This window comes from Danio rerio, chromosome 3 (genome assembly GCF_049306965.1).
Source record: "Danio rerio strain Tuebingen ecotype United States chromosome 3, GRCz12tu, whole genome shotgun sequence".
NCBI classification, from domain to species: Eukaryota; Metazoa; Chordata; class Actinopteri; order Cypriniformes; family Danionidae; genus Danio; species Danio rerio.
In genome coordinates this window covers 57,273,117-57,345,205 of record NC_133178.1, presented here as the reverse complement: position 1 = coordinate 57,345,205, position 72,089 = coordinate 57,273,117, and the positions used below count along the sequence as shown (strand labels likewise).

Below are 72,089 nucleotides of genomic sequence, written 5' to 3'. Positions count from 1 at the left end.
CCGTTAAGGGGTGTGTGGGGGGTTTAATAATTTAGGATGACCTCCCAGAGTTACTATTATTGGCCCCCCAATCAGCCCAAACATCCCCCACCCTCCTGCTCCTCATTTTCGCTTGCAACAACACTAATCCCCATTGACCACCAATCATCACACAGCTCTTCACTTTCATCCGCCATTGAAATATTGTCATAAGGCCTGTACGTGCCCCGGCTCTCATTAATACATCTTAGTATGATTTGCTCATCTCCAAATGATGGTTGGGATTAGAGATGGGGTTTGGAGGCATGCCTCTGTTTAAAAATCTTTTTATTTTTAAACATATCTTTTTAAAAATTAGACAAAATAAAACATCTGAATTAGTATAAATAAACCACCTTGTCACAGTTTGTAAAACAGCTTCACATCTTGACAAATAAGGCTGAGATTGCCAGAGCTAACATCACAATCGTGATAAAAAAACGAATCCCTTTAATATTCAGTAATTAAAAGAAATAAGAAATAAGTGCAGCTAATGATCATAGCCCTCACAACTGAAGCTGAATGTGAGAATGACTGAAGTGTCAGATCATGGCTATTACATTTAGGCTGCCTTCATAATTCTTTGCAGCACTGAGAACCAATCTAACCAATCACAGACATTTCTGTTGAATTTATGAATGCAGCAGCCAATCAGAGGCATTATTAGTCACCACTGATCTAAATGAGTCACTTCTAAACACTGAATCTGGGTAAGAAATTCGTTTTGTAGCTTAAGCTTGCAGTTTTAGTTTATTAAAGTATTTACATTATTGTATGATGTTTTCTTTTGTTGTCAGTCAAATATTGGATGCAATTTTGGATTGCAAAGTTACAGTAAATAACATAAAAGCTATTTGTTTTCTTCCTTAATCTGATAAAGTACCATTCGACAGAGTTTACACTTAGATAAAGCATGAATGCTCAGGATCAGCCAATCACAATGAGAAGAATTCAGCTGATCAGAGCAATCTGTGCATATCATGTGCAATCATATAACCCTATGAGCATTATTCTTCCATTGGACAGAAAAAGAACAAAGCACAAATTTCTGCATACGTGGAGCCTTGGGTACCAAAAAACAGGTTTACACTTATTTGAATGTGCATACGGCAAAATCAACACCAGGACTGAGATTTATAAAAACATTTTGTACTGATGGGAAAAGAGCTCAGCACCCTGCCAACTAACACACAAACGTACACACTTTTCCTTGTGGCAGACACAAAGAATTTGGAAATTGGGTGATTCTGTTCATTTATCTGAACTGTACACACACACATTTGAGAAAAGATCAAATACAAGCAACATTTTATAAAAGAAGCCTTATAAACTGTACAATGCAGTTCATATTAGACAAATGTTGTTAATTCACATTACATCTTTGTAATTCTTGATTTTCAACAACCAGATTCACATGAATGTTTTGCTTTGTCATCAGCCAGCAATTAAGTTAGCTAGCAGTTTTCAGATAATATTACAGTTAGTGTTAGTTTCAAGTAATCATAGCATGCTCTTGATCACTTATGCACCCCAAGATGAAAATGTTGCACCATTCCTTTGGTTTAAAAAACAAATACATAGAAAAAAAGACATACATTTTCAATAGTAACAGCTCTACTGATGTAACTTTAGCTATAAAACTACAGTGGATGGACGAAACAGTCCATGAGGGAAAATTCATAGTCATGGTCTCAGTTTTGTAGAACAGATTATTATTATTATCACTTGTGTACTAGGGCTGCACAATATATTGTTTCTACATCGATATCGCAGTGTGTAAATCTGCAAAAGTCACATCACTGGATCTGCAGGAATTTTTATGTGCTTTTAAGGCTTGTTACAGTAAGATTTCAAGCTAATTTAAACTATTTGGACATAAAAAATGATAAAGTTCACCACCTTAACAAATTTTTATTGTTTATTTATTTTTTAAAAAGCTTATACGGTGTTACTTTACATTTGATTATTGCGTTTCTGCACCTCTATGCTGTTAGACTTCACAGAAGGCCATGAAGCACTGTTTTTTGTAGCATTGTTCTATTGTTTTCATCAGTGCTTAATTTTATTTTGTATATTTTACAGCATTTTATGCAGAGCCTCTTCCCAACAAAATCATCCCAGTCAATGTAAAATATGAATTCATTACAAATAAAGTTACTCAATGTGAAATCATATTCATGTCGCAATATTTACTGCAGAAAAATGAAATATGGCAATGTCAGTTTTTCCCCAATATCGTGCAGCCCTATTGTGTCCTATGAGTGCACTGTAAAAAATATCAGTCAATTCACCGTATTTTGTGTATCATGTTTTATTTAATTTATTTATTTCCCCTTTATTTATTCATGCTTTTGAATCGCATAATGGGACCTTGATCTTTTTTTCCAACCATTTTTAACCTTGAAAAGTTTTAAAGTTATTTTATTGACATTTTCATCAGTTTAAAGAGATAGATTGTCTGCGTTGGTGTTGTATATTACAGTACACAAACCTTGTAATAAGCTGCCAGCACATTTTCTCTTATTTTCTTATTCTGCTATTTCTTATCCGTTATTTTATTATTGCAAACTACTAAAATGTCAATAAACGTCACTTTGTTAAACTGTAGAGTTGAATTTTCAACACCAGAGCAGATATCAAGGTCTCATAATGTAAATAAACAGTAAAACACTTGAAAACTTGTTAATTAACAGATATTTTTTACAGTGTAGGTCATCCATTACTGTAAATAACCTAACAGTACCTAATTAACATAGACAATAATATAAAAATGTGAATATTCAATTGCTTTTAAAATTAAAATATCACAATATATCAGGATTTATACATACATTGCACAATTAAATTCCAGGACCTTTAACAACGTTTTAAGCACTTTTTGTTGATTTTAAGGACTAAAAAGAAATTCTAATTAAAATACATTTAAAAGGTTCTTATTCACTATAATCTATAGGCCTATAGCTTTTATTCTGAATGAAAAGATTTGTGTTTTATCACAAAAAAACTGTTCAATTATTTAGAATTTCATCTGCAGTTATTTTGTGAGATCCATTGGATTGTGTCATACTACAAGGGTCAGACCTCAGTTCCTCTTTGTTTTGCTCACATTTTTTATACTGTAGCAGCAATGTGATACCTTCAAAAAGTTCTGCACATTTTTTGTGATTCTCTTTCAGATTGTCTGGTAGATCGAGAAGTCTATAAACAGTGGTCGGAGCCATTTCCAAGTGGGTGGGACTTGAGCTCCAAGTGGGCGGAACAAACCTGGAGTTTTTATTTATTTAATGTCTTGTACATGACACAGCCCAGCAAACAATTTTGTGTTTAATAGACGTCTAATAGACATCTAAACGTAAACGGCTTAGCTAAATCAAGGCTAAACTTGGAGTGAAAATCTATTAGACATCTAAGAATAGCCCAAAACTAGACTTGTCGTCAAACAGAATAAAACTTTATGTGTAGTCATTAATTTCTGTTTATTTGATGACTAGTCTAGTTTTGGCCTATTCTTAGACGTCTTTTAGATTTTCACTGACAGTTTAGCCTCTTTTTTAGCTAAGACGACTATGTTTAGACCAGGTGGTTCTCAACCTTTTTCACTTCGGGGCCCACCTCCTTCTCTGATAAATCTTTGAAGGCCCATGTCTGGCATTTTTTCTTAAACTGATAGAGAAAATGCTTATTTTAAACCTTTATTTACAAAAACATTTCCTTTGCTTGTACTGTTAATATATTAATTTATAATATCTTATTTTTCTACAGCGTATTCATATTTAAAAATGCCTTTTCCTTAATAAATGAACCTGTACAGGACAACAGATGACAATTTTTTTTTTTAATTGGACTAACTACTATTCATCCATTGATCTTATCCATTAAAAAAAAGGATATTTAGGATATTATTGGAGTTCGCTGACAACTGATCAACTGTTTACAAAAACACCACCGCTAGATCCTCCTGCATAGGCGTGCGTCTGTTACGAAACACTCAAACTTCATTCATTCATTCATTTTCTTTTCGGCTTAGTCCCTTTATTAATCTGGGGTCGCCACAGCGGAATGAACCGCCATCTTATCTAGCCTGTTTAATGCAGCAGATGCCCTTCCAGCTACAACCCATCTCTGGGAAACAACACTCAAACTTGCGTTATAAAACTCTAATTTGAACAACTATGCTGATATTTTGAAGAGTTCACACAAAGAGAGCACGCCTAGTTTGTAAATCAATGGAGATGTGCGACTCTGATACAAGTCGCAGATGGAGGCACGCACTAACTGGTTATAACTAATTATCGTTACCTTTACATTTGTGTGATGGTTTGCTTTATACATATTAGCATGTAGTTCTAGATAACGTGCAGGGGTTGGAAGTGCAGCCCGGCTTAAGTCTGTAACCGACAACAATAACAGAAAACAGAAATGCCATAACACCAATCATTTTTATATAAAACATATTTAAATTATTATATAGGTCATATTTAATATTGAAATCAAATAACTATAGTACAATAATTAAGTTTTAAGCTATCTTGCAGGATAGCTGAGGCCCATTAGTTGAGAATCACTGGTTTAGTCACCTATTAGACATCTTTTAAAAACACAAAATGCTAGCTGAGAGTCCAGAAATCTGTATTTTTAACGTCTACACCTACCCCAACGTTAAACATAATATTATAGTAACCTGTTGTATTTTTTAATGTCTACTACACCTACACACACCCTAAACCCAGCTCATTTACAGCGTAAGTCCACATGGAGGTCACCCAGCCTACTTGCAGTAAAATCCCTCCCACTTGGAGGTCTCCGGGCTGCTGCAATACCTACTTGGGTAGAAACACTTTGTAAATCTGTTGGAATCAACACATTCTCACTCCTCACATATTAACACTTGGTCAGGAGCCCTTGGCATAGTGCCACTTTTTAATGCCCTTTAAGCATTATTAAAATGATCTAGAGTACTCCATTGGTGACCCAAAAAGAAACCTTTGTGTCAACACCAAAACTATGACATTATAAAATAGACAACTTGTATTGTATTCCGAGTCTTCTAAAGCCACATGATATGTTTATTTAAAGAATTGAGTGAAACTAAGTGCTGTTAGTGATCTCACTCCTTTTTTCATTCATAAAGTAGACCTGCATTTCACAACTGCAGATGAAAGACATGCCAGCTAGTGCAATCTCACAATCAAAGCTGACGTAATGAAATTGCTATGTGTGCATGTTGATGCCGAGGTTTCTCAATGAAAGCAATTGCAGATAACCTGCATGCGGAAAAAAACAAAGCTTAACCAGTTAAACTCTGCTGCTATTTTGGGATTTCCGCCTGGATTTTGCCAACCCAAATTTAAAAGCCTCCCAAATCCACATGCATTATACATATACATGAGGTGTAAATGCAAAAATTTGGTATCATTGTAAAGAAAACCCTTTGAATTTTCATAAAACACAATTGAAAGTGTTTAAGATAACTGTATATGTTGTCTGTGTTATGATAAACACCTAAAAAAAAGAGGCGCTTTTTGTATTTTGGTTTTATAAACTCAAATTTGAAAGTGTACCTTTTAGGTTCTGCGTGCTCTAGCGTGCTGTAATTAATTTTGGTGGTTCCTGTACATGTCTGTAATCATAGAAGAAGAAGAAAATGCCTCCACCATAATCTATGCAAAAGTTATTGCATTCTAACTGATGAGAGCTGCTATACAAGCCACGGGGATCGATCATTGTTTTCATATTTCACTATTCTTTTGTTTGATCAAACATAATTCACTGTGTTTGGACCACATCAGACATATAAAAGGATTACTTTTGCACATCACCTCAAAAACAGACGAGAAATGGCCCTAAAGCACACAGCATGAGACGACAGCTGTCTGTGTTATCTGGGGCTGCTTATTGATCATAAATGTATTGTTTTCACTGCTGCGCCAAGGAAACACTGCGATTTATTCGACAACTGTTTGATATGTGAATATAATTCAGTAAAAAGAATGCTAGAACCGTATGAGCACCAGCAAGAGCTTTCATTTGAGCTATAACTTGTACATGTGTCATATGAAAAATATGAAAATTAACCAATGTTCAATACTCAGCTCGGGTATCCAAAAGACAGTGTATTTAAGTGTAAATAACTTTTGTAGAGTAGAATAAAAACCAAAGTGATGCATATGTGCATAAAATATAGATTCTACACTTTCAAACGAAACCACTTACAGGGGTCTAGTGCAATGCTAGCCCTTTAAATCTGAAAGCGAAAGTTGATGACGTCACAGATGCGGTACCGGGTCCGTGCAGTTTAAATTAAGGTGTCCTGTGTGCTTAAAAGTGGCACAGAGGGTTCCTGACCAAGCCTCATTATGTGATCACTTGTTAGTGGGAATGTACTTTTTTCTAACTATGGCTGTTTTTGAGGATTTTCTAGTACTACAAATTCAAAGTCAAATTCACCCACTTAAACCACTGCTGTACAATCCCTGGTTAATGTAAAGGCACGATTAATTAAAGTAGTGTCATGCAGTAATGCCATTTCTACACTGTAAAAAAGTGGACTCAACCTAAACATGTTAAGCAACTTTCTGCACAGCATTTTGAATTGACTAATCTTTTAACACAAGTACTGCACTTGGCTCAATTTAAGTTGTCAGCTAAAAAAGCTCTGCAGCGAGTTGCCTTACAATTTTAAGCTAACCTTTTTTTGTTCAGCGTAGAGCAGGGGTCACCAAACTTGTTCCTGGAGGGCCGGTGTCCTGCAGATTTCAGCTCCAACCCTAATCAAACACACCTGAACAAGCTCATCAAGGTCTTACTAGATATACTTGAAACACCCACTGAGGCAAGTTAGAGCTAAAACCTGCAGGGACACCGGCCCTCCAGGCCCGAGATTGGTGACCCCTGGTGTAGAGGCTCAATAATAGTTTAATTTGACCTGTCAGCACATTAACATTCATTGAACGCATAAAAAAGCCTAATTTAAAGCAAAGAATACAACTGCTTTCTACTTGAAGCATCTCAAGCCATGCACAATCACATCTGTTATTTAAAAACAAACCAAGAATAGTCAAGTTTTTCATGATCTCCCTGAGGAGTTGTTCCTGCTTTGAGGTCATCTCTTGCAAGTTCATTAAATGATAGTGTTTGGAGGACTTTTAATCTTGAATATTACATAGGAAACGATTAACAGGACTGCCAACACGACGCCAGCGATAACAATGGCCCAGAATGTGGTCCTTCCTGTGGGAGAAATGACATTAGTGGTTTTACCATCAGGTGAATGCATCGACAGCTTCCTCAACAAAAGCAGGACTCTGCTTGATTTATTACAAACAAACAGCAGCGGTCGTCCTGGAACAGCCTGGCAGGAACACAACACTACTGGACGGGTAATAACAAGAGACTATTGTTGAACTGTTCCTTATTTGCATTTGACTAAAGTGCTTGACAAATGACTGAATGTAAATGTAAAGCTTTTTCAAAACAACCTGTAGATAAAGAATGAACGTTATAATAAATCAAAACTGAAATTTACAGATAATCAACTTGCCTAAACATGCTAAAATCATACAAACACATGCTTGTTTGCATCCTCATTTCCAGGGTTTTTTGTTTAAATGCTTTATTCAAAACTTAATACAAGCCTAGGTCAACCTTTGTAAGATGAATTCATTTTTAAATGACATTTAAATAACATAGGGATAACATTTTACAGGCCAATCTATGAAATAGCCATTAAGGATGCTTTCACACCTAGATTTTTACTTCGAAACCTGGTGCATTTCCCCCTTAGCTCGGTCCGTTTGGACATATGTGAACACGGATCATCACCAAATCAATTGTTAAGTCTCGGATCTGATGAATCGAACTCTGGAGCGGAATGACTGTAGTGAGAAAGCATTGTGATCCAACAAACTAACCAACCAGTCTATTGCACAGTGTATTATGGTCATGTAATAGCTCTATATGGTTATATGCAGAGAGAATTATGAGTAGAGTGGGATGTCATTCGTACCGGTAAATGTGCGTTTCATGTCAATTACGAAAGTGAAATATTACTGATTTCTGTTTATCCATTAGGAAAATTCTTTCCATATTTTAAACATATAATATTTAGTATTAGGCCGATTCCTGCAGGCACAGGGAGTCAAAGTATGTCATATTGACGTTGTACCTCAACGTGGTTGTACCCCGTCATGGGGACGCTGGATTGTTTGGAAATGAAAATCGGATTGAAATCAGAAGTCAATGTCAGGCTGAAGTCAATTTCCAACGTCTAACCTGAAATCAACCTAAAATCAACTAAATATCAACGTCTAATCATGTTACACCTTGACATTGTGTGGACGTTACCACTATGAAATCTAACAGACATTGGATTTTAGTCCCTTTCCAACACAACCAAATATCAACGTAAATTGACATCGTTCTTGGACGTCAAAATTATGTCCTTAGATGCTGGTTAGTCATTGAATTTTGGTCACCTGATGTCATGACCTAATATTAATGTCTTATGATGTTGTGTGCCTGCTGGGATTTTTTTGCTCATTTCTGCACTGACACCTCAAAAAAAAAGATCAACATTGATCTGCTTCATGATCTGACTCTTGGTTTATCTGTTATTTAAATTTAGCCAATGCATTGAAGCTCATCACTAATAATGAAAACAATTTTTATTTTTATTTTAAAATAACAAATTATACGTTACAAAAAACGATCGATAGATCGATTGACAACTGAAATGACGCTATGTACAGGGCTCAGCACAATTAAGTACACCCCATTTTGAAAACGAATATTTTGATCCATTTCTAAGTGAATATAGGCAATGTATTTTGGTGCATTTAAACAAAACAGATTTATTAAACAGATATATTTATTAAAATAATATATTAGTCACTAAACATTTAGAAATTGAAAGATAATACAATTAAATTCAAGCATAATATTGCAAAAATAGAAAAAATACAACCTACAATATTTCAACAAAGTTTTTTGTCTATTTAAAATTTGTATTTAATATTTATCAGCATATGTATGTTTCAAAATGCACATCATGATTTTGCCAAGTACGATGTGATCCTGGATTAACATCTATGTTGATCCTGGAACATAATTTTTGTACGAAAATGTATTCCATACCTATTCCCTACCCTAAATCCAACCGTAACGGGAGGGGAATAATAGTTGGATAACAATCATGTAGAAGTGCATAGAACTAACTGTAAGCCCAAACTTAACATAAACGGTAAATGTATCCCTTAATCTTGATTAGCTGGTTGGAATGTTGCTACTAGGAATGGAATGTCCTACACTAGTACATTTGTAGCAGTCTGCCTTACTAACCTAAATGAGGCCATTAATGTAAACCACCCTCGTGACTAATGCTGTGTTGTCTCAACAGACCAACAGATACTGTAGTAGCCCATCATTCATTCATTCATTTTCTTGTCGGCTTGGTCCCTTTATTAATCTGGGGTCGCCACAGCGGAATGAACCGCCAACTTATCCACCTGCAACCCATCTCTGGGAAACATCCACACACATTCACACACACACTCATACACTACGGACAATTTAGCCTACCCAATTCACCTGTACTGCACATCTTTGGACTGTGGGGTAAACCGGAGCACCCGGAGGAAACCCACGCGAACGCAGGGAGAACATGCAAACTCCACACAGAAACGCCAACTGAGCCGAGGCTTGAACCAGCGACCCAGCGACCTTCTTGCTGTGAGGCGACAGCAATACTTACTGCGCCACTGCTTCGCCCACAGTAGCCCATCAAATATAAGTTATGTAGTGCTTGTAGTACAGCCCATAACTTAAGTCAACTTATGTACCATGTGAGATAGGGGCCTTCCCAGGTATGGACGGCCGTCTAAGATTACACCCCTGCCTCTGAGAAAGGCATCCTTTGTGAATCTCAATGTTGAACTGCAGGCTGATGTATGAGGTATTACTGACCTCATATCAGCCCGTTGTCAGTAGATAGTTTAGAAGACAGATGTACTGTTGTCACATGGGGTCTAGTATGCTTCACCTATAAAAGCAAACCCAGAGGAAACTAAATATGTGAATACAATAATTTAGGCCTACTGTGGCAGAACCACCTCTTGACTGGGTCTGAGACAATGTGTTTGAACTAATATTCAATATGGTTAGCGGAAATCCAAGACTGGACGCAATCCGCATCCTTCTTGGAAACTATAAAATAACAACTAAAAACCCAGCCCTCCTAAGGAAGGGAAAGTTTTTCTGTGAGCATGCAACAAAACAGGGCTTTACAGACGCTTAAGAGCGTAGGAAGATTTGGACAGTAACACCAATTTTCCATTCCCCATCCATCATTCTCCAGTCAATTCCAGACTTTGGACAGCTGAAAGAAGCCAAAGACTTTTTTATTTGTGTCAGATTTATCTGCTCCTTGGCAGACATGCCTATTGAATGACCAACAGAGAGGGCTGTTTGCTTGATGGCTCAGCAGAGTAATTTATGACTGGTAGACACTGGAAATGTTAGTGTAAAAACCACATGCTTACATCTACTCACTAGTCCACCATGTCAGTGTATTTATGATTGTGCTTTTGCAATCTATCCTAGATCAAAATTTAAGAGAATATTTATTAAAATGAAGACAACAAGAATATCATAAGCTTGATGATGGTGATCTTCAAGTCACGTGACAGTGGTGTGGCTTAATTATAGCCTACATTTACCTTATGACTATTGTTTGAAGGGATGAGTTAACCCAAAAATGAACATTCTGTTATTATTTACTCACCATCATGTCATTTCAAACGTCTGAGACCTTTGTTCATCTTTAAAAGACAAATATATATACAAATTTTAGATGAAATCAGAAATCTCTGTGACCTCTGTCAACCCAAAGACATCCAAAGTCCAGAAAAAGAGCTGAAAACATTGTCAATTGACTTTAGTGGTTAAACTCTAATCATATGAAGCTCCAAGAACACATTTGTACAGCCAAAAAAATAGTAAATATGACTTTTTTTTTCTTTCACGTCGCCAAGTTGCACGTATTACTACAGGCAATACTACGTAATACTATCAGGAGTGCAACACACAAGTTTTGTATTGTCTTGGCAAAGGTATTTTTTTTTTTTTGGGAGGGGGGGGGGGGGGGTTGAGGAAAGAGATATCATAGGAACAGAGAAACTTCAACTTAAATTAACAAAGGTCTCAGGGGTTTGGAACAACATGAGGGTAATTCAGTGTGTGCGACGAACAACCGTAAATCCAAAATAAAAAAAAAATGACATAACCATGTGACATTAATTGTATGTGTAAACTTTACACATATCACATATTAGTGTGATCAAGAGTCTGCATTTAAGTGAAGTTTATTTATAAACAAATTTCGAGAGGATCACGTGATTATGATGGTTCACAGCTGTTCCAACTTTAGCTAACGACTGTTTATCCTATCAGACAATCCTTAACTCACTATAAATAACCAGACTTTTCTCATCTCAATATCTTCGTCTTGAAGAAACGCCTCACCCAACCATACTTTCCCTCCTTTCAAACAGGCGACACGGTGGCCAGCGATTAGCGCTGTTGCCTCACAGCAAGAATGCCCCTGGTTTAATTCCTTTCCAAACCAGACGGCATTTCTGTGCGGAGTTTGCTCGTTCTCCCCGTGGTCCCGTGGGTTTTCCCTGGGTCCTCCGGTTTCCTCCCACACTTCGAAAACAAGCACTCTAAACAATTAATCCAAATACTTTAGCTAAACTCTGAGTACACCTTTCAGCATCCATATCTGACACTTGGCTACAACAAGCAAGAGGGGGAGTCATCGAGATCTACCTGAGCTCAAACTCCCCTCTCGCCTTGCAACAGGAGGGAGCCCAGGGCTCGAGGATCTTATAAGCTTAGGGCTCTCTCTCGGGACAGCACGCCAAACTAGCTTTATTATCAATCATCAGCTAAGTGTGAACTCTTGAAACATTAAAATAGAAAAAACGTTCATGTCCACTAAGAAGATACTTGCTGTTATGTCCGTTTCGGTCGTTAATAGGCAGATCCTCAGCAAAAATAGGATAGCCGACTTTGAAGCATGCTGGGAAACCATATTTGAATCGAAGAGGAGAACAAAAACTTGAGAAAAATTCACTAAAAAGAGGTGTGTGGAAGAACCGTATATGTGATATAATCTCTCTTTCTCTAAATATGCTGAGGAGAACTTAAACTGCACAAAAACAGAAACCTATCAAAATAAACCACATTCCATATGCAGTTGAAGTCATAATTATTAAAACCCCTGAATTATTAGCCTCGTTTATTTTTTTCTCCAATTCCTGTTAAACGGAGAGAAGTTTTCTTCAACGCATTTCTAAACATAATAGTTTTAATAATACATTCATAATTCATAACTGATTTATTTTATCTTTGTCATGATGACAGTAAATAATATTTGACTGGATATTTTTCAAGACACTTCTATACAGCTTAAAGTGACATTTAAAGGCTTAACTAGGTCAATTAGGTTATCTAGGCAGGTTAGGGTAATTAGGCAAGTTATTGTGTAATGATGGGCTGCGTCCGAAACCGCATACTTACATACTATATAGTACGCTAAAATCAGTATGCAAGCCGAGTAGTATGTTTGAATTCATAGAATTCGAAAATCAGTAGGCGAGAAGTACCCGGATGACTTACTACTTCCGGCGAGATTCTAAAGTGCGCATCCCATGCACGCTGCGCTATCCCATAATGCCCCGTGAGAGAATTCATGAATGGAACTGAGGCGACGCAACTAACGCAGGTAGGTCACATGACCATAACAAAATGTAGGATGTAGTACGTCCGAATTCCATTCATACTTTTCACATTCATACTGTATAGAACATACTTTTCTAACAGCCAAGTAGTACGTTTAAATTCAAATGCAGTACCTACCTAAATGTTTTGTAGAATTAAAAACTGCTTTAATTCTAGCCGAAATAAAACAAATAAGACCTTCTCCAGAAAAAAAAAAATAATAATAATATCAGACATACTGTGAACAATCACTGGCTCTGTTAAACATCATTTGGGAAATATTGAAAAAGGAAAGATAAATTCAAAGGGGGGCTAATAATTCTGACTTCAACTGTACAAAAGCTGTCTCAATGCATATTTCCAGCAGACCTGTTTATCTAAATAAACAATGCATTTTTTGGATTTATTGTTGTATTTATTTACTTATTGTTTATTGTTAATAATTGATTGTTATTTCCTGTACTGTAAGAAAGTCTATAAACATTGTTTATACTGTATTTTCTGTTTTCAAATAATAATAACAATAATAATAATAATAATAAAACGTGAAACAATTGCTTAATATTAACCTGATGTTTCTGTTACCGTATTAAAGATAAAGGAATCAGATCTTTAGTGGTTTAAAGTAATATGATGAAATGGAGTTATACTGTTATTCCATCCTAACTAGCCATATACTGTTCTTCCACATTTGAGAAATATAAATCACAATAACTTTATATTTCTATACACTAACACTGGAAAATGAAGTGCAAAGCTGTTGTTGTCTAGCTTCAAGTGAAATAAAAAATATATTATATAATATTCACACTCCAAATAAAAAAATATTATTACTTACATTTTGAAAATATGGATTTGTTTGGTTCTTTGTCTATTGGCCTCAATTAATAAAATAATTTCCAAAAAAAAACTGGGCAAAAAAACTGGGCAAATTCAACTTCAAATTCCAAAAATTGAAGTTGTAAACTTTTTAGATTATGAAGATTTGCTCTGGAGCTTATCTTCTTAATCCAAAAGCCAATGAAAAATGTATTTGTTTTAAAAATATATGTTTGACTTTTGAACTGGTCAACAAACCTGTCATTGTTGCAGTGCTCTATTGATCTATTGACTGTGACAATCAGTAAATGTGCTTAAAGCTGAGATAGACATTGCCTGAGGGTGAAGAGTAAGATTGGTGTTAATTCAATCAAAGCTGACCTGCAGAACTGACGATGAACACTTTGCTGCTTGCTCCCAGATCGTTTGTGGCGGTGCAGGTGTATTTTCCTGGACTGAGTGGGGAGGACTGGATCACTGGGGAGCTGATCTTCTCTTTCAGATGCTCTGAGTGCCATGTGTACACAGCAGCCGGGTTTGCCTTCACTGTACAGTTTAAATAGACAGTATCGCTCTGACTGATGTTCTCTGCTGAACTGGAGTGTTGTGGTTTATCTGAGGAGGACAGAGGAACATTTCTCAGCACTACAGCAGACATGATGAGCAGCTGCTGTTAATACATCAGTGAAATTACTGTATATCTGACTATTTTAATCTATTATTCAATTCATTATTAACTATATGATAAAACTGATGACTGCTAATACGCTGAACTCATAATAAACAATAAATAAAATAAATAAATAAATAAATAAATAAATAAAAACTTGCAAATTTAGCAGTAAATAAGCTTACAGTGAACATCAATGCTGAGAGGTTTTGATGTGTTTTTGGGAGGAGGTTGAGGTCCTTCTACTCCCAGGTTCAGCTCTGTTTCACATCTGTACTGAGCTCCATCATCAGCTCTGTCTGGATGGATCAGGAGTCTAATTATTTTATTGACTGGACTCTTGGTGTTGTCAGTGAAGTTGGTTTGATTCACCAGAGTTTCTCCTTTGTACCAGTTGATGGTGAGATTCTGAGCAGGAGCCACATTATGAATGTCACACTGGAGCTCATACTGGTTTCCCTCTGTCATTATTTGATTCACAGTGCTGATGGAAACACTGTCTGGAGTCTCTGTGGAGGAAGATTCACACACTCTGATACCTGCAGTCATCAACTTACATTTATTAGAGATTTCTGAGAATGAAAAGACACAGATAATAATTACAGAGGAACTCACTGTAAATAGTGACTGGGAGAGGTACTTCACACTGTTTGCCATAGTTTATGTAGCAGAATGGTGGCTCTATCTTCCAGTCTGTCAGCTGTGACACTCTCCATGTGATCAGATTAGCTTTGGACAGGGGCACTCCTCCCACAGTGGCTTCCCATCCCATCCCATCATGTGTGACAGAAGTGTTGCAGTTTGCTGAAGCCGAGCTATTAAACCTCACAACAAGTTTAGGTGGGTTGATTTGAAGAGGACATTCAGCATTTGTACCTGTAAAACACATTTGAGAACACAGAATAATGCACACTGGATCATTTACCTGACAGACTGAAAAAAAGACAATGCAGTCTCATGGTAGGACACCTCATGTTAGGTAGAAAAAATTTTTGATCTTTATTCTTGATCAGAAATTGAGTTTACTGACCAGCTGCATACAATATATGTTTTTTTTTTGATTTTGACTAGTAGTTTTTGTGTGTTTAATAACAAAAATCTCATCAATTCCCTTTCATTATTAACGGGGTGGCCCACAACAATATCACATTTGAAACTTTAGTTGATGTGTAATGTACCTGTGCAAACATAAAACATAAACTAGAACCTAAAGTTTCTTGATTAACTTTGATGTTGGCTTAAGAAAGCAAACGTGACTGCGCTAGGACTGGGAATGGCAGTTGGCAGGAAGCACGGCGGCAGTTGCTAAAACAATTATGGCATTGTTAGGTGGTTGCTAAGCAGTTGCTAAATGGCAATGCTCGTGTACATGTTTGATCAAATGCTAATACTTAGTAGGCATTTCTAGCATATGGTATTGCATTTAGATAATCATTCATAGCATGTAGCTAATCGTTATTAGCACTTGGCTTCCATTATCATTGTTACCATGCATAGTACACAGGAAGTCCCATTTGCTAGCATGAGTCAAACAAGCCAATGCCCAGGTCCCTACGATGTTCTGATGTAGAGATATTGCTATTTTTAAATGGTTGCTAGGTTATACTGTTTTATTGCTATGGGGACATTTGACAGGTTAATGATGATACATCAAAGCTTCTTGGCAATATGAGTGATCTTAATCAACCCCAATGTTTCTATGACAGTCTTTATGAGTGTCAAAAACTGGACTTGAACATTATGTATTCCTGGTGTTGGGTTGCGGCTGAAAGGGCATTCGCTGTGTAAAACAAATGCTGGATAAGTTGGCGGTTCATTCCATTGTGGCGACCCCTGATTAATAAAGAGACTAAGGGAAAGAACATTATGTAAAAATGGCTTGCCATATTTTTTTGAAAAAACAATGCTTAATAAGTGTGAAAGTGATACATGCAAAAATGGCTTGCCATATCAGTAAAAAATATGGAGTTTAAGTCAAAAATGGCTTGCCATATCAGTAAAAAATATGGAGTTTAAGTCAAAAATGGCTTGCCATATTTTGAGAAAAATAATGCTTAAAATTATTTATTGGAAAACTATAAGTCTGATAAACCTTAAAGATACAGCAACAAAATCTAACGCATCTAAATACAGCTTTTGGCCTAATTTGGGGCTTGTATAATTTTTTTATATGCTCGGATTATAAAAATGTAATATTTAACATTTTTTATTAAAAAACAATAAGTCTTATAGGCATGAGGAGATATAGCAACAATCTTGAATGTAGAAGGCACATTTTGACCACATTTGGGCCTTGTGGCATGAACGACCTAGGAGGAGATAAGTTTGTTTTCAAGGACAGAGTACCATAACAGTATGTTGGCTTTCTCAAGCCAACATAACAACATCTCTGAATGTAATATGCTCAAAGTTCAATAGAAAGGGAGACATTGGCTTTTACACAGTTAGCCGAGCAAAGCCTACAGCAAACAAAGACTGGGGACTACAAAAAATACATCCTAAATGCTTAAGGTTACGCGCATTCATCAGGTGCATACACCCCACACAGTGAAGGGGCGTGGTCAGAGGCACTGTAATATAGCAGAGAAAGCTAAAATGGCATCCAAATGCTGCTATTTCCACAGAGCTTCTTCTGTTTCTGCATTTGGGCTTCCAAAGGACACGACACAAAGAGAGAAGTGCTTACAGTTTCAAGTATTTTTCAGAGAATTATAAAAACTTATAGCTAGCATTTGACGAATGAGAACTTCCAGAATCTCCCCCAGTTCAGTGCTGCATTCGGCTTAAAACTCCTCAATGAAGGAGCAGCTCCAACCATAATAGGCGAAGCTGTGATTGTGAGTCACAACCTGTAAGTTTTTATTTGTTAAAATGTATCAATTACATGCAAAATTTCTAGCATTAATGGTATGTTGTAATAAAAATGTAAAAAAAGATAAGGAGGAAATGCTGTTTGGCACCGCTAACAATTTAGCTACAAATTCATATTTATCAGTCAAAGCACTGTAAACAGCCACAATCTTCAGCAGCGCTGCAGTGTGTCTCTATGCGGCCGCTTTCCTTGTGTTCTAAATCTCCAATAAAAAACTTGTAAAAGATTTGTGAACATTTTATATCACTTACACATGCCTATTCTGAATATATATGAAAGACACTTGTCAGATTTTATTTTAGAGAGCAGGCATGAAGTTCAGCTGTGTCCTCTGTGTCATTTTTTGTCTGATTCAGGCTAAAACTGATACTGCTAACAGCTACTCTAGCTGCATCCCAAATCGCATACTTATGCACTATTCTACGTCATTTTGTAGTATAAATAGAGCAAGTAGTGTGTTCACACTGAAAACTCTAAAAGTAATAAGTGCACTTTAATTACCCGGATGATGCACTCATACAGCCGGTAAAATGAAGTGTGTAATGATGGACACTTCACGCACTCAACGACCGCAGGTTTGCTCACATAGCGGTAGGGGCGGAGCTATCGGGCGCACATGTTGGATAACTTTTTTTGTTTTGGATGGTGAAAGCAAAATTCTCCTGCGAGAGTGATTATAGCGCCGCCCAATGGTGAATGCGGTTATACTCATGGCAGGTATTATTTGATAGTTTGCGCATTTATTTCACTGATTTGGCAACCGTCAAACGTCATCTGGGAAACAGTTTGAATTTCCGCTTAGTAAAAAAACAATAGTGCTCAATTTGGGACAACACTACACACATATACTATGCTGTTGAGTGTGTAAGTGCATAAGTGCATAGTGTATGAGTGCATAGTGTATAGTGGGATGCAGCATCTGACTAATTGTTTACAAAGCGCAAAAGCGCATGCTTGTAGGGGCGCAACGGATTTCCTGGTGACATGAAGCCGATCCACAAATCATAGCACATTATATTAGCTGACCAATCAGAGCCTCTTGAAGACGGGCTTTCGAATGAACCAGGAAATATGTAGTTTTCATGTTAGCTGAGTAGCTGTATATAATTAAAGTAAGATATATGAACAAATAACATGACTTTCTACAAGAGAAGCATGAGCACTCATTGCTTTGCATCTTTTAAACAAAACCGAGCCTTAAAAATACACTGTGGACCACCCCTTTAAAGTGCTTTCCTTATAAACACATTTGAAAGCCTTTTTAGGTATAGATTGATTTAACATATTTTTGTTTTATACTCTATCCAGTTAGTCTTACTCAATTAATTTGCACTTTTGTACTATACTACAGTCCCAGCCAGTGTTTCCAACCTATTTATGTTTAGTGTATGTTGTTACTGAAAATAAATTTATATTTTTGAAAACATGAGACCTGTTGCACAAAACACGTTGAACAAACACTGGTTTTTAGAATAAGCTCCCCTAAGTGGGTATTAGCAAAGTACTTTTAAAGGGTCACGAAATACCAAAACACATTTTGAGCTGTTGACAGTCGTATATGTGTCCCACACTGCTAAAAACACTTAGGACACGTATATTTCACTAAAAAGTGAAAATTGGTTGTTTTAGCGTTATTTCAATCAAATTCGTATTTTTGGTTTGAAACAAATTTTTGAACCTGTGTCATGGCCATGAGATCTTAGCGTGTGTTCCAGTGTGAAGACTGGACGTCTGTACTTGGGAGTCCCGTATTACGTCTCTGAGTGTGTTGCATTCATTCATGAGTATGGCTTGGTTCAAACCAATCAGAGCGCTCCATTATGAATGCGCTGCAACTTCATTAATATGCATGCTAGCTTTCTTAGACTGTACCTGAAACAGTGTTCAGACGGTAGAGAGACGACATACGTCGTGTTGCCAAAAGTAGTGGGAAAAGAAGAAGAAATGTTTGGAGATACGGGTCGTCAGTGTTGCTTTTATAATTTGCGGCAGTGAAGGTTTTGTTTTCATTTTCTGTCTAAGAGAGCGCTGCAGGACTCACATGTGGATCCGTGCAGAAATACATTTGTTTGGAACATTTTTTATTCGAGAGCTTTTTTCATCAGGAAATTGTGAGATCTGGATTTGCTGCTCGTCTCCTTTAAAAAAACACGCAGCTCCAGTATGTGCTGATTGTCCTGTCTACAGATTTGGTACGTGTGTGCGATCAGCGCCCTTTCTTCGTTTATTCAGATGGCAAAGTTATAGCTCATATCGTCAGCAGTACTCTTTAAGTGTTTAAAGATAGACCTTAGTCAAAATGATTTCTAAGTTACTTAGTTTACGTTAACATCACTACAATATTATGGACTGAAAGATCCACTGTAAATGCTGCTCTCTGTGTGTAAACACGTGAACACTTTAAACAAACTATTGCAGACCATCGTGTTTAATTTTCGCCACATTTTGTGACAGGATCGTATACACACACGGCTTTCTGACCTACCGAGTGCATCTGAGTTACAGAGAAATGCAGAGGTTTTTTTCTCTTATACGACGTGCAGTATCAAACACACCACCTTCATTAAAGACTGTCTTTCTCCCCTGCTTGTGTGTTTGTTTTTCCTCGATCAGAAGCGCGTGCCCAAAAGGCAACTCCCATTTCCCACCCAAATAGAGATAGACACACCCACTTTCCTGACTTTTTCCAAACAAGAAAATGGGGGGAATGGGGGGTTTCATGGCCCTTTAAGGCATTCCTAGTCTTTGGTATTAGCCATGCCTCCCTTATTCATCTCCAGATAGAGCAGAATGCTGCTGCTCGTTCGCTGACAGGGACACGCAAACGAGAACACATTACACCCATGCTGGCTTCTCTTCACTAGCTTCCTGTTCAGTTTAGGATACATTTTAAGATTTTAGTTTTGGTGTTTGATTGCCTCAATGGACTAGCACCAAGATACCTGTCTGCATTAATTAAATTGTACGATACATCAAGGGCACTTAGATGTGCTGATCAGCTACTTTTAGCTGTTCCACACACAAGGTTTAAAACCAGGGGAGACCGTGCCTTTGCAGTTGTTGCCCTTAAAGTATGGAATAATTTGCTTTTCCGTGTTAGGCAGGCCACAACCCTTTCTGTTTTTAAATCTAGTCTTAAAGTCTTTGGTTTTTAATACCATATGAGTCTTACATCGTTTGTATTTGTCCTTTGTGTAAGAACAAATACAAACCAACCCTAATTAAGATGAGGTTAAGAAGTTTCACAAAGCTTTATACTTTCTTTGTTAACTCTGGACCACTGAAAGTGTGACACGTGCAGCAAACAGCCAATCACAAAACAGTTTGATTCATTTTTCACAAGTCATTCAGTAATTAAATTCTCTGTTGAAAAGTGACAGGTATCAAGATGAGAAATACAATGCATTTAATATTGAAATAAACTCTGGAGATGTAGTAAAGTTTAAGAAGGCAACTAAAAGAAAATATTATTATAATATCTGTGCAAATCAATCAAGATAAAGTAAATTCACATGTAATTATTTAAAAGGTCATTTGTATTTTAATAAGATATTACCAGGGCTTTCTTGTACAGAGAATTACAAGGTGGCCACCTCCATCAAATTTTGTACCACCACCTTTTGACAAAAATCAGAAAGACGGTCATGGCTACTGACAGACCCCAAGTGATGCTCAAGCACAGGCCATGCCCTTACAAAAATAGCCTACAGGAATCCTGCAGGATTTATTTTATTTATTTTTTTTTGCAGGAACCTGCTGGTATCCTGTAGGAATTATGAAATCCTGCAGGACAAATTGACAATATGTGCAGTCAATTCCTACAGGTTTTAGAATCATGCAGTACTTTCTGCAGGAATCCTAAAGGATTATTTTTTTCCCTGCAGAAAAGCTGCTGTCCTGCAGGAATTATAAAATCCTGTAGGACACATTGACAATATGTGCAGGAATTTCCTACAGGTTTTTACAATGGATCCAAGCAAGTGACAAATCCTGCAGGATTTTATAATTCCTGCAGGACTTGCAGGAGTTATTTGTTGTAATTGGAATGAAAGAAAGAAATTATGTCACTTATTGTTGGAAGCAATACAATATGAGTTCTAACAGATAAACAATACAACAAACAAACAAAAAATAAGAAAATAAATGCATAAATAAGTATACAAATAGATCACAGGCAATTATAAAAATCAACCATTACACTAAACCATTCAAATTATGCAAATTTTTTGTGCAAACAAAAAAAGCTTTACACTTTTACGTTTTATTTCTATACTTTTTTTTTATTTATTAAAAATGTCAATCCAGCTTTCTATTTTAATTCAACTTCCATCTGGTTGGAGGCAAAAAAACAAAACAAAACTGCAAGACCTGTCCTTGAGGTAGATATTGTTATTATATTTAATATTATCTTTTTAAGATGAAAGAATAATAAAATAATAATAATAATAATAAATAGTTTAAGTGGCAAAAATGTCAGCAAAGGAGCATTTTGATTCAAAAATCTAAACTAATCTGCCTTCCTGACCATCATTTTTTTAAGTTTGTCAAACTAAGCACAACCTTGCCTGGATAAACCCAAACCAGCTGTGTGCAACAGGTTAATAATTGGACATTTAATAATTTAAATGTCCAATATCATTATTAGACGTCATTAACCTTTACATTTCTGAGAAAGTAAACATACAGTAAATCTATATAATAATCTAAATTTAGGCAACTAACGTTATATAGTTACACATGGCTTTCTATGTACATAGGTTACCTGTTAAAAGTCACACATTGAAACACATTTGTAGAAATAGGCTATCAACATTAAACTTTACAATAAACACAGTGTTGTCATATCTGCAACTGCATTGACATACAGATCCAAACAAATGCAGCTGCAGAATACTTAATATCACGACTCATACTATATATATCATATTACAAGCTGTACAGTAGCCTAAATATAGGGTACAGTAATGAATTAGCTTTAGAACTCAAATGACAGCATTTTAATATACTTAAAGCATTATGGCTAATAACGCTTTCACTACACGTAGCCTATAGAATAAAGCGAACTAAGTCAACAAACCTTTGACAGTCACAAGCAGTGTTACCGCGGAGAAAAGTCCCAAGACGCACTGAAGCATGTTGTAAAGGTTGAAGCCCCGCGGCGTCGAGAAACCCCTGAAAGGATAAATAAATAAATAAATTTCCCGCTCGCCACAACAGTCAACTCTATCGAATGGCCTTTCAGTCGCTACTCCAAAAAACCGCACCCAAATCACGAATAAATATGACTTAACCCAGTCAAAAGCACCTATGGAAATGAAACCATTGGGACATTTCACGCAGGAGGAGGAGGAGGATCCACAGGCGCGGCAGCAAACTGTACATGTTGACAATGGCTTAACGCGAAATGCCTTCAGTACTTTCACTTAAAATCGACAACTTTTCAAAATGGTCACGCAGATAAAACTAGACAGGCAGCCTCACCGTCAGAACAGAACATGAATTAAATACTTGTTTGGACGAGTAAATCGGCATTGGGTCGAAATGAAACATATGGGACAGATTAAGTTTTCCCTCCCTGATCTGGTCGAATAATGTTGAAATTTGGTTAAACGGGCTAATAAAACAGTGTTACCATAAAAATATACGATCATGTTTTTGAATCATACTGTAGTAAGATGTATTATATTGTGCATAATGTGATTATTGCTACAGCATACTGTATTAACAATACTGAGTTATACTATATACTATATTTATATATGGTAGATTTATTATGGTCTATTAGGCCTGTATAGCCAGCCTATGAAAACATGTGGTTCTTTTTTTTTCCTCAAAAAGATGACCTTTTTGCAGTCATTCCCTGCTGAAAAATCCAGCTTAAACCAGCCTAGGCTGGTTGTTTGGTTTTAGCTGGTCGACCAGGCTGGTTTTAGAGGGGTTTTGGCCACTTCCAGGCTGGTTTCCAGCCATTTCCAGCCTGGTCTTAGCTGGTTAGGCTGGGAGATGACCAGCTAAAACCAGCTTGACCAGCCTAGCAGGCTGGGAGCCCAGCCAAAACCAGCTATGTCCAGCTTAAACCAGGCTGGTCAAGCTGGTTTTAGCTAGATTTAGCTGGTCATTTTCCAGCCTGACCAGCTAAGACTAGACTGGAAATGGCTGGAAACCAGCCTGGAAGTGGCCAAAACCCCTCTAAAACCAGCCAACCAGCCTAGGCTGGTTTAAGCTGGATTTTTTTAGCAGGGTTAGCCTCAAATAATGAGGTACAAATATTGTTAGTGACATTTTGCACCAATATGTGCTAGATTAGCTTGCGAATACTTCCTACATTTTAGTCAAAGTGCTTATCATACTATTTTTTGTTTACAAAAACTTATGTTTAATTACAAATGTGCATTTAAACTGTAATTTATTAGTAATTAGTTATATATAATGAAATGTGATTAGAATTAAGGAAATATATAAAAATACTTATTTTTAAATGCTAATTTATTATCATCCATCATAAACAACAAACAAACAAATTGGGAATGTTAAAACTTGTTTTAAATGAAAACCCTTAGCCTATAGACAAATAACAAACTACATTTCAAGAGTTCACATTTAGCTGATGATTGATAAAAAAGCGTATTTAACATGCTGTCCTGGAAGAGACCCCTGAGCTCAGGATATCCTCAAGCCCGAAGCTCCCTCCCGTTTGAAGGGCGAGAGGGGAGTTTGAGCTCAGGTAGATCTCGAGAACTTACCTGCTTGTGAACATGCTGAGATATGAGTTTGTCTTAAGATGCTACTTTGGAGTAGTCAATGTGCAAGTCTTTGGACAGTGGGAGGAAAACGGGAAACCTGGGGAAAACCCACGTGAGCAAGGGGAGAACATGCAAACCCCACACTGAAATGTCAACCAGCCTAGTGAGGTGGCCGAACCACCGGCGCTCTTGCTGTGAGGCGACAGTGCTAACCACGCCGCCCTATCAGCTGAAGGGGAGGAGTAGGGGTGGAAGGGGGGATTAACAGCTGTGTTCAATCATAAGCATGTGAACTTCTCGAAATTAGTTTATAAATAAACCACACCTAAATAATAAAAGGCTTCTTCTATTGGTTATTTTTTACAATTTATGATGGCACACTTTCAAAAATGGAACAAACAAATTCATATAGGAATTCATATAAATTGTGAACCGCCTGGCTATGGGCCTGTCTATTGTAGTACAGTGCAGAAAATTACCATATTGGTTAATGTTTAAGCTTTAAAAACTTGCTGGCTGGCTAGGCTGGCTGGCTGGCTGGTTTTAGCTGGTTGACCAGCCTGGTTTTGGAGGGGGTTTGGCATCTCCAGGCTGGTTTCCAGCCATTCTCCCATCAGGCTGGAGATGACCAGCTAAAACCAGCTTGACCAGCCTATAGCCAGACTGGAAGCCCAGCCAAAACCAGCTATGTCCAGCTTAAACCAGGCTGGTCAAGTTGGTTTTAGCTGGTAATTTTCCAGCCTGACCAGCTAAGGCTGGAAATGGCTAAAAACCAGTCTGTAAATGGCCAAAACTCTTCTAAAACCAGGCTGGTCGACCAGCTAAAACCAGCCATCCAGCTTAGGTATTCCTAACTACAGTGATAACGGAAACAAAACACACATTAAAATCACAACATATTAATAATAAATCACAACATATATAATACTTTACTATTTTATGGTTCAAAACACTAGCCGTTTACTTTAGTAGTATTACTATACAATATTTTTTTATGTGGGTTGTTTCCCCTAAATGTTTGGAGTAAAATATAAAGGTCTCACCCAATTGTATTGGTTATTGCTCCTATTATTATTGTTGTTGTATTAACTTGCTATAACAGGAAAAATAAATACATTAAAATATGCTACAGCAGATTTACTAAATGAAATATCTAACAAAAAGTAAACAGTACAAAAAAAGCCTCAGGGGAAGACATTTGTTCAGTTAATGTCAGCATTCATCTGATAAAATGCATTTTTTCAACAAAACGTTCAATTTAAAATCGCAAGAGAAGAGATAAAAGCACAAATATTTTTATTTTAGTTTCTTTTTTTTTAACAAATTATGTTTGCTATAAACAAAAAAATATTTACAAATTCAAATCACATTGTACTGATAAGGTTAAGCAGTGGAAGTTCCACAAATAAATTTAAAACCCCACCAGCACATGGATATACATTCAACATGAAAACACAGAGATTCAGTGACTTACTTAAAAAGGACACTTCATACAATTATGAAAAACCTGTCACCATATACTCAAGCTCATGTCGTCCATACAGCAGCTCACATTTAAAAGAAATGAATCATAAATTTGTTTTGTGATAAAAAATAAGCATACAAAACGTCTAATTATGATAAAATGATGACGGACATTATTGATGAACAATGCTATCTTCATTACACTGCTCAAGCCATAAAACTGGCACACATATCATGTCCAGTGATTATTTAACAGGCTGCAAGGCCTGAGAGAACGTTCAAAACTTCATCTGATTTTTTTCCCACAGGTTCAGCATTCAAGCTTTCACTTCTAGCTATATTTCTAAAATCTAAAGTGCGGGTTTCACCAGAGGAACTGAAAATAACGGATTACAGCTTTATAACTATAGTGTCTTTATCAATAAATCGCATTAGACAAAACATAAATAATCATATTGATCAATGTGCCAGAGACATATACACAAGCATAGTCTTGTTAGACAAACCAACAAGCGTGCTATTCCCTTAGGCCCCGTTTACACTAATGCGTTTACGTTTTAAAACGCATACGTTTTGCTACGGTTGCGCCATCCGTCCACACTACGCCGGAGTTCTCAAATGCCGAAAACGGAGTGTTTTGGAAATGCTGGAGAGGCGGTTTTCATTCTAAAACGCTGCTGCTCCGTCTCAGTGTGGATGAGGCAAACGGAGACATCTGAAAACGGAGGCGGGACTGCTGAGATTCGCTACCTGATTGGGGCTTTTGTGTCATTGCGTATGCTTCCCTTATTCGTCAAGTCCCTATCACATGACTATAATACAAGGCTTTAACGCGACCGGAAGACAGCACTGTAAACAACAACATGAACACAGAAATGGAAGCGTTGTTTGCACTATTGTCTGTTTTAGGCACCATTGTTCAGTTATTCATTTGTCACGTTTAGTAACAACTCGACCTCGTCGTCTGTCCACAAAAATACCTCTCTTGCCTCCGTTGCCATTGCGTTCAATGTTCAACCGGCGTTTGTTGACTAACAATAACCAAATGCTGAGCATGACGCATGCTTTCTGTTTATACTAGAATGCGCATGCCCAGAGTGCGCAAATGGTCACGTGATATACGTTTTTGGTAGCATAGTGTGAACGGAGATATGTTCAGAGACGCTAGGTGAAACGCTAGTGTGGACGCGGATTGTTTTTGATCTAAAACGTTGTTTTAAAACTAAAACGCACTAGTGTAAACGGGCCCTTAGCCTGGTCTACAAAGCAAATATTACTCAACAACAGAATTTCACTTTGCAGTTGATGTCCATTTCAAGACCTAAGATTCCTAAAAATGTCCACAGCAGGAATCAGAGGCCTTGAAATGAACTAAATTCAGCATATCATCTCAACAACATATCTAACGCCCCATCCACACGGGGCATCAGCGTCAACGCTTCCCATTCATCCGGATCCGCCGCTTTAGAGGTGTGCTTGCTGCAGAAGTTGGGACTAACTTTTCAAGCGCCGATGGAAGCGTCAGCCAATCAGATCGTTGTATGCAAATACACCAGCTAGACAGTGGCCTATTGCTGACTGAATTTCATTGGCTGACGCTGCTATGACGATCGCGTTAGCCCCAACTTCGGACACGCCCTCAGTCAACCGCTGATGCTGAAGCCCCATGTGAATGGGGCGAAAGATATTTTCCTCTGGTCCACAGCATGAAGCTTAAAAGTAGCATTTTTGTGAAACTTCTGGGTCTTTGGTGAAATTAATGAACCACTAATCTGTAAAATAAAAAAAAAAATGGAGCCATGAAGAAACTAGCCACATAAAAATAGAGGCCAAGAGACTTCCAGTGTAAAAATCCCATTGTGGACATTCAGGCTCAGCAGATCCAGCAAAGCCAGAGGTGCACAAGTTACGCTAGGATATTGCTCTGAGAGAGCTTCTTCATAGGGATAGAGTTGTCTCTGCCATTCTGTGCTATGTTTCCATTTTGCGCACTAGGCTTGGCATCCTTCAGGCTATAGCGGCCCATCTTGGCAGTTTTGTAGTAGATCGAGTAGATGAAGATGAAGATGACTGAGATGAACGCCACTGTGATAGCAATAAGTCCTGCTATTAAGGGCAGGTAATCCTCTGTGGAAAAAAGATGAAATAAATAAAGCAAACAATAAAGTGATTGATGAGTTACTACTAAAGAAATGAAATAAAAGCCTGAAACAACATGACATGATTGATGCTTGTTTCATTACGCAATTACCTTTGGTTAATTCTGTAACGGAAACTAAATAGTTGGTTTAGAAGTAAAGAAATGAAGTGGTGATCATTATGAAAGATCTCATTTGAGATCATAATAGCAACCAATGTTTGCTTTGTACTTCTATAGAGCCCCTAAAGGGACATGCAAGCGGAAAAAATATGAGATGGGAAAGAGAAATATTTTCCAATTCATTTGCACCATCTTGCAAAATCAGTCAATTTCCGACAAACTCTTCCTGTGCTTTTCACATCTTGCAGTGGTCGACAGTTTTCTACATTCACTATGGAGCAGTTCATAGTTTTCTAACCTATTGAGAAAGCGATAGCCTATTAAAACAGACCAAAATCAGTAAAGTTTATTAAAGTTAGGTTGTTATTAGGGGCGTCAGTGGGTAGCACAATCACCTCGCAGCAAGAAGGTTGCTGGTTTTCCAGGTGCTCCGGTTTCCCCAACAAGTCCAAAGACATGTGGTATAGGTGAATTAGGTAAGCTAAATTGTTCGTAGTGTATGTGTGTGAATGAGTGTGTATCGATGTTTCCCAGTGATGGGTTGCTTGCAGCTGGAAGGGCATCAGCTAGATAAGCAACATATATTGGATAAGTTGGCAGTTCATTCCGCTATGGCAACCCCAGATTAATAAAAGGGCTAAGTCAAAAAGAAAATGAATGAATGAATGAATAACCAACTGTTGGGTTTGAATTAATGAAGACTGTTATTATTATATGTAGGTTATTATTATAGGTTGATTCTATTCTTCAGCCAAGCATAAAACTAGGCGATGTTTACTGAGACGATAACTGGATTACAACAGTTTACCCACAGTTTCTGTTTTAGCGTTCCTAAGGTAAAGTTGAAGTCAGAATCATTAGACCCCTGTTAGTTTTTTCTCCAATTTTTGTTCAAAATAGAGAAGTTTTTTTTTAACACATTTCTGAACATAATAGTTTTAATAACTTATTTCTAATAACTGATTTATTTTATCACCGTAACGATGGTGCAGTGGGTAGCACAATCGCCTCACAGCAAGAAGGTCACTGGTTGGAGCCTCAGCTGGGTAAGTTAGCATTTCTGTGGAGTTTGCTGTGTATCCTCCAGGTGCTCCGGTCACCTATAGCGCATGTAAAGGGTTGCAGCTGGAACATATGCTCAATAACATATGCTCAATAAGTTGGCGGTTCATTCCACTGTGGCAACCCCAGAATAGTAAAGAGACTAAACCGAAAAGTAAATGAATAAATGAATGAATAACTCAATTCCCAATGCAAAAAAATCTTAATTTGCTTTGTTTCATTTCTAGTGAAAAGTTAAAAATAGTTTTGTTTTCACCTTTTTTTCTTAAAACAAGCTAAATTATCTGCCAGTGGGGAAAGTAAATTAGGCTAGTAGATATTTAGACTAGAAACAAGACAAAACTTTTTTATCCGAATAAATACTCAAATGAAATTATTCTTTCTTACACTTTCAAACATAATTTGTTTGTGCCCAAATGTTTTAGACTGTCTTGAATACTTAGTCAGAGGCCTTAAAAACAGAAGCAAATGATCACCTTCACTCTATTATGGTTAAACTTAGCAGTGTCTCGGCAAATCGCATGTGTTCTGTTGCTCCTGCTCAACGAAAACTCAGACTCAACATTGCAGATCTTGCGATGTGACTATTGCAGATGCACACATTGCGATATCGATGCTAAAACGATATATTGTGCAGCCCTGGTGATATATGTATTGTCCATTACCAAATATAATTGACAGAGGTCATGTCCATGTGTTGTGCCATAAGTCGATATATTGATTACTGTGACAGGTCTAAAAAGGAACATCGTTTTTTAGATCTGCTAATGTCCTGATCAAGAGAGTAGATTAGCTCTTGACAATGGGGGGATATACAGTTGAAGTCCGAATCATTAGCCCTCTTGAATTATTAGCCCCTCTGTTTATTTTTTCCCAATTTCTGTTAAACTGAGAGCAGATTTTTTTTCAACACATTTCTAATCATAATAGTTTTAATAACTCATTTCTAATAACTGATTTATTTTATCTTTGTCATGATAACAGTAAATAATATTTGACTAGATATTTTCCAAGGCACATCTATACAGTTTAAAGTGACATTTAAAGGTTTAACTAGGTTAATTAGGTTAACTAGGAAGGTTAGGGTAATTAGGCAAGTTATTGTATAACAGTGGTTTGTTCTTTAGATTATTGAAAAATATATAGCTTAAAGGGGCTAATAATATTGACCTTAAAATGGTGTTTAAAAAAAATTAAGTATTCTCCAGAAGAAAAAATATTATCAGACATACTGTGAAAACTTCCCTCCTCTGTTAAACATAATTTGGGAAATTTATAAAATAGAAAAAAAAATTCTGACTTCAACTGTATATCCATAGAGTGCATGCATTGAACATCACAAACTCTGTTTTGTGCTTTTAAAGACGTGAATAAATTAGTTATTAATAATATTAAATAAACACTTAATAATACAAATAACAATCATGTCCAATGCTGCAAAATCCAATTTACATGATTTTACTACAGTCAGGCTTCGAGAAGGTATGAATTTAGAGAGGTGTGTGACGCAATTGAACTGTTTTATCCCGATTATTGTTTTTCATAATCATGGAGGTCAAAATGGAAACCGAAATTGGATGAATTGGTTAATAGTATAACGATGAACTCGTAGCGTCTTTGTGCATGTTTAGGTTACGGTTACTAAGGGTTGACAGACCATTATTTTATTTTGAAGTCAATTAAATTATGGCGACGCAGTGGCACAGTAGGTAGTGCTGTCGCCTCACAGCAAGAAGGTCGCTGGGTCGCTGGTTCGAGCCTCGGCTCAGTTGGCGCATTTCTATGTGGAGTTTGCATGTTCTCCCTGTGTTTGCATGGGTTTCCTCCGGGTGCTCTGGTTCCCTCCACTGTTCAAAGACACGCGGTACAGGTGAATTGGGTAGGCTAAATTGTCCATAGTGTATGAGTGTGTGTGTGAATGTGGAAGGGCATCCACTGCGTAAAAACGTGCTGGATAAGTTGGTGGTTCATTCCGCTGGGGAAACCTCGAATTAATAAAGGGACTAAGCCGACAAGAAAATGAATGCATGAATTAAATTATTGGTAGGGACATTTCGGTACTTGGCGGATATTGGTGGGACACGTCCCCCTCCGTCCACGCCAATTCCACTACATCGGTCCTGATACAGAAATCCATGAAATTCAGTAGGGTGTCTTATTTTTTCATATGGCATGAATGTTAAGGTTGGAAATGTAAGCCAAAACATGCTAAATATATACCTTTTAAGATCACTTTTACTTCTCTGCGGACGGCGTCAATGGAATTGTTTGCAACGCACACCACGTTCTCAGGCGTGGACTCTGTTACGGTAAGATATTCCCTGTAAATGATTCCATTTTTGTGCTTCCAGCTGATTATTGGTTTTGGCTTTCCGTCAGCTATACAAGAAAGATTCACTGGATAACCTCGAAACACAGGCACCACAGAGGGCAGTATGGTCTCATTGATGACCGGTTTAACTACAGGAAGAGGAAAAAAAACATGAATATTCATAATAAAGATTAAGAAAATTATATAACATTTGTGTTTGCACAAAAACATGAAAAACTGACAAACCGTTATACTTACAATTTACAGTAATGTTGACAGACTTTGATATTTCCAAAGGTTTCAGCTCAAACTTGTACTGAGCTCCATCGTCATATCGTTTTGGATGGATCAGGAGTATAAAGGTTTTATTGACTGGACTCTCAAATGTGTTAGTGAAGTTGGTTTGAGTCACCAGAGTTTCTCCTTTGTACCAGTTGACAGTGAGACTCTGAGCCGCAGGCACATTGTAAACGTCACACTGGAGCTCATACTGGTTTCCCTCTATCATTGGTTCAATGTAATTCACAGCGCTGATGGAAAAGTCTGAAAGACATATTAAGCATTATATAGTAAGCTGTGCAAATACATTACCCCAGTGTATCTCAAATACTTTAAAAAAATGCTACAATATCAATACTTGTCAATACATTTAAAAAAAACCTGCTTAGACTGACTGGTAGCCATCCTGTAGCTGATATATTGCTCTTTGACCCCCAATGACCATCAGTCACGCTCTAAAATGTTGCAACAGTCACCATTACACTCACAGGACTCTTACAGGAGTTATAATGTAAAAGCCAAACACACTGGCTTAATTCCATTTTCCTATTTTATATCGTGCAAATTGACGCTGGGCTAATGATTACAATACATTTCTCTTATGCCGAGTTCAGACTGCATGATTTTCAAAGTAGTCGTGTCACAGATGTTTTCACACTGCTTGACTGTCTGGGCTTGTGTTTCGTCGCTGCTTTGTTTACACTGCAAGATGGATCGGCGACATGGACATTCACATTGCATGACTTTACTATAGGAAGAATCGCCGACAACTTCGTCCAAACTACCTCTCACAGCCAAAAACACGTGTATATATTTTTTGTTATTAACTACATAATGAGAAAGAAGCCTTTAATGGGGTAGAACATGTACATGTTTGCTCACCTGGGTTTAAAGGGAATTAACAATTTCTCCTCAACGTTGATAATAAACTAATTTCTTTCTGTATGAAACGTCAAACAGACACGGTTGCTCCTGAGTCCAGTCAAACCTCCACTAGTTTTTCCTCCATTACTTGGGTCCAAACAAACCGAAAAAGAGCGCTTTTAACTTCTCCCCCAGCCTCCCGCTGGCCTGCAGCAGGTATACACACACGCACACACAAGTGAAAGCTGCTCTCTCATTGGCTGCAGGCGATGGCTGATGTTATTTTCAGTCAAAACTCAATTCACACGGCATGATTTGAATCGCCGACAGCTCCAGATATTTAGCATGCCAAATATCTCACAGGCATCGGCGACTCATCGGCGATTCTCTCAGATCGCGTCTTTGAAAGTTCATATTGTGTGATTGTCATTCACGTGCACGAGCGGCGATTTGCCTGTGATTTCAGGCATTTGTCGGCGATTTCTCAAAACCTGTCGGCGAGCCAAAATCGGGGCTAAAATCACGCAGTCTGAACTAGGCATTAATCTCTGTTAAAAAAAGTTTACACCAATTTGCTGGTTTTGTCTAAGTTATACTGACCAGGCTGGTGAAAAATCACATAAGCTGCGTCCCAAATGGCACACTACACACTATGTACTTATGCACTTACACACTCAACAGGATAGTATATGTATGTAGTGTCGTCCCAAATGGAGCACTAATTTTTTTTACTAAGCGGAAATTCAAACAGTTTCCCTGATGACGTTTGACGGTTGCCAAATCAGTGAAATAAACGACCGATTAATCAAATAATACCTGCCATGAGTATAACCGCAGTCACCATCAGCAGGCGCTATAATCACTCTCGTAGAGAATTTTTCTTTCACCATCCAAAATAAATAAATTTATCCAACATGTGCGCCCGATAGCTCCGCCCCTTCCGCTATGTGAGCAAAGCTGCGGTCGTTGAGCGAGTGAAGTGTCCAACATTACACACTTCATTTTAGTGGCTGAATGAGTGCATCATCCGGGTAATTAAAGTGCACTTATTACTTTTAGAGTTTTCAGTGTGAACACACTACTTACACTATTTATACTACAAAATGGCGTAGAATAGTGCAAAAGTATGCGATTTGGGACGCAGCTTTAGAGAGACAGTTCATACTAAAATTAAGGTCATGCAAGAAGTAGATGACATGTTTTATTCACTACATAAATGATGACGCTTTAAATGCAGGTCAGCACTACAAGCACTTTGAGAGTACCACAAATATACAGGCAAAGCAAAATGATTCCTGATGATACTCTGATATCATATGAAGTCAAATGATAGGACTGTGCTAAATTAGAGTATCCAGATTAAAAGCAAGTAACATTTTAACACTATAATACATGCATCCTGCCTCTCCATTAGCTCCCATGACGTACAAACTTTAGCAAAAAAATAAGCTAGCCGAGGGCGTGGATTCCATAGATAAATACACTAGATATCACATACGGACCCTGAGCATGCGCCATATTTGTACAGTGCTCCCAGGACAAATGTCATTCAACCGCACTAGTCAAGACCAAAGCCCATGTGAAGATGCTGAACTTTAGCGCTGTGTGTGTAGTAACGAGCAAACAAAGAAAACAAAGCACAAAGGCAGAACACTTCAAGATTTTGTTTTTTACGTTTTTGTGTTACGAACTTTTGTGCTCAACAAGTAATATTATTAATGATAATACAGTCACTTACTGCGCTGTCCATAAGGCAAAGTAGCCCCCACTTGCTCTAAAGTCAAGGCTTATGCTAGTTTTGTTGAATAAAATAAGCAAACAACGTAAATGAAACATGACAACAAGATGCTGCGGTGCTAGAAACTTGTATTATTGTCGGCTAAGTGAACGAGTCGGTTATAACGGGGATTCATTCACAAACAAATCGCTCCCTCCGTTAGAATGAAAATGAAAACGGGAGAGAGCGTGTGTTTCAAGACATGGATTAGATCAAATTTAACAGAAAGCAAGATTAATACATCTCCATGCACACAAACACACACTCTTTGTCGGCAATGCCCATACGATCACTTGTCCATCGATGTAGAAAAGAATAGAAAAGTGATGTAAAATGATAATTTTTGAAATTTAAAAAAATACTTGCATACTGACCATTGGGAAAACTCCCGATCATATATATATATATATATATATATATATATATATATATATATATATATATATATATATAAACATTTGTGCATATATCTCTTGCTCTGGGTGGCCACAGTCCTCCACTGCACCTTGGTCCAGCATTCATTTCAAAGGAGCGCAACCCTGTACTAAAATGGCGGCTAAATTGACCGATTCATTCCGGTAGACAACAACAGGGTAGGCAACATCTAAGGTAAACATCTATGTGTAGATTCAAGGTAATAACTAGCATTTACTTATATTTACTTATTGTTTGTAAATAATGTTCCACTTCCAGCACAGACTGAACATTTGACATACTGTAATGTCATCTCAGCAGGCACAACATGTCAACACGACATTGATTAACATTGTACCCCAACGTCATGGAACGTTGCATTTTGTTTATTCATTCATTCATTTTCTTGTCGGCTTAGTCCCTTGATTAATCCGTGGTCGCCACAGCGGAATGAACCGCCAACTTGTCCAGCAAGTTTTTATGCAGCAGATGCCCTTCCAGTCGCAAACCTTCTCTGGGAAACATACACATGCACACACACACTCATACACTACTGACTATTTAGCCTACCCAATTCACCTGTGCCGCATGTCTTTGGACTGTGGGGGAAACCGGAGCACCCGGAGGAAACCCACGCGAACACAGGGAAAACATGCAAACTCCACACAGAAACGCCAACTGAGCCGAGGCTCGAACCAGCAACCCAGTTGCTGTGAGGCGACAGCACTACCTACTGCGACACTGCTTCGCCCTTGCATTTTGTTTGGAAATGAAAATAGGCTTGACATCAAAACCCAACGTCGGGCCAACGTCAATGTTGAACAGACATTGCATTTTAGTTACTTTCCAATGCAACCTTAAAACAACAAACTATCAATGTCTAATGATGTTACAGCTTGACATTGTGTGGGCGTTACCACTATGACGTCTATCAGACGTCGCAATTTGGTTGCCATACCTGTCAAATAAATGTCAGTCTTTGACATCAGTATTACGTTGGTTTAAGATGTTGACTCAATGTTAGATTTTGGTCACTTCAACACAACCTAAAATCAACAAGATATCAACATTTCTTGTCATTATCCAACGTCAAATTAACATTGTCCTTAGATGCTGGCAACCTAAATCTAACCTAATATTAACATCTTATGCTCGTCTATCGTCCATGGGCAGTAGAGCATTCACCCGCTCTTTCCCCCAGCTTTGGAACTCACTACTACCTGCCATCAGAAACACTGACTCCCTTACATTATTCAAAAAAAAAAACAAAAAAAAAAGCAGTATCTACACTACTGTGTATATTTTTATATTATTTTCCTTGTTTTATTGCTTGTTTCATTGTACGGTGTCCTTCAATTGCCAGAAAGGCACCTTTAAATAAAATGTACCATTATTATTATTGTTTTTATTATTATTATTATTATGTTGTGTGTCTGCTGAGATGAGTCAACGGCTTTAATTTTGTTCTGCCTGTATGTTGTGTTTTCTCTCTTAAAGTGCTGGGAGCTTCTGACCTGCATTTCATGAGTACAAACAAATGTTTACCTTTCCATGAAAAAAGTTTCCACGTTTTTTTTGTAAGCTTGTATTTTACAGGACGGTAAAAAGACTCAAAAAGGTCTCTGTCAATGTTCTCAAAGAATTATTTGATTTACCAAAGTCACAGAAGATGCTAATTTCACATCTGTCACATCCATAATTGAATAGACGTCACATCAAAGCTTTTTTCCTCATAAATACAAAAATGTTACATAAAATAAAATCAATCATGTTTGTTCTATAGAGAATCAACTTGTTGCCTTTTGATAATCATTATTTATTTTGGGTTGTGCAGTTTAATTCACAGAATGTCTACGAAGTATGTTGTATACTATAAACTCGCATACTTTTTTGATCACATCCATAACGCATGCTTATTTTCCTCATTTAAAGTTTAAAAAATGTTTACAGATTGACATTTTTCTGATGCAAAACTACCAACCACAGAATTAAGGGAAACCATAAACAGATGTTTCAAAATAATTTTAACATATACTTTTTGTGAGTTTTAAGTTTTTACTGCAAATGTCACATCCATAATGCTGGAATTGCTCCAAGGATGATAATAATAAATAAAGTCACCCTACATCAGCTGGAGCTAACTTTTAAGGCTACTTTTAATTTTTGGGTGAACTGTAAGCAAACAACCCATTTTAGTTCAATCTTTTAGGAAGAATACAAGCTTAGCTGAACATTAACTGTAAGCTGTGAGACAATATGGTTAAATTAACGGTCTAACACTTTATCAGCTAACAGTGAAAATGACCACGTTACCACTTGGCACTAAAACAAAAACTGAGATGTTGCTTCTCATGAGTAGCATCCGGAGCCTGTCGTTAGCAAGTATAACTTCATTGAAATTCCAAGACTTAAAAAAGCTGGAAGACCATATATCTACGATTGCTGACAAGTTTAACTTTTATGGCTGGCTTTGGTTAACGTTAAACAGCTATGACAATGTTAACAAACACAGTGTTTTATCTTGTTTGACAACGTTACTCTATCGCTATTTAAACAAAGTTACAGTCTTGTCTGAAGCTATAGTAGAGTGTCTGATCAATCTTTGGCGTATTAAAAACACCATTCACAAGTTTAACACCGAAAACTGTTCTGCAAATACACAATTTCTGCTTCAGGGCTGGAAAAATACAACACTCGTTATGTAAAAGTCCTACCATCCAACGCAAACAGCCGCCACAACAGATCCAAAATTAGACACTTGAAGAAGAGTATCCGCTCGCGCCGCGCCATCATTTAAGCGGCTAATATATCGACACCGCTTTTAACCAACAAACAGCGTTTAATTGTTCGATCAGAAACACACCACACGGTCTCGGACCCTTCATTTATCGCAGGAAACCACTGCCCAGTCTTCCCTCGCATTGCTGGCTGTGTTAGTTAATGTTAACCCTCCCCCACATCTCTCTAAAAGTGCACGTTCAACTTTATTCATTTGCACCCTGACACTTCAGATCAAGGTTTGGAGAAAGAGAAGAATCATTTATCCATGTTTTGTGCCTTGTTTGAACAGGTTTAAGCATTATAAAAGCACCATACTGAGAAGCCACAACTCACTTCACCCCATTTCCCTTCATTGTCAACACCTCTTCCAGATCAGATATGCATAAGGGTGGGTCTGTATAAAAACACACACAGTAGACTATGGAATGCTGCTTGATATGGATTATATCACAGCTTTCTATTTCATATCCACAGAATATGAGTCATTCTGGAGCCCCTCATTCAGTGACTCATAAATTATCTATAGCTCGACTGACTGACACAGTTTCTGTCTAAATATGCATATGAGATTTATGAGATGGAGTGCTCACATTTTTTTTTCCCAAAAAAGGACATAAGTCCTGGTTTGCTTTGCATTCAAACTGTCATAAGACCAACATGCAAAACAGATTTTTGATAACCCTGGTGAAAAATCCAGCTTAAACCAGCCTAGGATGGTAGGCTGGTTTTAGCTGGTCGACCAGGCTGGTTTTAGAGGGGTTTTGGCCACTTCCAGGCTGGTTTCACGACATGTCCAGCCTGGTTTTAGCTGGACAGGCTGGGAGATGACCAGCTAAAACCAGCTTGACCAGCCTAGCCAGGCTGTGAGCCCAGCCAAAACCAGCTATGTTTAGCTTAAACCAGGATGGTCAAGCTGGTTTTAGATGGTTTTAGCTGGTCACCTGACCAGCTAGGACCAGGCTGGAAATGGCTGGAAACCAGCCTGGAAGTGGCCAAAACCCCTCTAAAACCAGGCTGGTCGACCAGCTAAAACCAGCCAACCATCCTAGGCTGGTTTAAACTGGATTTTTCAGAGGGGAAATATGGGATGATATTTATCAGAACTTGTGTAATGCGTCAAAGGAGCACAAGAAAATGGTCTGGCACAAATGCAAGATCTCCTGCGGGAAGACACAAATCTCACACCATTATATCGATCTGTATGAAAGAAAAGCTATCTTTGAGAATCCACCATGTTGATGGGGTTGGATTTCTGTCTTCAAATCCATCCCAGAAAGCATCAACCCCAGGTAGCAAAGAATTTTGGCATAAATCTGGCAGAGCAAGCATTCATCCAGCACTGCCATACACCATGTGGCCTGGTTTGGCAGAGGTGGCACCATCTGTAAGGCGGTACACAATACTTGGGCCAGATGTAAAATGTAGTATTTGGCCTAGATGTTAATAATTGATAAGCAGGCCATGTAAGCTGGGCCTATCTTGACCCACATTTAAAATACATTTTTATTATATTCAAATAAAGGTCGCTTCGAGAAAAAGTACGGCCATAGCACGCGTACAGCGCAAAGCTTTATCGGTTTATCAATTTCATTGCAGTCGTGACACACCAACATATCTGGCCCAGTTCAGGCTTAGTTCTGGATTATTACCTTGGCTTAAGACTTGACCCAGATATGGGCCATGTTTGGCCCTTGTCTGGAAGCCAGACTTGGTCCTGTCAAGTCTGTGGGCCAAGTAAAAGCTGATTGTGTGGGTCAGAGCAATTTTGCTCTCTGAGACGTTTATCCTTTCTCAGTATCCTTTTTCTCATTACTTTACTAATATGATTATTTGAATCAGCATTTAATCTTGAAATGATTTTGACTAATGGATAAAGTTAACATTGCTTAATGTAAGAATATTCAGAGTATTTGATTCTATCTTTGTCTGTCAAATCTCTATTTTCACGAGCTCTCAAATCAGTTGAGAGGACATGGAGACCTCTTGAGTGGACCTGGATTCTTGAAGAATCGTAAACAACTCTTCCTATTGTTGTTTGCTATGTGTTAAAAATGTCTAACGTGATATTTCCTATTTTAAGTGTTTATCTTTCCAAGTAAATTCCTTTGTATGTAAGCTGACAGTTTGGATGTAGATTGTACCAGTTTTTAACCAATTTTGACTGCTGAGAGTACACTCAGCCTTGGGTAAGAAACAGATTGTACGTTCAGTGTGTGTGTTCTGTTCGTTTGTGGATCCTTTCACAAGTCTGGCGTCAGCTCTAAACAGCTCAGTAGCTGTCTGACATTTGCATGCTTGAGATATTTAGATATTGCTGAATGCATGCACCTACATGAACATTTTCTAAGTTCATCTGTGTTTTAACCAAACAGGCTAAAACACCTAAAGTTGAAGTCAGAATTATTCGCCCCCCTCTGAATTTTTTTTTCTTTTTAAAATATTTCCCAAACGATGTTTAACAGAGCAAGGAAATTTTTTGCAGTATGTCTGATAACATTTTTTCTTTTGGAGAAAGTTTTATTTGTTTTATTTTGGCTAGAATAAAAGCAGTTTTAAATTTTTTAAATACCATTTTAAGGTCAATATTAGCCCCTTCAAGCTATTTATTTTTTCGATAGTCTGCAGAACAAACCCATCGTTTTACAATAACTTGCCCAATTACCCTAACCTGCCTAGTTAACCTAATTAACCTAATTAAAAATAAATCAGTTATTAGAAATGAGTTATTAAAACTATTGTTTAGAAATGTGTTGAAAAAAATCTTCTCTCCTTTAAACAAATTGGGGAACAAAAATAAACAGGGGGGCTAATAATTCAGGGGGCTAACGATTCTGACTTCAACTGTATATGCTGACACAGTTATGGATGTTATGTAAAAGTATAATTGTTGATATTTTGAGATTCATTGCTAGTGTTTAAGCTGGCCTCTGCTGATGAGACTGCAAAATATCTTCAGTAAACTTAATCTGTTAAAAAAGTTAACTGAATCTCTGACTCCGGCTCTTCTTCATCAGACTGGTCATTCGTTGGGTTCAAAATGTAATTTATTCCTACACAGTTTTTATGGTCAAATCTAGTGATATCAGAGTTTGTTTGGAGGTGGAGTCAGTGTCATTCTTTAAAATTGGCATGAAACTGAAGTTAAGATTGACCCTTTTTGCTCTACTGTGACGTACAATGGCTTAAAGCGGTCCTGAAATAAAGAAAAAAAATGTAGGGCAGTTCATAATTTCATCCTTTGAGAACTGACTGGATCTTTGATATATGGGTGTGGCTGACAAAATGAAAGAAGATTGGTGATTAGATGAAGGCAGAGCTAAAACAAGACATGCCCTGATAGCTCCTCCCAAAACACATTCCATGTGACCAGAAGTTAAAAAAGTTAACCCATGTAAATGCAGGCACTGTCGTTAGCAGCAGGCTAGCGCAGAAATTCAATTAAAAATACTGGGAAAAAAAAACATTTCCATATTTTAAAAACATGTCGCGGAAAAATATAATATAATACAGTGCTTCTTGGTTGGTCTGATACCACAGCCAGGAGGTGAAGATCGCAAGTTTTTTAAGAAATCAGATTTTAAATGTGCCGATTTTGTATGGGACTACAATTAACTAGAAGCCCTGGCGCTGGCTCACTGAAATCAAAAGTCTGTAAGCATATACCCCACTGAAATGCAGACTTCATGAAAATGGAGGCATCACTCTCCTCAATCACTCTCTGAGTGGTCTTCTGCACTATTATGTATTGTTCCCCGATTCGTCAAGCACCTCTCATGTGACCATTACACAACTGGTAGATGGCAAGTATGAATGTCAACAAAATTTGAAAATGCCAAGTGAGTGTGAATGCATGTATAAAGCATTTTAGGGTCCAATTTTCAGCCAGAATGTAAAAGTTTTTATGCCTTTTTCATGTTAGTTTGCATGTCAATGTCGTTTTTTTGTACTGAAAAGACAAATCTGAAAACTGGATACAAAGCAGGGTGAATTACAGAGGGGTTTGACCCACCTAATTAATGCTCAATCCCCTCTTTAAAAGATGTCAAAATAAAATGTATGGGCAGGGCAGCCCTTACATACTGACAAATAGTTTTCCCTGATCTGTATCTTAATTAATAAAATTAATGATTAACATAAAATAGATAATACAAATATACATTTGACCACCCCTATAATGGTTCATACCATTATAGGGGTTCATGGATTATCACGCCAATCAGTCTTTACAAAAATCATTCGAATCATTTGAGCTGATTACTTCAGAGGTTACTGTATATCATGCATTAAATATCTCTCAAAACAATGAAACCTTAAATGTCTTATTAATAAATTTGGTGCCATTTAAATAAAAAGATTAACTTGATTTCCTGAAATCTTACCAAAAAAGTTGACCCCCTGATTGCTAATGTATAATTCACACCCTGATACAAAGGGAACGTTTTTGAAAATGATGACATCATGCTAATGCATAGAACCAGGCACGTGCACACATAGGGCTCAACCTGTGCAGTGCACATGCCCTTTTTAGTCTTGGATAGAAAGTGCCCTTCCAAAATGATCAAAAGTGCCCCCGCGACGCGGCACACCCTCGGTCCCGCCCTTCAGTAGGCGCGCGATAACACCGCTCTTAAGTAACCCCCCCCCCAACTCTTCAAAAAATTTATCCTGCACATGCCCTTTGGACAGTCTCTGCACGGGCCTGCGTAGAACGTGTTTAGGTGAGTCAAAGAGCTTAGAATGACCAAGAGGCGACACTCTAGTGTATTAAATAAATCTAGTGCCATTTTGGAATGAAAACTCCAATCGAAACAGCATATTATAAGTCTGTAAAATAAACTATTAAAAGTGCTGATGTTTTTGATAACAAATGTTGTATTGTTGTCTTTCAGGTTGTATTTCGGCTTTAATGTACTTTTTAAATAAATGAATAAAAAAACAACGCAGCTGCTTGCCATTGCGACAGTAATGAGATCCAATGGACGGCCGATCACTTTCACTCCAAAATGGCGGAATCCGGGGCTGTTGATGGGCGCTGCTGTTGCAATGGAACGTTCTATTGGGTGTCGCCTCTTGGTCAATCTAAGCTCTTTGGGTAAGTGTAGATTGAAGGCAAGTGTGAACAAACACACATTGGTTGGTTACATGATGTTGTTGTTCAAGTGTTTGTAAACAAACCATCAGCAAAGTGTGAATTTCCTACACATTACATCCAACAGCAGAGACGCACCGTACAAACATAGCAAATTATACATACACACCGGTGCCAAGCTGCCACCGATACATCCTCATTTCCCTACAGGTACTGTTTACTAACAAGGGGACAGCGCCAAATACTGAGTAATACATCACTAGAGATCATGCAGTGTCTGTGGTCAGAGCCTCGTTACTGAAGTGTTACAGTTAACAGAAGCAGATCTGTTGTACCAGCAGGCAACACTCCTCAGACCAAGCTGAATAGGGGTATTGTTCTTGTCAAGCATTGGAGAACAGTGTGTGGATTACTAATAATGAAGCTATTGAATCACACAAGCGTACACATACTGACATTCAGAACTTATAGAGTTGATAGCTTTGTTCTGTTTAACACAAAAGAATATGTTTTGAAGAGTACTCCAATGACTTCCATAGTAGGAAAAAACACTATGGAAGTCAATGGGTGCCAGCTATCAGCATTTTTCAAAGTATCTTATTTTGTGTTCAACAAAGAAAGGAAACTCAAATAGGTTTTGAGCAAATGGAGGGCGATTAAATTATAAAATTCTGTGAATAAACTGGTTGGTGGCACCCATTGAGTTCCATAGTAGACAAAAACACTATGGAATGCAATGGGTGCCAGTCATCAGCATTTTTCAAAGTATATTATTTTGTGTTCAACAGAAGAAATAAGCTCAAATATGTTTTGAACAAGTGGAGGGTGAATAAATGACCACACAATTCAATTAATTGTTACTTTTTTAATAAACATTTTAAGTATAAATAGTACTTTTCACAAATGTTAAAAAATTTACCCTTTAAATTTACCATTAAAATTATGTTTTTATTAAAAACCTGCTGCTGTTAATGTCTGTGTAGATAAAAACATCTAAAAGTGGGTCATTTGTACTTACACATTTAAAAAAAAATCTTTGAAATACCATGTTTTAAAGGCTTGACCACCCCTCTAATATCAGTTTTTGGTTAATAATTATTAACTATATTAATTTGTCCAAGGATAATTCTCACAACATTAAAGCTATCAGGGCCTGGGAAGAAGAACTTGACTTAGAGTTTGAAGATGACTACTGGAGTGCAGTATTGGACAATGTGCGCACCTCCACTTCATGCGCTAGACTCAGTTTTTTACAATTTAAAACGATACACAGAGCTCATCTCTTAAAAGCCAAACTTTCTAAAATGTATCCTAATGTTTCAGATATGCGCGATAAATGTACACTTTCACCATGTAACCTTAGTCATATGTTTGTATTTTATCATAAGTTGCAAAATTATTGGATTACTTTCTTTAAAATAGTTTCTTATATTCTGGGGGTCAAGTTAACTGTTTACCCTTTAATCGCAATCTTTGGTGTTCCCTCTCAGTGTCAACCTATAAAACGAAGACAGGTTGCCAATGTGGCTTTTGCAACTCTTCTCACTAGGCGCAGAATACTGTTGTCTTGGACCTCTCCACAACCCCCCTCTATTTCATTGTGGCTCAAAGATTTGGTCTTCTTTTTAAAACTTGAGAAAATTAAATACAATATCAGAGGTAGGGGAGAACATCTTTTTGAAAAATGGCCACCATTTATTATATTATTTAATCACTTAAAAACCTTAGATGTGGATTGAGTGAAGGTGCATGTGTATGTATGTATGTATGTATGTATGTATGTATGTATGTGTTTGTATATGGTTTGGTTTCTCTGTCTTTTCTATTTGTTTTTATTTTATTTATTTTATTTTATTTATTTATTTACTTATTCATTTGCAGATTTTGATTGTTTTATTTGGGGATTGTTTTGTGGTTTGTTATAAAATGTAAAATGCTATTTGCAAGAATAAAAATTCCATGACAAAAAAAAAAAAAAAAAAAAAAAAAAATATATATATATATATATATATATATATATATATATATATATATATATATATATATATATATATATATATATATATTAACTATATATATATATATATATATATATATATATATATATATATATTAACTATAATTATTATGTGAAAGCTGATGACATTTTTAACTAAAATCTTTTATATACAGATATCAGTAAAAAATTCAGTGTAAAGCGACTTCTTTCTATAAAGTTGGTTTATTAAAACACTATCCTTGGTACATTCATTTAGAGTCTTGCAACTCAGAATGTGTGTGTATGCGTATTTACTTCATTAAAACTCATTAAATCAGATCTGAAATCACTGCAGTATCAATCGGCAAAACAAAGATCAAATATGGATACGTTTGCTTTAAAAACAACAGAAAGCATTATACTTCACGGTTAAGTGTATTGTTGTTACTTATTTTAAAGGAATTGGTCATTCAAAAAATGCTTTTATTTACATGTTATGAATAAAAAAATTGTGTACCGTGCGTAACAGACAATGTGAATTTCAGATTTACATTATATACAGAGGATTTAGATTTAATTAGAGATATTTACATCAAATGATCACAAGTAAAAAAATATATAAAAAAGTTTATTCAACTGTGTGATTTATACATTGTTATAAATAAAGTCACTTTGGCACTGATGGTCCCATAAAGAACTTTGAAAATCCATAAAATCTTTTCATTCCACAAAAGGTTATGAAGTGAATGAGGCTCTATAGATCATTAAAATGTTCTTCACACTAAGAAATAATTGGTTTGGCTTGTTAATTGTTCCCTGAAAAGTTCTGTGTAGAATTAATAATACTAATAATTATTATTATTATATCATGGCATCTCTAAAAAAAATGTTTACCTCTTTAAAAATTTATTTTACTGTAAATTTTGTTTATACTCAGGAATATATTTGATGTACCTCCCAGAATTATACTTAAGTCATACTTAAGTACAGGTGACTTATACTTACAGAAAAATTAAACTAATATTATTGCCCTCAACTTGTACTCAATGTTCATTCACTTATTTTCCTTCGGCTTAGTCCCATTATTCATCAGGGGTCGCCACAGCGGAATGAACTGCCAACTTATCCAGCAATGAAAAGAGCGAATGTCCTTCCAGCTGCAACCCAGTTCTGTGAAACATCCTAACACACTTATTTGCACGCACCAAGGCCAATTTACTCATTCATTCCTTTTCTTTTGAGCTTAGTCCTTTTGTTTATAAGGGGTGGACCACAGAGGAATGAACCGCCAACTTATCCAGCATATGCTTTACACAGTGGATGCCCTTCCAGCTGCAACCCAGTACTAGGAAACATTTATATACACTCATTCACACACATACACTATGGCCAATTTTGTTTATTCAATTCACCTCTAGCACATCTCTTTGGACTGTGCGGGAATCCGAAGCACCCGTAGGAAACCCACACGAACAAGGGGAGAACATACAAACTCAACACAGTAAGGCCAACTGGCCTAGCCGGGACTCGAACCAGTGACCTTCTTGCTGTGAGGCTAACCACTGAGCCACTGTGTCGCCCATACTCAGTGTTATGATGGATACTAATTTTCGGTAAACTTGACCCTTTTGGGTCATTCTGAGTGTTGTCATTTTCTGGGATGTGAATTTTAGTGTCATTCTTATGTCGGCCCTGCATAACGGAATTATTTGTAAAACATTTTTGGAAGGTTTAACTACTGGAAAACATATTTATTTATTTATTAATTACTACTACTAAACTAGTGGTTTACTAAACACAGTTATACACTAACTAGTTGTAAACTCAAAGTTTAACACATTATATATATATATATATTTAAACATTCTCTTGTTAGTTTTAAGCACCTGGTTTTAAATAGGTCAGAAATGTACAGCATCTAGTGCCATGTCCCATAATAACTTCAGTGTTTATCTCAGACGATTATAATAAATGTTCAGTACAGATGATGAATGTGTCCGAGACATATAAATATAGTTTCTTTATACACGGTAAAACCCAATAAGTTAAGGTAACTCAAATCGTTTGAGGAAACCGATTGCAACAAACCATTTAAGTTTACAAACTAATCCTGATGAGTACTTTGAACTTAATCCATTTGAGTAAACTAAGAAATTTGAGCAATAAATGAAGAGACCTCAAACCAACTGAGTACTGTAAAAAAGTTAAGGCAACTCAAACTGTTTGAGGAAACCAATTGCAACAAACCATTTGACTTAAAAACTAATCTATGACTTAAAACTAAGTATGTGAGTACTGTGAACTTACTTCATTTAAGTTGGAGTAATGAGGTGTTTAATAAACTCATTATCTTCAACACTGAGTTCAAAACACTTTTCAAATGAGTAGAATTAACTTTCAGTACATTTTGAGTTAAGGACACTCATTTCCTTTTATAAAGTTGACTGTTGGGTTTTACAGTGTAGTAATCTATGCAGAAATGCTGAAAAAGTGTAACACTGCTGCTAATACATTTGAGACTGGTCCACACAACAACACTTCACATTTCATTCTGACTGATCTGACTGTGAGGTTCAGCAGATGAATCAAACTCAGCGAATCATAATCACATTGCTCTGACAGAGTTCCTTCATGGGGTCTGTGCTGGCTGCGCTAAGAGTCCTTTAGATGCTTTGGGCTTCTTGAAATTATAATGGCCCATCTTGTTTTTTTTGTAGCAGGTGATGTAGATGTAGATGAAGATGACTGAGATGACCAGCAATATGCCACAAACAATGCCGATTATTATAGGCGTTATATTCTCTGTGTCAAAAGAAACAAACACACAAGTAAATCAGCTGATTCGGGAAAGAAATCCAAGCCAATATAGCAACCAAATGTAAAGCAGCCAGTCTGAATAACATAGACTAGAGAAATCCAAGCAAGACACCAACGCTGACACAATCCACAAGCCAGAACACTTAAAATGTATCCTTATAACACATCCTCCAATGATTAGACTACAAGCAGACGTTACACGGCCCACAGACCATGTGCAGAAGCACAAACCAAAAGAGAAGTCGCAGTGGAAAGTGAAAAGCATTGAGTGGAAGTGGAGGGGCGTTCGATGGCGGAGGGGTGTCGCGCACAAAAGTGAAAGTGAAGAGCGGGGGTGGGGGGGGTGGGGGGCTTGTTGCAGACGAAAGTGTAGAGGGTTCGGGAGTTGCAGTAGAAAGTAGTGATGGGTCGTTCATTTTGAACGAATCTTCAATACGACTCGGGAACTACAAGTCCTCTCAGGGAGTGATTCGTTCATCCGCACGTGCGCACATTTGTGCAGGAATCGTTAATTTCAAGTCTTCATCACATTGGCAGAAGCCAATCATATGCGTTTAGAGCCGGAAAAAGAATTGATCCGCTCATCTCTCGAGTCCTCTATCGGGTCTGAGTCACTTGTTCATCACGAGCCAATCATACACGTTTAGAGCCGGAAAAAGAATTGAACCGCTCATCGGGTTTGAGTCATTCTGTCACGTAAACAACGAACAATCATGGCTCCTATCAGATTAGACTGTGTGCATTGATTAAGATTATATGTGACTGTCAGGGTAACGTGAATGAACCCCTGACATTTAAAGATATGAAGAGGTGAGCTGAGCAAAGAGACAACACTACCTTCATAGACAAAAGAGCAGGTAAACATTCAATTATTATTTTCTCCTTCTTATAGTATTCTAGTTATGACATATTTGTCGTGCGATCAACCTTTTGGGTTAGTTGTAGATGTGTTTGGAAGCAATTCGTAACATTTTAATTAGGGGTGTCAAAATTAATCATTTCTTCGGTGCACTGCGCTACAGACACGGACAATTCGGTATCGGTTCAGTAATAATCATAACCGGTTATTACTGACATCATTTACCTCATATGCGCTCTGTCGCGAGGGAGGCAATCGCGAGTATTTACAGCGCTTTAACTACTTAAAACTCATAAACTGTGAACAATTTCACTGTGTGTGTTTGCTGGATCAGTCTTTCACTGACATATATAACAATAGCCCCTATATTACTGAGATCGAGAGAATGAAAGTAGCCTACTCCATTTCTCTCTCCTCTCTCTTGCTCTCGCTCTGTCTCTCTCTCTCTCTTTCTCATGCGCTGATGGTCGTGGGGAGTGGAGAACATGTGTCTGATTCCAGCGACGCTCCAGGAACAGACGAGTCTTCATTGAGGCCATCTTCCAGCATAAACCACGGCGAATGAAGTTCTGCACAAGACTTTTGGCCAGCGGAGAAATTAAAATGGTCGTGCCCAACTGAGTCTGGTTCCCTCAAGGTTTTTTTTCTTCACTCCCATCAGGTGAAGTTTTTTTTCCCTTTCCGCTGTCGCCACTGCCTCGCATGGTTCAGGATTGGTAGAGCTACGCATCGATGAATTTGCTCTTCAGTGTTTGAACTCTCAGTAATGATTAAATCACACTGAACTGAGCTAAACTGAACTGAACTTAAACACTAAAACCTGAACCACACTGTTCCAGTTACTGAACCACACTGTTCCAGTTACTATGACCATTTATGTGAAGCTGCTTTGACACAATCTACATTGTAAAAGCGCTATACAAATAAAGCTGAATTGAATTGAATTGAACAAAGTGGCCCATTTGACCTGCTGGCGTGGCTTTTCTTCTCTTCTCGGCTGTTTTACAGCTTTACTTTTGCATACAGAAACGAGCGTGTGTCTGCAGAGTTTTCTCCACCGTGTCTATCATACATCAGCTGTGAGATCGCCGCTGCCGCCTGCCGCTTATCAGTATCACTCATCTGTAAAGAACGCAGCGTGCAAGAGCCAATCGCAACCGTTTTTTTTGAGGGTGTGACCAATCAAAGAGGTGTAAGAGAACTAGACAAGGATCAGAAATTGAGCTGGATATTTATTATTTTATTTATTCATTGTATTATTTGCTAAATGCTTGTTTTGTTTTAAGTTACAGTTTATATATCTGACTGTTTGTATTAAATGACAAAATTGTATTACAAATAATATATAAATATAAATATATTCATACATTTTAATACAAGAAATGCTGCTGTGAAGAAAATATAAAACTGTGTACGGAAAGCACCGTCAATGCACCGTGATGCACCGAAATATCGAATTGAACCGAATCGATGGCATGATAAACGTAACCGAACCGAACCGTAAGACTAGTGTAGGTTCACAGCTCTAATTTGAATAATATTTTGGCAAATTGAACCAAATGAACGAAATGACTCGAAAAAAGATTTGTTCATCTTGATGAACGAGACTCAAAGATCCGAGTCAGTAAAATGATTCGAACTTCCCATCACTAGTAGAAAGTAAAAGTGACCAGAGGACGGGGGAGAAAAGCCGTTAAGGAAGAGGGCTGGGTAAAATGAGGTGCCGGATCAGATTTCAGAGGTGCCGGATTCGGATATGGCGTGTTCCTACACAAAGTAAGCCCTGACTGTCACTAATGCCAAAGCAGACTGAAATTACTGCGGGAAACTACTCATGAAAGCAAGCTGAAGGTCAAGTATAAAACAAATGCATAGTTACCTTGAATGACCACTGTCACTGATCTGCTGGAGCTGCCGACGGCATTGGTTGCAGTGCAGGTCAGATTCTCAGCTGTGGACTCTGTTATAGTAAAGTTTTCACCATTAACTGTGTTTGTGCCGTCACTCCAGCTGATTGTTGGTTTTGGATGTCCTTCCGATTTACAAACTACCACCTTTGAATAGCCTCGTACCACAGACACTGTGGAGGGCAGTTTGTGGATGGTTGGTTTAACTACAGGAAAGAGGAAAAAATAGACATTTTAAGTTTTCAATTTTTATTATCAACTTCATCTTGAATTATTCTAGAAAAGTTACATTCTGTATCTGATTTCTGTAAGTGCTACAGTTACTTAAAGTCTGCTTGCATTTGGTCTTAACAATAAATCACAGAAGGTGACAGAACTCACAATGTACAGTAATGCTGAGAGGTTCAGATGTGTTTTTAGGATGAGGTTGAGGTCCTTCTTCTCCCAGGTTCAGCTCTGCTTCACATCTGTACTGAGCTCCATCATCAGCTCTGTCTGGATGGATCGGGAGTCTAATTATTTTATTGACTGGACTCTTGGTGTTGTCAGTAAAGTTGGTTTGATTCACCAGAGTTTCTCCTTTGTACCAGTTGACAGTGAGATTCTGAGCAGGAGCCACATTATGAATGTCACACTGGAGCTCATACTGGTTTCCCTCTGTCATTGCTTGATTCGCAGTGCTGATGGAAACACTGTCTGGAGTCTCTGTGGAGGAAGATTCACACACTCTAAAACCTGCAGTCATCAGCCTACATGTATTAGATATATTTCAGAGAATGAACAGATAATAATAAGAGAAAAACTTACTGTAAATAGTGACTGGGAGAGCTACTTCACATTGTTGTTGTTGGCCATAGTTTATGTAGCAGAATGGTGGCTCTATCTCCCAGTCTGTCAGCTGTGACACTCTCCATGTGATCAGACTGGCTTTGGACAGGGGCACTCCTCCCTTAGTGGATTCCCATCCCATCCCATCATGTGTGACTGAAGTGCTGCAGTTTACTGATACAGAATCACCGTACCTCACGACAACACTCTGTGGGCTGATTTGAAGAGGACATTCTAGTGCACCTGTTAAACACAATGAAAAGCAGGTTGTGTTTTCAGTATTTTAACAGCATCACTTATACTGCTGTGCAGCTGAACAATCAAGAAAATCACAGACCATTCTGCAAACAACAGCACACAATTTATATGTTATATTATGGATGTGTGCGCTCCCTGCGCTCCGGGTCCCTCCGTTGGTGGCAAGACCACTGGATTTCGATGCCAGTCGGTCGGCGAGTAAATGAATATGATGAATGAAAACACACAGGCATGTGCGTATAGACATGCGTTGTACTGCTGTACAGTAACGTGTCATTTGTTTGTTTTGGTTGTCCTAATTTTAATAGTTTCGTGATGATGTGATGGTGTGCTTTATCTGTATGATTCTCGCTGAAGTGGGCGGTTTGAGTGACGTTCGATTCGGGGGATGTTCTGGGGGCGGGGTTTGCGTGACGCGCTGCGAGCCACTAGCCCCACAGTAGAAACGCGACATGATTGCGGCCTCATTGCTCAACCTCCCGGGCGATTGGCCCGGCCTGGTCCGATATAAGCCCTGGCTCGCACTGGCCTGATAGTGGAAATGCGGCTAATGCCTTTCCAGTTTCAGTTTCCTTTTTAGTGCACTGGACAGAAAACTTACTCTAAATGTAATATTTAATCCACCTGATCTTAATGGATGATCAATGATCAATAAATAGCTAAATAGTTTGAGGATTTTGTGAATAATAAGATGAAAAACATAATCAATAAGTTCCAGCATCTTACATATTTTGTTATTACATTCTGACCTCAAATGTTTATTATATCACGTTTAATACTATAATGTAATTGCATTTGCTCTCTGACAACACACAGCACAGAAGATTCATCATTGTTAATCCTCACAAACACAAAGATTAACAAAGAAACCATTCACACAAAATACTGTGACTTTTCAGGCACATATCTTTCCAAAATATGCATTATTCATTCATTTACGTAGCAATGCCCTAGCAATCACCTAAGAACCACTCTGAACACCCTAGCAACCACCTAGCAATGCCCTGGCAACCACTCGGAATACTCTACAAACTGCTTAGCAACACCTTAGCAACCACCTGGAGAACCCTAGCAACCACCTAGCAACGCCTTAGCAACCACTTAAAACATCCAAGCAATGACTTAGCAACTACATTGCAACCACTCAGGACACCCTAGCAATGCTTTGACAACTGCCGAGCAACCACTCAGACCACCCTAGCAACCAACAAACAATGCCTTAGCAACCATTCAGAACAACTAAGCAACTGCCTAGCAACCACGCAGCAACAACCAAGCAACAGCCTAGCAATGCCTTAACAACCACCTAGTAACCACTCAGAACACCCTAGCAACATCTTAGCAACCACCTAGCAACACCTAAGCAACCACTCAGAACACCCTAGCAACCATTCAGAACATCCTAGCAACCACTTAGCAACACCTTTGCAACCACTAAGAACCCCTATCAACTGTCTAACTAGAAACCTGCTTACCTATTTGTAGTTATGACTGTTTTAAACTTCTTCAAATCTACTTTAATTATTTAAACTTTAAAACTACTTTAAACTTTCAGACGAGGCATTCTCAAACACCATAAAGTTTGTCTATAAATTTGACTTTTCTGGTTTTTTAGCATATCAGTTACAGATTATAGCTGAGATCTTGTGTCAGAATTGGTCAAATAACCACATGATGTTATTAACGCTGTCACAATAATAAATGTATCAACTTATTGCATAGTACATGAACACAACGTCAATAATTTTTGATAACGCAATATATATCATCCATCGATGTCAGGAATAATCTCTAAAAAAGGCAATTTTGGAGTTTTGCTGATTTTTAAAATATCACGTAATCAATAATAAAAACTTACACACTTCATATGCATTAATATTTTCCTCCATGGTATAAGGTAAGATTTTAGGAGCCAACATTAAAAAAAAAAGTATGTATATATATATATATATATATATATATATATATATATATATATATATATATATACACACACACACACACACACACACATATATATATATATGTGTGTGTGTGTGTGTGTCAAAAAAACGAATATATTTAGCTTTTGTCACAGTTTACACGCTTTAGGAACCTAATTTTAATGGACATATATTAACTTCTATTGACAAACGACTACTGTATAAAACACTGATCCCTATCTGGGGAGACTCACAAATGGTAATAATAAATGTTTATTATGCGAGTTATATTTTCGAAAATCACAATTGCATCATCATCATCATCATTATCATTTTCATTCGCTTATCCGGGGCCGGGTCATAGGGGCAGCAATCTTAGGAGAGAAGCCCAGACTTCCCTCTCCCCAGACACTTCTTTCAGCTCCTCTGATATAAGTTATAAATATATAAAAAATGTAATAATAATTATATTAGAAGGATTTATTGGTCAGTGTTCCTTCAGCCATCGTTTGGAGATCTCATTTCAAGATGTCAACTGGAATGAGACTTAAGATCTCCAGAAGTTTTTGTATAACAAATAAAAGTAGATATCATTTAAAACTGTTCATCGTTCTGATGAATGTGCTTTCTGTAATGCTAAAGAAGAGAGTATTGCTCATTTATTTTATGATTGTATTTATACACAATTATTTTGGTGTGCTTTTTTCTTTTTAGTTAAGCAGAGAATGAATATTGAATTGCAATTCAAAGATAAGTTTTTTTTTATGAGAATGCTGTTGATTTAAAAACCTGGTATATTGCTAATTTGCTCATTATATGGAACATTTTTTATTCATAAATGTAAATGGGCAGTGAAAACACTTTCACTCACTTTAAAATAGAAGGTAATTTACCTGTGTACAATAAAATATTAATTATCTTAAAGCCTTAAATCTACTATTTGAATAATTGTATTTTTTTATATTTCTTATCGTATTTATTTTGATATCAATTTAATGTTATGTTATTGCCCTTGTATCTGTGTTCTAAATTGCAATAAAAAAAGCGAAAGGGATCTAAAGGAAACTTTTTATAATGAAATGGTATCGCGCCCCCTTCTGGAATTTGAAGACAATATTTAGACTTCAACATTTACTGAGCAGAGTCGTTCGGTGCCAAACACAAGAGAGGGAGAGAAAACACGACGTTACATACCTTGTTTTCAGCTTCTGTAAAGTTAAAATCAGCCTAGCCTACACAACTTTGCGTCTAAAACCACCAGCTTTAAACTTCAATAATCGTATTTTCACTTGACGTGTACATGTTCGCCTGATGGTGTAACCATGGCAACATGGCTTAAAATACACAATTAGACAGGTAAATAAACTTAATCTATATATAAAATCTGAGCCACGATAGTAAATGTATCGCCTATTCTCTCCATCACCGGCTAACGGGACTTTCAGCCAAGTTTCTCTTTCGGTCCGGTACTTACATAGACTCTTTCTCTTTGTTAGACGTGAAAGCTATCAAATGAAGTGCCATTATGGATTACTAGCGTTATTTCTGTATTCCAAATTCATCCACAGTTGTTCGGGTTAAACCGGTAACATGCAAAACAAAGTGGCGCAGTTATTCTCTAGCAAATGTAAACAATTAGAAAGCGCTTAACGTTACCTGCAACTAGTGAGAGAAAACAAATTCCGAGTAGTCCTATATGGGACATCCGTGAAGATTTGCCGAGAAAGAACGACCCTTTCTGCATTTTCAAACTAGGTTCAGCTCGAGTCCTGGGCTTTAGTATTGTCCTGTCACTGTTGTAGATCTGGTTACACTTCGACCACTGAGAGAATAAAAGTGAGAGTGAGCAGCGGTTTAATCAGCGGAACTGCCCCTTCCCTTGTGTAGACGAGCTGTAATGAAGATTACTGGAATGTCCCGTACTCTTAGGGGAGCAGCAACTGACTAAACTAAAACTCCGTAGCTCCTTCTTATTTCACGGTATTTCACTTCCAGTTTTACATTCACATGACCCACCGTCACACTGGAAATCACCAGAAATTCAGCAAAGCTTATGATTTGTCATGAAGAGGATAGTTCACTAATTACTACACTACTACACAACGAATAACTTACACTAAAAATGCTGGTTTATTTAATTCCAAATTTGGTAAAATATGGGCAAACTCAAACGATATGGTTTACATTTGGTCATTGAATCGCCAACTTATCCAGCATGTCTTACACAGCCAGATGCCCTTCCAGCTGCAACCTACTGGGAAACACCCATCCATTCTCACATTCACACAAACACCCATAAACAATTGCCAATTTAGTTTATTCAATTCACCTACATCGCAGTCCACCTATACTGCCTTTGGACTGTGAGGAAAACGGGAGCACCTGGAAGAAACCAAAGCCAACATGCAAACTCCATACAGAAACGCCAACTGGCCCAGCCGAGAGTTGAACCAGCGACCTTCTTGCTGTGAGGCAACAGTGCCAACCACTGAGCCATCGTGAAACCCAAATAGAAGTTTCGAACAAAAACATAATTATTACATCCGTGTAAATGTGTCTCCCACCCCAAATCATGAAGCATTTCAGCAACCAAATCAGATTATTAAAAATTAAGTTCATTGCATTCATTATTTTTTGTTGTAAATCAACGTAATTTCAGATAAAAACTAATTATTTACAACGTAGAGATCACTTTAAGATAAAAAATGTGGAAAAGAAGACTGAATGATTAAAGAAAAAGAAAGTAAAATAATAAATTAACAAATAGAAATACAATGAAAAAGGCTGGAATTGCTCACCACTTTCAAATCCCTAAATGCACCATTGCCTAAACTAGTTTTGTTTGCTGACACCAAGAACAAAATGCTTACTTATTACAAATTAACACTTAGGCGCAGTGGCCCAGTAGGTAGTGCTGTCGCCTCAGAAGGTTGCTGGTTCAAACCTCGGCTCAGTTGACATTTCTGTGTGGAGTTAGCATGTTCTCCCTGCATTCGCGTGGGTTTCCTCTGGATACTCCGGTTTCCCCCACAGTCCAAAGACATGCGGTACAGGTGAATTGGGTTGGCTAAATTGTCCATAGTGTGTGTGTGTGTGTGAGTCTGGATGGTGATGTTTCCCAGAGATGGGTTGCGGCTGAAAGGGCATCCGCTGCGCTAAAACGTGCTGGACAAGTTGGTTTATTCTGCTGTGGCGACCCGGATTTATTAAGGGACTAAGCCAACAAGAAAATGAATGAATGAAAAATATAAACTTTCTTTAACTTGTCCAATTTTTTAAAACACAAATGCTATATCAATGCTCTGCTCAGCGTCCTGTTCATATATATATAAAAAGACCAACCTTGTATTCCAAACCATTCATGAATTACAGGCATTTATCATATGCTGGAAATGAGGAATGACAGTTAATGGTGTTAATCAGTGTTGGCCCGATAACAGCTTCAGTGTTAACTGATTTACCGTCTGCATAATTTACAAACAATCTAATAATAAACTCATAATAAAGCATAAATAAAAAATCAATTAATTATTCAACAAGTTCTGATTAATTCCTAAGAATATGTGAATAAAATAATGACCCACAAGGATCAGGAAATAAAGGAAACTCAGTGAGAAGCTGATAAGAAGCCAGGAAGCAGTGAAGTATCTGAGATTGTGGGAGTGAAGTATCAGGTTCTCACTGAAGAACAAAACTCCCTGTGTATTTTAGTGGACAGGGGGAACTTAATAACTATGCTAAGAAGCAGATTTGCACTTTGTCTTTTCTGTCTTTTGTTTTTCTTAACTTGATCATTTGTTTTATATATTAATATTTCATTTATATATTAATATTTCATTTATTTCATATATGAAGTCTCCACTTCACTTCCTAATCTGCAATTGCCTCTTTGAATATCACACTAACTGTACAAAAAAAATAAAAAATACTAATACTACTAATACTTCCCATCTTAGACTTTACAGACCTGAAACTTGCCTATAGCACTTATTCATTGTTGCTCTTAGTTGTGTAAATTGCTTCCTTGTCCTCATTTGTAAGTCGCTTTGGATAAAAGCGTCTGCTAAATGACTAAATGTAAATGTAATATTACCTGATGAGGCTCCTATTTTATCAAGCAGCATGTGAAATCTGAAGAGACTTGCAACATAACTTTGTGCATTTTCTTTGGATGCCACGGAGTGTTTTATATCTGAGGGGGGAGTGTGGAATGCGTTGAGACAGCAGGATAGATTACACAGATCAAGAGAACATTCCTCCCAGTTTCTACAAGAGATCACACTAGCAAGAGAGGTGCTAGAATATAGTCTACTATTGAGAACAAAGGCCCGGTATTGGTAATGATTTTACAGCATTTTCAGTTACCAATGGCATGAAATGATCTGCATTTAGCTAAAATGTTGATTACCATTTTCAAAATAAGCAGTGGTGGATATAACTAATAAGTAGACCCACACGGAATCTGCCCGCACAGAATTTCGCAGATTTTAGTCCATCATTGATTCTGTTTATTTACTTGTGTAAATGTGTGTAAATTAATATTTATTCGGCTTTCAAATTAATTTCAGTAATATTATTAACTAATATGAACATATTTATATGATTTATGTACAATACAGTTTGTAGAGTAACATTTTCTGTCTTTTAGTAGATATATTATATGGGAGACTTGCTTTGTTTACCAAATCAAGTGGATCTAATTGGATTTGCATTGTAAACATTAAATACAAGTTAATATGGTATTACTTTTTATTTCATATATTAAGGTTTTAGTTATAATACTCTCAAAAGCATTCTGCATAAATCTGCAGATTTTTACCAAAATTCTGCTCAGAAATAGCAAAAAATATCTGCAAATTCTTATGGGGCACGCAGAACTCCACAGATTTTCCGCAGATTTCCGCAGATTTTTTTGTCCATCATTAATTCTGTTTATTTACTTGAGTAAATTTGTGTAAATTTATATTTATTCAGTTTTTAAATTAAAGTAATATTATTGACTAATGTGAAAATGCTCATCTGATTTATGTACTGTGGAGTTTGTACATTATTATTTTTCTTTTAGTAGATATATTATTTGAGAGACTTGCTTTGTGTAACCGAATAAAGTGAATCTAGTTGGATTTGCATTTTAAACATTAAATAAAAGTTAAAAAGATTTTATTTTTTATTTTACATTTTAAGTTTTCAGTTCTGATATACTCCAAAAATAATTCCACAGATTTCTACCAAAATTCTCAGCAGAAATAGCAAAAAACTTGATTCCGTCTGGCCCTACCAATAAGCAAGATAAGTGGCCACTTAGGGCCCCAGAAAATCTGAGGGCCCCCAATAAATACATGGAAGCATAAATTATACCTATAAAGTACATATAACATTGTTTTATATTATATTTTGTGTGATGAGTGTCTAAAAAATAAAAGTTTAATGTTTATTACATCTGCGCAAATGTATCCCCCCACCCTCAATTATGGAGAAGTCCAGCAGTCAAATTAGGAAATGATTTAGTTTTAAAAACAAAATAGTTTATACAGTTTTTAGTTTACAAATCATTTAAAAAGTTTTACAAGATGCTTTACGGTGTAGAAAAGGAGGGATTGAGTGATATAAATCAATTGAATATAAATTACGAATTGCTGTGAGATTGTGTTGGTTTGTCATCATAAGCATTTTATCAATAATTTTTTACACAGTTGGCATTAAGAAGGAACATAGAAACGTTATCTGACTAGCATCTAGCAGCTAATTGTGTTTGGCAAAATATTCAAAGGCTTTTATTATCATTAACCGCATGGACGTGAATGTGTCTGAGTGTTCTGATTGGCTAAAGTAGACGTTTTACGTCAGTGCGTTGTAGATATGAACGCTTTCTTTCCAGCAATCTTCCTTCTGAGTTCACACAGTGCAGCATTTAGGCAAATTAATGGTAATGCTACAACTTCTCTTTCCCGAAAAATGCCGGAATGTATTTAGCGGTATCTTCAAAAAGGGCCTGTTCGCACAATTGCCGGTAATTTTTCGGAAAGATCTGTATGTGTGAAATGGGCTATTGGTTTCTATATGGAAAATGAAAACAAAAAGGTGTAAAATCAAATCCAACATGTTAATATGCTTAAACTGGATGGAATCAGGAAATTGCTCCAATCATGCATCATTCACTGTGAAATTACTTTGGAATCTGTTGGCTTTGACACCCTGGAAAAAACTTTCAGACTCTGACTTTAGGGAACTAATATTGACTCATCCAGACAAATCATTGCAAAAATCCAGCCAAAGGTTGTGTAGTGTATTCTAGTTTGACAAACATGTCTCGGTAAGTCCTTTGAAGGTCAGTCAGTGAGGGCACAGCTGTGAGAAAGAGCACTGATAAAGTGAACTTCTCAGGCACAAACAGCCACCATCAGTGTTGGAATTTTTGTTTCCCACAGCTTTAAATACTTCTCCATCTTGTTTGTTTTTCCTGTGGTAGTCCTTACACACAGCACCTCTGTCCTTTAGTGACCTGAGAAATCATCGCCTTACCCTTCATTTAGTATTTTTAAAGTTTGAAAGCATTCTTCAATCTAATCATTATAAACAACTAAGCTACAAAAATAAATATATTAAAGTCTGTTTTCAAATTAATTATTTTGTAAACACTCTTAAAAAACATTGAGTTTTTTAATTAACCCAAAATATTTGGTCCTTTGTTGGGTTGTTTTTAACCTTTGTTAGGTTATTTAATTATAACTCAACATTCATTCATTCATTCATTCATTTTCTTGTCGGCTTAATCCCTTTATTAATCCGGGGTCACCACAGCGGAATGAACCGCCAACTTATCCAGCAAATTTTTACGCAGAAGATGCCCTTCCAGCCACAACCCATCTCTGGGAAACATCCACACACACGTTCACACACACTCATACACTATGGACAATTTAGCCTACCCAATTCACCTGTACCACATGTCTTTAGACTGTGGGGGAAATCAGAGGAAACCTACATGAAAGCAGGGAGAACATGCAAACTCCACACAGAAACACCAACTGAGCCGAGGTTCGAACCAGCGACGCAGCGAACCTTCTTGCTGTGAGGCAACAGCACTACCTACTGCGCCACTGCCTTGCCCTCAATATAATATTTGGTATAATATTTGGTACTTTGTTGGTTATTTATTTAATAACTCAACCAGTTGGGTTAAAAATATGAATTTCAACAGTCAACTGATATAATGAACACAAAAAGCTGTATTAATATGCGTAATGTTGTTTTTCCATAAGTTTATTAAGCTATAACCCAATAATGTTGTTGTTGTTTTTTAATCAAATGACCTCTCCGTGTCGTGTTTTTATATTCATTTCACCATCCAAGACCATCTTTTAGAAGCGTTTGGATGTGGTTAAAATGTATTGTACATAGTGGACACTGAGTGAAGCCTGCTGGACTGGCTCTACAGCACACAGAGCGCCATATTCTGCTCCATCAACACATGATGTTCTGCTTGCACAGTTTATAACGGTCTGTTCTTTGTTCTGTTTCTTGATCGTTTGTGATTTCTTGATTTATTTGAACAAAAGTGTCTGGAACTAAAATTTAATGGGAAATAAAGCATTTTCGATATTTTTAAAAACTGTATTTATTTACACGATCATAATTATAAAATTAAAAGTAGTGCTAGTAATGTCACATGAGGGGATCAGAGCAGGGAACAACAGAGACAAGGATCCTAGTGCAGGTAAAATAAGACTATAAGCAAAACAGGGACAAACAGAAGGGGCTTTTACAAAAAGGAAATCCAAAAGCTGAAATAAAGTCAAAAGGTGTCAAACAATAAGCAAGGCTAAGGTCAAAAAAACCCAGGCAAACCAAAGAAATACAAGCATACATCAACATTAAAACTCCACACTAAACTGGTGTATGTGGGGTCTATAAATAGTCTGAATGATTAGGGATCACAAGTCTCAGCTGTGTTGTCTCATCAGCCATGATGAGCAACTGGTGTGTGTGTGTGTGTGTGTGTGTGTGTTTGTGACATGGCCTGATAGGATTTGTAGTTCCTAAACATGACATTTGTAGTTCACCAGCAATCTATCAGGAGTTTATCGCTGGTGATCGTGACAAGTAATAGTAACAATAGTAAATACCAGAGTGAAAAAATATACATTTAAATCAAAATAACTCAAAATAATCCATTGGATTGGATTAAAATAACCCAGTTGGGAAGGTGCTATAATAACCTATGGTTGGGTTATATGTTGGGGTATTTTTAACCCCCCTTTTTTAACAGAGTCAAATCAAATCACTTTTATTGTCACATCATCAGCAGCACGTGTGCTATGATGAGTGAAAAGCTTAGGTGCTGGCTCCAGACAGTACAAAATACTAATAGTAAAAATACAAGTGCAAATACAACGACAATGTAAAATTGACGGCGATATATACAATGAATACATGTCCACATGTAGGCAGTATTGTTTCAAGTATGGATTGGTTAAGTGCAGTGCATGCTATATGTTGATGATGTGCAGTGAGCATGTGCACTTTAACTAATCCATACTTGAAACAATACTGCCTACAACTTTGTGGACACCTTTTCATTTTACATTGTCGTTGTATAGGATCAATGGTGACGTGAGGTATAGTCTGTAGCAATAACTAAACATGTGGTGACTCAAGAAATTCCCCTTTCTTCATCAATTCACAAATTTCATCACCAACATCATCAAGGTCAGCGATGATGTAATGTTTGACTACCACAGGAATAAAGCAAAACTAAAAAAAAAAAAAATCATCAGGAAAAACTTGAGATTAATTCATGGCAGAGAAAGGATGAGATTTATTTTGGCTTGTTTCTTTATTTGGACAGAACAGTGTCTAATCTGGAAAAGCCTGGGCAAAATGAATCTATTCCAGGAAAAGCCCTATTTCCACAAACACACTCCTGCATGTCCTTGGGAATGTCCCATGCAGAGAGCTTACTACTCTCTCCACACACAATTTACTCAAACAGGAATGTAATGTTTATTCGGTGAAGGAGAAATACTGATTTGCCTGATTTGATTAGCTTTTTATAGGCTACTACATTCATGAAATTCATAAAGGAAGCAAGGACCGCAGATTGGAAAACACTGGATACAGATATTTTTACTGTCGGTCTAAGGTGGCTGCTTTCGTGTTTCCTGTCTTCCATGATAAATGTCAAAGATACTTTATTTAATCCTATGTTGTGTTTTCGTTTCCTTTGGCTTTTTGCAGGTCACACTTTTGATTGTGAAATTTAGTTCTCCTATTCAGCTTTTCCTGTCATTTTTGTCCCTTTTTTCAAGCATTACAGGAGCAGCTTGTTAGAGGCAAGAAAAGGGGGCTTGCTGAGAGATCACGTGATTTCTGGTATGAACTTCAGCTCTAGGAAAGCCCATATTCGATGCTTCCAGTCAAAACCCCCCTCAATTCTTGGAGAAATCTTTCACTTCTCTTAAATTGGCATGACTTGAGAAAAGGAATAAAGTGAATTGAAAATAGGAGATTGCTGTGACGTTACATGTTTTATCACCCTGTTAGCGTCGTCCTGTTTCACTTCCTCAAGGAAATGATTTTCAAAGAAGTTTACACAAACGTTAAAAGATTGACTGCAGAATGGGAGAATGCTGTTTGGAGGGGGTTTAGTGTTTATTTATGTGAAAGTGCCTACAAAATTAGCTGGATGGCATTTTGGCAGAAATTGTGGTTAAAAAAGGACCCAATAAAAAAAGATTAGCTGTAAACATAATTACAACTCAAAAATGAAGATGAAGCTTTGTTTTAGTTTCGTTTTCACTTTCACATACCGTTATTAGATATTTTAATATTACTTTGTGCTTTTGGTTGTGAGGAAAAAGACTACATTTACCATGGTTACCAGATTCTAAAGAATTTGTTTCTAATTATGAAAACATTTTAACAACAAGGTTAATGGACTGTGGTTGTAATGTTGGTTACTTTTGAAAGAAATTAATTTTAAGTTTGTTACAATGTACTTATTGTGTAAATACATGTATTTACTGTGTACTTATGCTTGATTAAATACATGTATGTAATTACATCTGTAATTAACTTTTGTAATTACATTTGTAAATACATTGTTGACCATTACCTACACCTTAACCTACCCTTAAACCTATCCATGCCACCAAACCTGAATAATTCAACCTCTATTCCAACTCAAAAGCACCACAAGTGTTCTTAAATACATTATGAACACAGTAAGTACATTGTATTTATTTTTTTGATGTAAGTACATAGTAGTTAGGGACACTTAATATAAAGTGGGACCGAATTTGTTTCTAATTATGAAAACATTTTAACAACAAGTGTTGGTTACTTTTGAAAGTAATGTATTACACCAGGGCCGGAGTGGGACTCCTTTTCAGCCCTAGAGTTTCAACCCTTAGACCGGCCCACCTCAGTCCACGACTGACTATTAAAATAAGGTCTTTTCCAATTCAGTTTCTAATGACACTATCACGTCTTTTTCAAGAAAACAGCTGCTTTAGAACTTCAAATGTTCAACAACCTTACAGTTGTGTATCTCTTAACAATGAAAATGAAAAAAAAAATTAATCAGGTGAGGATCGAACACGGATCAACAACCCCGTATCGCAATATACTGACCACTGGACCACAACAGCAGTGTTACAGGAATTTGGCTGGAATGATAGTTACATCATCATCACCCTGCAGGCTGCACTTTGTAGGCCCACACGGAATCTGTGCATGCAGAATTCCGCAGATTTTCCGCAGATTTCTCCTGATTTTTAGCCCATTATTAATTCTGTTTATTTACTTGAGTAAATGTGTAAATCTGAATTTATTCAGTTTTTATTCAGTAATTTATTAATTTTTATTTAATATATTAAGGTTTTAGTTATGATAATCCGCTGGATACTCCCAAGATAATTTCGCAGAAATTTGCAGATTTTTACCAAAATTCTCAAAAGAAATAGCACAAAATGTCCGCAGATTCCATCTGGCCCTGCTCATGGGCCTGCGAGACAATAAAAAGGAAAAGCGGAGCTGCGGCAAAATAATGAGTAAAAAGAGTGAGGCTATGGTCAAATAAATAAATAAATTTTAAAAAAAGTGCGACTGCTCAGAGTGCAAGCAGCTAGAAACATCGGCCCTTGCGGCCAATAAATTGACCGGCCCACCGGGAACTATCCCGGTCCTTTCGATTGGCCAATCCGGGCCTGCATTACAATATTGAGTTTCTCCCCCCAACATGTAACAATTTTTCTTCTTTTTATAGCAATTACTTTTGCATTACTGTTTCTTATTACTGTGGCTTGATCTCTTTCAGAACTGCAGCTCTACAATTAACAACACACTGTATAAGATTTATTTTTTTAAAAATCTTTAAAAAAAAACATGTAAAAATAATAATAATAATTTAGAACACTCTAACAAAAAAAAAAAAAATACTGTTCATTTTTTTAAGACTACTGCAGTTTTTAAAAGAATACTGCAGTTTTAGTTAACCTTTAAAAAGTGCAGTTTTTGGACACAAAATTTTATGTTATTTAAGTATATTGCAGTATTACATATACACATATATTTCTATACATATACACAGTCCATACATATGCACATAAGTTATACTCTATACATATACACACTCATCATACACTTCTTACATATACACACATGGTACATATACATTATATACACATGACACACTCCATACATAAGCACACATTCTATACAGATGATATACTCCATACATGTACACAGATGATACACTCTATATATATGCACACGTTACACTCTATACATATACACACATGATACATTCTAAACATTTACATATACAAACTAATGATACCCTATGACTGTTAATAAATAGTTAACAAATAGTGCACCAATATAAATCATATCAAAAAGCACAATTGGAAGAGGGAACACAAGACACAAATTGTAAATCTGTTGTCAACCAGAGCATTTCAACATTTTTCTTGCTTTTTACAACAGAATAAAAGCTTTGCAGTTTTTGTGTTAAATTTTGTAATGTTTTGTCATTTCATTGTGTCATAAAATAGTAATAAATGTTTTAACTAGCATACAATTTAAATATAAATATTTATATTACAATAGTATTACAATTGTATCTATATGTATATTAAATATAATAAAATATGTTTATTATATTAATATAATAATAATAATCATAATAATAATAATAATAGCAACAACAACTATAATTAATGATATTTTTATTGGTTTATTCAATTTTCCTCCTTTTTTAAGGATGGAAATAATACGTTTTCTATTTTATGGCCAGAAAAAAAATTATATAAAACAAAAACTGTGTAACAAACAAATATTCACAATAAAAAGAAGAAATAATTAAAATAAATGAAAAAGTTTTTAAAGCACATTTGGCTAACTACTTTCTATTCCAAGTCTCTAATTTTTCAAATTCTATTAGATTATTACATTCAATAAATATATATATATATATATATATATATATATATATATATATATATATATATATATACACACACACACACACACACACACTCACGATACATTCTATACATATATACATATACACAGTCCATACATATGCACACATGTTACACTCTATACATATACACAGATGATACACTTCACATATACACTCATGTTAGGGTCTGGGATAGAACCCGGGTCTCTGGCGTGAAAGGTGAATCACATTACCACTGAGCTACTGGGAGTTGATGAACCCATACAATAAAAGAAGTTAATACACTCCATACATATACATACACATGATACACTCTATCATGTACATAGATGAAACATTCTATACATATACACAAATGATACATATACACAGTCCATACTGTACATATACACACATGTTACACTCTATACATATACACATGTTATATGGTTACTTTCAGTAAAAATTAAACTGAATATGAAACACTTTACTGTTCAATCCTATTATATGTTCTTTTTTCAACCATTTTAATAATTTCATCAAATCAAATAAAAATAGCTCATTTTTATTCTATTTTTAAAATTGTTAAGGGCCAACAAATGCTGTATTTTATAAACAGCAAATGTAATTCACATGTGACAATCTATCCAAGTCATTAAAAATGTGCAGTTCACTCTTGCATATAGATAATGAAGGTCTAAAAGGGGTTTTATTGTGTTCAGCCTACATATGACTTTTTTGTTTCACTAAACAGGAACTCGGCATGACCTTTCACAAACCCAGTAGAGCAGCAGAGTTCTCATAAAGAACATGATTACTAGAAAAGTTTTATGAAAAGCTAAAATTGTGAGGAAAATTGCGCCACCTAGAGTTTACATTTATACTCTTGCATTACATTCTAGGTCGTGAATGTAATAGAGAATTGGATGGTTGCAACAATTTCTGGGTCTACTTCAGTTTCTCGCTGACAGTTTGCATTGGAAAACCTAGCCAAAAAAGAAAGCCACATCTGCCATCTAATTCCCTTAAAACCTTTAATCCCACACTGCCGTATTGTGTACTTTATTAATGTTTAATTTTTACCTAGTTACATAGACAAAGTCAAGTGTTGCAACTGATCCCACAACAAGGACAGATGCAACATTGATACAAATGTAATAAAATGATTCAGTAACAATAAGCTGTGGCATTTATTTTGCTTTTGTGCAAAGACAGACTCTTTAAAAAAATCATGCAACAAGTAAAACCTTTTTGTGATTATTTATTTATTTATTTATTTATTTATTTATTTATTTATTTATTTTTCAGTAGAATTGATCTTTGCTAAATTAATGTGTTTAAATGAAAGGTGAAATATATCTTGTGCACATCTGAACATGCAGATAATAGAGTGAAAATGAAATTAGTCTCAGAAATGAGACTCTGGGTGCGCCATTTGTTGTCAGATTATAGCGCAACACACGTCTTATTACATTTAATATCATTATACATTTAAGGAAGATAAAACTATTGATATTTTAATAATGCTTTTCAAAAGTAAAAGTTAGTTAATGCATTTAGATACATATGAACACTACACAGTAATTATTCATCTATGCTGAATTAAGTAAATTAAAACAAAGTTGTTTATATTGTTCACAGTGCATTAGCTAATGTTAACAAGCACACTTTCAGATTTGAATAATGCAATAGCTTTATCTGACTAATATCTTTGACTGATTAATAAAAGCTGTACAAAATGTATATTAGTTGGTTCATCTTACTCTATAAATTCATTATTATCAACTAATGGAAGCTTATTATAAAGTGTGACCCATTCTTTCATTTCTTTTAAATTGAGCCTCTATTATAAGTATACAACTAGCACAAGTTTAGAAGTTTTTGTTTTTAAAGACTACTCTGCAGATATTTACATACTCTGCCTGCCTGTGTGTGTGTGTGTGTGTGTATGTGTGTGTGTGTGTGTGTGTGTGTTCGTAACCAGGGGAGTGACACTGACAATAGGGATGAGGATCCAAATGCAGGGTTTTATTTACAGAATACTCAGGCTAGCAATGATCAACACAGGAGCAAACAGGTAAATGAGGACAATCCAGAGTCGTAGTTGAAATAGCAGGCAAATGGTCATAAGGCAGGCAGCATACAGGAACAATCAAACAAAACGAAGCAAAGGTTCAAAACAGGCAAGGAAAGGCAAGGTAAGACAAGGCAAGGAGTGGGCTGGAAGGGCATCCGCTGCGAAAAAACGTGCTGGATAAGTTAACGGTTCATACCTCTGTGGCGACCCCGGGTTAATAAAGGGACTAAGCCAACACGAAAATGAATGAATGATTGTATGATTAATAATAGTAGTAGTATGTTTAATTTTTTATTATTCAAGTGACCAAATTTGGACAGGACAGTTGAATGTGCTGGCCAGAATATTATTTGCCTAATAAACAACAATTTACTTTGCCTTACGAGATTAATTTCCACCTAATGATATATGATAGGATAAATTTGTATTTTAAAAATAATACATACACATTTTTAAATTTTTCTTAATTCTAAATCTTTATGAAATATTTTTGGCACATCATACAGTGTGTGTAATAATGGTGATCACCCGACAAGCTAAACCAGCTATAAAAAAAAATAGAGCTTTAAATGTCAATAAAATGCAGTATTTAAACCTCATAGAAAAATAGAAAATGAGGCAAATGACTGCAAAAAATCCACTTTTTGAGAGAAAAGAATCACCCCTTTCACCAGGCTGGCTAGGGGCCTGTACATGTAATCTGCATATATCGCCATAAATGATATTTATATAAGGGATTGTATTTTTACCATTAATTTTTTATTATTATTATTTTTTGCTGTAGAAATAGTCACATATAGTATGGCTTCTTAACTCTTGGAAGGAAAAGGGACTAACTGAACACATGCAGTATAAAATTATTGCTGTAGCTCATCCCTAGATGGAGAAATAAACAATGTTGACGCTGTCTCCACTCTCACTCCTAAACCTAACAAAAATCACTTTCATTACAACATTTGATTGTTTCATTTTGATGGGGAATTTCTCTGCTTGATACGTATGAAACTAGTGATATTTATACAACTAATTTTACATTATGCCCACAAATAATTCTCATCTATGCTTCCTTACAGAAATGTCCTTACAGAAATGCCTTTTAAAAATTAAGATATGCATAAACATTTTTGCATAGAAATTAAGATTTGCATAAACACATATTTTACAACAGAGATATTATGGTTAAACTATGCTAAGTGTAGTAAATTGTGGTTACCATAGTTTAACTACAAAACCATGATCTTAAACGTTTGAAATGTATTTTTTAAAATTATATTATACATAAAAAATTTATTAGCCCTTTTTGCCATGCCTTTGAACAACTCAGATTTCATTGAGATTATAAAAATGAGATTATACAAAAAAACTAATTAGGCCTTTAGTCTCTCTGAAGTTTAGCTACATAAACCAAAAATTGCATATACTTACAATATCTGTAGTCATACCACAGCAGAAAAAAAATGCACAGTATATTGTATAAAGCTAGATTATTTAAAGTAGATGAATATAAACATTTTAGCTGCATTTTAGTCATATATCTTTTGGAGCTGTTCAACGGAAAGCTGTTTAGTGCAGCACAACATACAGCTTCATAACACAAGATGGCGCCAGTATAACACCAACTAAACACAGCTAAAACAATGACGTGATCATCCCGGTAGCAGTATTACGTTTTCCCTCCTAAGATAAATGTACTTTCTGTGGAATGATTCATTTGGTTCGTGCTAACAAGCAGTTTGTTCAATAGGAAGGGGTGATCCAAACGTCCAACAGTTTCATGTTTCTCCTGGATTTAGGAAACATCAGTAACTGCAACCACAAGAACCTCAGACAACCATTCTGGTTGTGAAAGTGTGGTTAGGCTCATGAGGACATGATTAAATATGTCAAACAGACTTCTTCAGGTCTGCACTGTGAGATTTTCATGTCTTTAATGCTTTTTGGTCTACCTCAGTGATACAGACAGCCAATTATTGTCAGAGAGACAATGTTAAAAAACCTTTCTGTCATCTGTAGTGATTCAACAATGACAAATGCTTTCAGGATTTATGTGCAATTTATGTGCAGTTTTTTTTACAGAAATTCATAAGCATTCTATGAAACTGATATTTGACTGTCTTATTGCATAGGCAACTATGATTAAGTTCTGAGGAATTAGCTGTTTACGGTAGGCTACTTACAACCCACACATTAGTTCAAATAGATTATATCTGTCAGTGGGAAGATAGACGATTCACAAGTTTTAACAAATACGACAGATTAATGTTTTATTATCGAGGTAGACTTTGTCACAGAATGTTTAACATGCTGCTCTCAGTGAGAGTGTCTTTTGTTTGTTTGTTTTGGGTGGGCTCCATGTGTCTTGGAAATCTCACACAATTGCTTTATCCAGTTTCCAAACTGAGATAGAATGTTATAAACACACATCAGAGTTGCTGTTTTGTAGGACTTCTCCATGCTTGTTTTGCTTTACATATTAGGTCACACTTTATTTTTGATGGTCTGTTTGTTGAATTTAAGTTACATTGCATCTACATGCCAACTCAATAGATTACAAGTAGACTGCTAGGTTGGGGTTAGAGTTAGTGTTTACATGTGCTTGAATAAGTTTCTTATTCAATTCAATTCAATTCAATTCAGCTTTATTAGTATAGCGCTTTTACAATGTAGATTGTGTCAAAGCAGCTTCACATAAATGGTCATAGTAACTGGAACAGTGTGGTTCAGGTTTTAGTGTTTAAGTTCAGTTCAGTTCAGTTTAGCTCAGTTCAGTGTGATTTAATCATTACTGAGAGTTCAAACACTGTAAAGCCAATTTATCGATGCGTAGCTCTACCAATCCTGAACCATGCGAGGCAGTGACGACAGCGGAGAGGGAAAAAAAACTTCACCTGATGGGAGTGAAGAAAAAAAACCTTGAGGGAACCAGACTCAGTTGGGCACGACCATTTTAATTTCTCCGCTGGCCAAAAGTCTTGTGCAGAGCTTCATTCGCCGTGGTTAGGCAGGAAGATGGCCTCAGCGAAGACTCGTCTGTCCCTGGAACGTCGCTGGAATCAGACTCATGTTCTCCACTCCCCACGACCATCAGCGCAGCAGCAGCTCAGGATATATAATCAGTTATAGTCAGTTAAATGTCTGTTGAAGCAGCAGTATCAACAGATATTACGCAGATAGTTTAATAATACTCAGTTGGACCATCAAAATAAAGTGTTACCTCATATTATGTTATTTTATGTGGCACAGTAGTCAGTGCTGTCGCCTCGGCTGGGTCAGTTGGTGTTTCTGTGTGGAGTTTGCATGTTCTCCCTGCGTTCGTGTGGGTTTCCTCCTTGTCTTCCTTTTTTCCGCAGTCCAAAGACATGTGGTATAGGTGGATTATGTAAGCTAAATTGTCCGTAGTGTATGTGTGTGAATGAGTGTGTATGGATGTCTCCCAGAGATGGGTTGCAGCTGGAAAGGTATCCGCTGCGTAAAACATATGCTGGATAAGTTGGCGGTTCATTCTGCTGTGGTGACCCCAGATTAATAAAGGGACTAAGCAGAACATGAATGAATGAGTGAATGATACTAAAACATATAGTTTTATTTTCATGCTTTTGTTAGGGAATGCCCTCCCCACCTCAATTTGAATTCAAGAAGGCCATTAATATCCCCCCCCCCCTTAACTGTTTAAATGTTTAATAAATAATTAAAGGTACTGGTTTGTATCTGAAGCACTAACATGACATGCCAGCAGGCTAAAGGTTTTGCATCTCTCGTTGTTCCCTGTGGCTCTTTCCAGCACTGAACTTAGGCAAAGATTAAAGCCAAGAGCCCTGTTTTTCTCAGACTCCCAAACTAAATCCCTCCCTCTCCTCTTCCTGTGAGAACACTCTGTCTCAGACAGATCTCGCACTCTCTCCAAGGGAGAAAGTCGGGTCAAGCGGACCTGCACTTGAGAGCTGCTGTGGAGTCTCCCTTGGGGAAAATGCAGCACTTGTCTCTAATAGTACTGTCCTAAAAAGGGTCTTGGAAATGGGTCCAGGAGAAAAGCCAGCACCAAAAGATCAGCTTGGGGCCCAGTGCAAGAGTTTGCACAAAGTAATCGACTTTGGAATTGGAGGAATTTGAGGCAAATGGACACCATTTGAGCCCTGAAATTTGAGTGGATGCTTTGCACAGCTTAGATACTCGTGCCTTTCCTCCCAGCCTCTCATCGCCCTCCCCGTAGTCTTAATAAAACAAACAGGTCACGTGGTCAGGTCACATTCCCATGAGTTTATCTGATGATTAGAGATCTGACCTGTTGAAAACTCATTAATATAGAGTTCCATCCTTTTAAAATCACATCAACACCTATTTTGGTTTACTCTGTGGTGTAAATGGCATGGGAATCAAAGTACAAGCTGAACCAGATTGAGAAAAGAATTTAGCTTTCTGTCCCTTTGACCTTCAGCCGTGCTGATCAGGGATCAGCAGCTTGTGATTGCGGTGGGAGAAGAGTATGTTAAAAAGGGAAAAGCTTTGGGGGAGACTACAGACTCAAACCGTTCCATCTCAAAGGCCCCCAGGGCGTCGTTAGGACTCCCACAAGAGGGGCACTTCTGTTGTTGGGTACGGCCATTGAAGACCGCATCTGGAAAGCATTAGTCTATTATTGCCCATGCAGGCCTAAGAGGCGTATCTCATGGGGAAAGTGCAACTCTCTACCGTCACTGCAGTGAAGTAGTGTGAGGTCGAAGAACGTGCATGCGTGAGAGGCAGCTAGTGTACCAAGCTGATTAAGAGATATGAAAGCGTCTGTGTATGATTCTTTGTTCGA

The 72,089-nt window shown here is 36.9% G+C and overlaps 2 protein-coding genes and 1 long non-coding RNA gene across 8 annotated transcripts in view; 1 reads left to right on the top strand and 2 right to left on the bottom strand.

Annotated features, from left to right (window-relative positions):
- Positions 1 to 1,314: 1,314 nt before the first annotated feature.
- si:ch211-74m13.1 lies at positions 1,315 to 22,643 on the bottom strand. 2 transcript variants are annotated; one of them, XM_068219441.2, is made up of 6 exons: positions 22,462 to 22,643; positions 22,234 to 22,328; positions 14,900 to 15,160; positions 14,470 to 14,793; positions 13,996 to 14,229; positions 1,315 to 7,248 (listed from the first exon to the last, which is right to left on the bottom strand). In XM_068219441.2, the coding sequence occupies exons 1-6, from the start codon at positions 22,536 to 22,538 to the stop codon at positions 7,139 to 7,141; spliced, it is 1,101 nt and encodes a 366-aa protein (XP_068075542.1). In that variant the 5' UTR covers positions 22,539 to 22,643; the 3' UTR covers positions 1,315 to 7,138. The 2 variants fall into 2 exon arrangements, with proteins under 2 accessions (XP_068075542.1, XP_001922015.4); XM_001921980.9 differs by having other exon boundaries at positions 22,234 to 22,471.
- Positions 22,644 to 25,178: 2,535 nt separating this feature from the next.
- Positions 25,179 to 54,715, bottom strand: icam3 (intercellular adhesion molecule 3). Of its 5 annotated transcripts, none has more exons than XR_012401252.1 (7): positions 54,426 to 54,715; positions 50,569 to 50,832; positions 50,143 to 50,466; positions 49,734 to 49,967; positions 31,255 to 31,539; positions 30,547 to 31,145; positions 25,179 to 28,748 (listed from the first exon to the last, which is right to left on the bottom strand). XR_012401252.1 is itself a non-coding variant. In XM_002661261.8 (7 exons), exons 1-7 carry the CDS (start codon positions 54,511 to 54,513, stop codon positions 27,270 to 27,272), a joined length of 1,656 nt encoding a protein of 551 aa, XP_002661307.2. In that variant the 5' UTR covers positions 54,514 to 54,715; the 3' UTR covers positions 25,179 to 27,269. The 5 variants fall into 5 exon arrangements, 4 of the variants coding, with proteins under 4 accessions (XP_002661307.2, XP_073801172.1, XP_073801171.1 ...); XM_002661261.8 differs by having other exon boundaries at positions 25,179 to 27,490; positions 30,906 to 31,145; XM_073945071.1 differs by lacking the exons at positions 49,734 to 49,967; positions 50,143 to 50,466; positions 50,569 to 50,832; positions 54,426 to 54,715 and adding exons at positions 31,671 to 31,730; positions 37,045 to 37,237 and having other exon boundaries at positions 25,179 to 27,490; positions 30,906 to 31,145.
- A 17,234-nt stretch (positions 54,716 to 71,949) lies between these two features.
- LOC141381302 (uncharacterized) overlaps positions 71,950 to 72,089 on the top strand; it is a 2,353-nt gene continuing 2,213 nt past the window's right edge. Inside the window, exon 1 of the long non-coding RNA XR_012401251.1 lies at positions 71,950 to 72,089. This exon is cut by the window's right edge and continues 201 nt beyond it. This is a non-coding gene — a long non-coding RNA (uncharacterized lncRNA).

Coding starts and splice junctions, on each gene's coding strand:
- icam3 (XM_002661261.8), bottom strand. CDS start 54,513: ATGCAGAAAGGGTCGTTCTTTCTCGGCAAATCTTCACGGATGTCCCAT. Junction 49,968..50,142: donor TCTCAGCATTACTGTACATT/GTGAGTTCTGTC, acceptor TCTTTCCTGTAG/TTAAACCAACCATCCACAAA. Junction 27,491..30,905: donor AGTAAAAGTGATCTTAAAAG/GTATATATTTAG, acceptor TTTTTTCCACAG/AGGATTACCTGCCCTTAATA.
- si:ch211-74m13.1 (XM_068219441.2), bottom strand. CDS start 22,538: ATGTACAGTTTGCTGCCGCGCCTGTGGATCCTCCTCCTCCTCCTGCGT. Junction 22,329..22,461: donor CAATGGTTTCATTTCCATAG/GTGCTTTTGACT, acceptor TTATCCTTTCAG/GGGTTTCTCGACGCCGCGGG. Junction 14,230..14,469: donor TCTCAGCATTGATGTTCACT/GTAAGCTTATTT, acceptor TGTCCTCCTCAG/ATAAACCACAACACTCCAGT.